Raw genomic sequence first — 72,089 nt, 5'->3', positions numbered from 1 at the left:
TTAACTATTCTCACATCAACACAGAACAAATAACCCAACTGCAGCAGAACTGCATTATCACACTCCCTTAGACATGTTACATCCAAAGTGACCTTGTGTCAGTTAGACGGGTGATGAAGTTGGTCAGAATGAGTAACTCACTCTTCCCTTGTATTATGTGCAGTTGGAAAATAATCATTTTTTTGTGCAGTGGGAAAATAATCAAACACACCATGCCAGGTGCTGTGGATATAAGACAAATAACCCAAGGACTTAAAGGGGTTTATGAATTATGAAGAAGGGCAGCTTATACAAAGTTATCTATAAATATTTGTCATAGGAGATACAGGTATACTGTGGTTTTCTTCGTTCAATGTAAAGATGGAGGTTTCTGAGAGAAAAAAAAATACCTGGGGCCAGGGACACCATGGAAAACAATCCTGGAAGAAGTAGCAATGAAGAATAAGATTTGGATCAACAGACAGGAGCATTGCAGTAATCCAAGTGGGAGAGTAGAGGAGAACTCTGTGCACCAAAGAATGAAACAGAGATGAACCTGGAGTCTTAGCCTGGACTCCCCAGAAATCGGAGCCTAGGAAACAGGCTACCTAACCTAGGAAACAGGAGTAAGGGATTAAGAGGAGTGAAGTAGGGAAAGGGGAAGAGCCAACATGAGGATATATTTCCTAATTGGTGCGCTAAATACAACCAATTGCTCCATCATTTCCCCCCAGACCCAACATCCTTTCAGAACGGGCTGACAATGGATGGAGAAAGGAGGGAAAAGTAGGAAATTTTTTACAATGGCTTCCAATTCTCATTGGTCAAAAGTCCTCTCCTTGTGACATTAACTTCTACACACTTTCAAGTCAGACGTGTGGGAGTGTGGACACCCAACAGGCTCTCATTGTGGTATCAGCAGTACCCCAGGGCAAGTATCTTCAATATTAAATTCAATTTTAGGACCCTTACTCCATTAAAATGTGAGAGTGAATTAGAGTTGGAGCTGGGAGAAGAGGACTGGAAACAGGAATGCATGTTGTCATGCCTTTGTAATCAATTCAGCTGAGAGGTCTCATGGACCAGGACCAGGGCTGTGACAATGGGATTGATAAAGGTGCTGGGCGAGGATTCAGGGGACCTGGGTTCTGGTCCATATTCTGCTGCTGACTCACTTTCTGACCTCAGACATGTGAAATCACTTATCTGAGTCTCAGCTTTCTTGCCTACAAAATGAGATCAACGAAACTGCCTCACTTGCCTCATGAAGTGATGAGACTCAAAAGACTGCGTGAGAGGTCATTATTATTACCAAAAGCTATGAACAAGGGGAGTAGTACTGTTTTTTACTGTAACGTTACTTCCTCCTGACTTACTGAGATTGAAAGTCGAACACCAGGAAAAATCCTTAGGTTCCTCTGCTCAGCTTCATGTAAATAGAGTCTGCTTATTGAAATAAAATAAATACAGTTGAGACAATTACCTAATTATTAGAAACTCCAGCAATTAAAAAAAAAATTCTGGGCTTCCCTGGTGGCGCGGTGGTTGAGAGTCTGCCTGCCGATGCAGGGGACACGGGTTCATGCCCCGGTCCGGGAGGATCCCACATGCCGCGGAGCGGCTGGGCCCATGAGCCATGGCCACTGAGCCTGCGCGTCCAGAGTCTGTGCTCCGCAACGGGAGAGGCCACAACAGTGAGAGGCCGCGTACCTCAAAAAAAAAAAAAATTTCTGTGTTGAAGGAACAAAACTGTTCTTAATTGAGCTCTCCAGATTGCTCACAATAAACAAATTCCCTAACTTCTACATTCTCAGTCACAATTTGCTTTGTAAGCACAAAATGTCTTCATCTATAACTTATAGAATTTTAATAACCATGGCTTTGTCTCCACTAGCAGAACAAAATTTTTGAAATGAGATAATTATTTAGATAATAAAATCCTAAAACCCCATTCATCTTAATTTTAGGAAAAAATATGGTCCTTTACCTAGATTATCAAGATAATTATTTCAATGCGCACTTAAGCAAGCATAGATTTCCCTGCATTTATCTCTATTATCTACCTCAAATCACTAGGGACATTCTGGCTCAGCTCCATCATTAAAGTGCCCCTACCATCCTGTCCCTACATTCCACTTTTATCCCACCTCACCTCCAGGCACTGGAAACAACATGGATGGTAACTGGCATTTCCAAGTAACCAGTAATACCAGTAGTTTCTTTCTCTGGTTTTAGCGTCTAATAGATATAGGATTTGGTCTCTGTAAAGCAAATGGTAAAAAGCCCTCAATGAGGGGACCTGTAATAACTGAGACATTCTGAGTTATTGCTGGTCCATAAACCAAATAACTTCTGTTCTACTTCTGGTTCTTCCATTAACTGGTTGTGACCTTGGGCAAATAACATAACTTGTCTGAGTCCCTGTTTCAGCAATTATTATTAAACAGATTAGACTGGATGTTCTCTAAGATATTTTCAAGCTGTAATATTCCATAGTGATTCAAACAGCAGTATGAAATGACTTTCCCATGAATATGACCTGTTATAATTAAGGTTTAACTAGCCAAACATAATACTATCAAGTATTATAGGAACAGCAGCTAACACAACTAAAGCAGCCCATGCTACACTGGATAAAACTCGCTAGAGTTGATTGCTAAATTCATATATTCCCGAGTCTGATACTTTCAATTGTAGGGACAAACATTTGTGATGAAAACAGAACAGCTAATACTACAGAAGTCAAATGTGGTAAGTATATGCCTGCTCCCATTTCTCAGTGCAAAATAATCTCTGAGAAATGCAGGAATATACAGCCTTGGTCTGTTTCTTGTAACTACTTCTGTTTCCTGCAAGTCTTTTTCCTTCTGGCACTGGTTGGTCAAAGCCAACTGAGAATAGTTTGTCTTTCAACCAGGTTTTCAATAGCTAGTATGTGGCAGTGCAGTTCAAATGATGTGCTCAAATATGTACCTGAACTGCAGGGTGATAGTTAAGGGAACAGCCAAAAGTTTTATCAACTTGCCAAGCCAGGAGAAGAACTGCCATTCTTTTATCAAAACTGAGGAGGTAAACAGGGGTAACTGCTTGTGTGGAAAACCAAGCGACTCATGCTCTAAGTGTACTTACAGGAGACCCCACCGGCAGGGCAAAAGGTCTCCTTGGGAAGAGTCGTTACCACAACAGACAACAGGGCAGGTGAGAGCCCCGAATTCTATGCCACAAAACAGAACTGCAGTTTAAGTCTGCGAAAATTTTAAAGCATCTTAAGCCAAGCATTCTACCTTGCCCATTAATAATAAATCTCTAGAAAGCATCCATTTTAAATCTAGACCTTTGTGCAATATAACTTCCTAATATGCCCTAGAAAGATGAAATTATTGCACTGGATTCCTAGGCATCAGCTGGAGGAGATGGCCTGTTATAGATCAGCATTATTATTTATACACAGTTTGGAAATAGAGTTCTTTTGAAACAAACATAACATCTTAGTTTTAGAAGAGTTAATATGTGATCCCTTCCACTAAGAAGGCTGTTTCTAGTCTGGTATTACAACCTTGCCATCTGCCCGCAAGAAAACGCTTAGCTTCCATTATTTTAGGGGAAGTGTATGAGGTGTGGGTGACAGACTATTTTTAATATGTACTCAGTTGTTTATTCATATGTTGTCTGGGAACTCCCCAAACACTAAGGTTCTTAATTCCCTCTTTCACCTCCATATCCCCTACTACTAAAACAGGTTGGCACTTAGAAAATCGTCAGCAAATACTTATTGAATGATATATATGTCCAAATAAGACATTCATAATTTACTCCACTGAAAATAGTTATTATTACATAAAGGATCTTGCCTTTCTAGATTAATGGTACAGTTTTAAAAGTCCCTTGATAAACATGTATGTTCCTTGGCTTACACTTAGAAATTATGATCTATTTAGTTTCTGGTGGGGTTCCAATGTCTGCCTTTTAACAGTCATCCCAGGTAATATGGATTCAAGAGATGCAGGAATTAAAGTTTGAAAAACACTGCAGTAGATGTTAATGTATGTTCTCCATGAATACCATCAACCCAAGTTTTTAGCCCATGTCCAGTTCCTATCCTTGATCGAAGGACTATAGGGGTCAATAAAATGTTTAAACAATCTTGTTATTATTAACAAGTACTCCTCAAGTTGGTAAAGTATAAAACAGAGGTCAGTACCTGTGTCAAAAATCTATGCTTCTTTTGTAAAAACTTGCCTGAAAAACTCAGGCTTATAATTTACCAAGCAAAGCGTTTCAGAAGGAAGAGATGTTAAACTAGTAAGTGTATAATTCGCAATAAATAAAGGGTATACCTAGCTAAAAAAGAGGCTTAATTACATTCTGGATTTATAAACAAGTATTATGATAACCCGGCAAAAAGGCCGCCTGGGATCCACAAATTTCAGAACATGAGCAGAACTTTCAGCCAAATCCAAACGCCTTACATAGATTTATCATTCCCAAGATTTTGTGTTTTTTTGCATCTTAATTTAATACTCAAATAGCCTCTGGGGTTATCTACTGGTTCTAATGTAAATACTGTTAGGGAAGAAACTGAAACTCCTTTAATTTTAGGGGCCAAATCCACAAAGTCTGGAAATGCTATTAGTCATAGGTGACTATTAGAAGAATACGAGTGTCTCTGGAAAGACAACTCTGATGCCATAAGTTTTCCTATGTAGCAACTAAGTGAAGGTAAATTCTATGCCTGGTGACATCAAATAAGTGTTGAGCTTCTATTAAATATCAAAAACTCTGGTAGGTGCTTCAAATGCAAAGGTGAATCAACTCAAGTCTCTACTTTCAAAAGCTCACATTCTGTGACTCAGTTATAATAACATGATATAGGCACACACTGCCTAAGGCATTGTGAAACTACCTACCCAAGAGTGGCACTACCTCAGGCTTAAAGAAAGGAATGTAATAAAATAACCCTAGAAGAGGCGATAACTGCAATGAAGTCTTAAAGGCAGAATAGGAGTTAGATAGGAGGGCGTGGGGAAGACAACATAAGGCATTCAGATAGGGAACAGATAAATAGAGGGAGGAACAGCATGGAAGATTCATGGACTTACATCAATATTATGTTATTGGAGCGTAACATAGGAATAACTGAGTGATGAGACATGAGGATGGAAACTCATAAAGGAACCAGATCATGGTGTATTTTATCTTATAAGCCTTTGAAATGTTAATAACAGACACTGGAATTCTCAGTAAAACAGGGAATCATTGCAAGGACAACGTATTAGAAACCTATTTTAATTAGGAAAGTATGACCTATCATGAATACAATTTTCATTTAGGAATGTTGGCTCACAAGAAAGGGAGCTAATTAAGCTAATAGGTTTTATTGCTAAAATGTGCAATTATATCAGGAAAAAACCCTGATACTTGGTGGAATAAGCCAGAATCATGAAGTGTGATGATCACTCTTGGTTCTCATTTCTAGTCCTTCCTCTAGAGATAAATGGATATGTAGCCAATAAACGGTTATTGGTCACCTATTTTCTAGGGCTTCCCATATTAAGGGAAAAAATCAGCAACCAATATTTAAAATAACTTTTTTGCAAAATGATGGGGTCAAACCTAGGAAAGAAGAAGTAAATTTTCATAATCATCAGGAGAATTTTAGTTCTTTGAAATGTTCTAGCAATAATATTTTATGATTATATGCTCTTCCAGCCTCTTTCGTTCCTGCGTCTCCATACTATGTATTTTAGTAGCATCCTGTGTTATTACTCCACTCATTTTCCCCCTTTTTTCATCATGAGATGAACATTCTATTCAAATTAGAACAACTAAAAGCATCTTAAATTGAAGAATATCTTTCCGTAGAACCATTCATTTCCAAAGGAAATTAGGTGGAGACAACAAACAATTAGAGAAGCAGTAGGTATGCGTTAAAGGGTATTTGTCCTCCAGATTTATCTTTCACTCATGGATGACCCCATCACAGAAAGAAATTAGCATAATTTATATCAATAATTTGTTTCTGTGATGTGTGAAGAAAATAATACCTTATAATAAATTAAAGATGCCTTTACGACTGCATTTTATCAGCTTGTTTACTCTTATTTATATTTAGAGCTGCAAAGTCATATTAATAGAGTTATGAAAATGGCCCACAGGCTGAAGCCCTAGTGGTTTCCAGTACAATAGGAATGGTACTATCTTACCTAAGCGAGTAGAAAGGCTTTGCTCGATTTGACTTTCCTGATTGTCGAGAGACTGCTTCTAATTCTCTAGTTTCGCAAGCTTGAGGTCACCTAACAGGAGTTGCTTTCTTTTGTGTAAACTGGTCAATCATTTTGCCAACCAAATTCACTTGATTTGCCTTTTAAAGTGACCCTTTGCCTTGTAATCTACATTCTCTTCATGCTTTATTTCATTTTATTTTGCGGGAGAACATTTTAGAATGTTTGTCATGAAAAGAGCTACATAAATATTAATGTATTGATAGTGTTATGGCTTTTCCAACCTATATTTTATGTCGTGGGTTTTAAGAGCTACAGAATTTACTGACTACACAGAAAATATAAGTATAAACAGACTTACTGAAATGCCCCAAATGTGATAAAATATATGAATTATTAATCCTATGAAAGTCAGTATGATCCTGTTTAAATGCCAAATTCTCTAAACCATTCTTGGATTTTTTTTACTAGTAGAGATAAAACTTGGGATATTAAAGATTTGTAATGAACCCTCTAATTTTCGAAGTTTAAAGTTAATTTGGAGGTAAATATTATAAAGTAAACAAAAGCATAAATTAGGACCTATCTAGAGTGACAAAAGCACTCAACTTAAAGCTGCACGGTCTCAACCGGTCTGGCTGTGTGCTCTTACTCTGAACCCTACAAGGGACATAAGATCAAAAGTCAACTGGTTAAGAATTGTCTTATAGCTATAAGGAATTTTAAAAATAAATGTTCTGGATAAAACATATATCCACACTTAATGAGCATTCAGTATAGCCTAAAAGGGATAAAAATAGCTTACCTGAAGATACTCTAACTGTTGCAGCAAAGAAGAAAATTTGAGGGGAGATTCTGTACAAGTGCTATATTAAAACACATAAATTTATATATTCAACTGTGTAAATCTGTATAAAAATGACAATTCACTCAGTGCCTTATTATCATGTAGTAGTGAGAGGGCAAATCCATAGGAAAGGGAAAAAGTAGCTATTCCATCTTCGAGAAGTTCTTGCCCAGTACTGACAATAGGGATTGAACTGTACTAGGCAGTAAACAAGAAGACAGGGCTTCTACTCTTAGTAAAATTAAAATAGTGTTCAGGAAAACAAAGCAAACATGAAAATATACATGGAGAATAGAAACAAGTTAACATTCTGCCAGCTGGGTAAGAGTATTAACTGCACTGGCAAAATGGTGAGTCATGAAGGTCATCTGCTGCAGGGTCTTGACTTTGGTTGGATGAAAATTATATTAGTGCATTAATGAAGAATAAACTGGATGCTATACTCAAGAGGAAAATGTAGCATTACTCAAGTCAGAAGACTAAGAAGTAGTGAGATACCTGAGATGCTGAAGTAACATGTTCCAATTAAATGAAAGATTAAATCAGGCTTGTGTTTTGGCCTCAAATGGATGGAATACACATTAGTCTTAGAGTAGCAATATGCCAATATTTCAATAGCAGTTTCTTCCCTGCCACCTTCATATCAATCGTTTTTATAGAGCACCGATTATAGGCTATGCCCTGTGATAATAAATTAATATATACTGTCCCATGTAAGGATCACATCAATTCTATGAAAGAGATTTTTTCCCTCTTCGACAGATAAAGGAACAGAGTCTTATGAAAATTGTAAATTATGTAGCAACAACATGGGTTAGGGGTGAGAAGACTTCATCCAAATTCCCCAAAAGCTTTTCTCAAAGTATGTGTCTTTGGGCAAATCATTAAATTCTTAACTTCAGACTTCTGCTTTGAAAATTGAAGGCATTAGACCTGAGGCCTCAAAGCTCTTCCCAGCTCTCCCTTCCCCTTTGCTCCTTTCATCCCCTCTCCAAAAAAAAAAAAATAGAATAGAAGAGACGATGGACCAAATCTTTAGATATGTGAGGCAAAGTCAATTAAACATCAGCCTAATCAGTGTTTCTGCAGAAGACAACTCAATGAATGGAAAAGGAAAAGTTAAAATAGAATATGCAAAGATAGATGAGAACAAAATTTGCTGGAAAAAAGAAATAACCAAAATTGCTAACTGAAAGAGAAATGAAAATTTAATTAACAGGAAAAACAAATTATAAAAAATGATCAGTGAAGACACATCTGGTTTGAACAACAGGAAAAATTCTTTTTCCTGTTTTAAGGCAGAAAAAAAATTGAGAAACTTCAAGAAGGTGTTGTGGGAAGGGTGGGATAGGGGTAGTGTCGGGGCTAGCTCCAATTTCTCCATAGCCACAGTATCAACATTCGGAGGGAAAAAGAACAGTTCTAAGCAAAAATTGTTTTACACTGTCAAATGTAAAGAAAACGTTTAACAAAATGAACAATATGGGAAATTATGATCCCTTTTTGAAAACAATACAACAACATAATTGATTCAGACAAAGTATAAATGGAAAAGATGAGAGAAAAATAAAGCTTAGAATTCAACTGAACACAGCAAGGGAAAATGTATATATATATATGTGTGTGTGTGTGTGTGTATGTATACATACACAAAATATATATACGCATACACACACACCCACATCTGAAGACTAATCTACATGGAAAATAAAATTTTAAAAGATGTTCTAAAACATGATGAAGAAAAAGCACAAAAAAATCTGATGACAAAGAGGCATAAAATATCCTAACATTATAGAAAGACTCAAGTTGGTTCAAAAACATAAAATTCACCCTATATTTTATACAAAACATGTAACGAAACAAGCTGCTTAAGAAAAGGTGAAAGTAGAAAGATGGACAGATCTAGACCAAACAAATTAGAAAGAAATAGCAATATTACTTATTTTGAGAAAGTTTAATACAGGGCAAAAGGTGTTAACAAAGCAAGGAGAACAATGAGATTATAACTCTAATAAATCTTTGTACAACAAATAAAGTATCACAACACCTAAGTAATGAAATATAGGAAATATGCAAAAAATCAATAGAAAGCAGATATTAATTTATATCAATAAGATTGTGAAAAATCTAGTAAACTAAAAAGCATGTAGCACTTTTAAAGGTATGTGTTTATTTATACTTATATTTTTTGATATTTGTTACATATTATTTAATTATATTTATTTTATTTATATATGTACATGCTAATGTCCAGATTAAATTCTATGCCTCCCAAATAAATGATATACATTCTTTTCTAGTATCCATAAGGTATTTTGTAAACTGACCATATTTTTGGAGATAATAGAAATGTTCACCTATTTCCCAAAGTGTAGGTATTATATTTGTAATAATACGTTGTAATTACTTTGTAAATTATGCTTCAATGTAAAAATTTTCTCTAATAACAAAATGGTAAGCAAAAATAATATGGCAAAATACATTTCAAACAATCCCTAGGTTTAAGAAGAAACCAAATCCCAAATTGCAAAATTGCTACCAACTAATGATACATATCACATTATATATGATATGGGTAATGATATGCTCCAGAAGTACATGTGTAACTGAACCAGGTAAATTAAAATGAGTCAACTAAGGGTCTGCATCAAGAAGGTAGCCTTAAAATGACCCAAAGAGCAAAAACATATCCTGTAGAAGGAACCTTATAAAGAAAATATTTTAATAATTTATTAAGAAACAGGAAAGACAGCATTAATACAAGAATAGTAGTTTTAGAAAAAAATATATAATGAATCATGGAAAGCAATAATTAAGAATAAAGGGAAAAACAATACAATCACTAAATTAGTGGTAAGAAACAGGACTCTGACCATAGATCTTGAAGAAATTAAAATAATCATAATGGATCTATTTTAAAGTTTTATATTAAAATTTTTAAAGCTGAATTAAATAAATTACTTTCTATGGAAACAACAATAAGTCACAACTGATCGTGGAAGCATGTGAACAAAACTTCAAAATAAGTGGTTTATCACAAAAATTTCTTCAAGGTTTCAAACAATAAATAATTCTGACATAGTATCATATTACAGAGAAAAAAGTACACCTTCATACTTTCCTTCTGAAGCCATGTAAACTGATATAATATGTGACAAATACACCATATATAATTATTGACTAGTCTCACAAATAAATATTACTTTTAAAGGTAATTTTTTAAATATTAGAAATATGGAATCAGTGGCACATGAAAAGAATAATTCAGAATCATGGGAAGTTTCTCACAGAAACACAAAGGTAAGTAAATAATAAGTTTATTAATGAAATACGCAATGTCAATATGTCAAGTGAAAATGAACATATGATCTTCTCAATAAGTGTCAGTCAGACGTTTGTCAGAATTGAAATACATTCCTGATTTAAAGAGAAAAAATAGTAAACTACAAATAAAGGACTTAATTCTTAGCAGGATACAAATGTGTATTTCAACCAAAGTTAACATGATTTTTCATGGTAAAAATGAGAATTCTTCTACTGAAGCCAAGAACAAAAAAATAAAGAGGAAAGTAGCTCTAATGCTGCTTTATTACCACAGTTAGTTAGCACTAACCTGGAAGTACTAATGTAATGGGCACTTGCTACTTGTTTCAGCTACCCAACGCCTGATGGAGCAGAGCCCACATCACTTAGCAGAACTAGTTTCTGTCTTCCTTAGTCCTTGGGACCAACAGAAAAGAGATACACGACTTTGGCAGGAGTTTGCAATGCAAAAAAGCAAGGGGAGTGGAAAATGAAGCAGGCAGTGGCAGCAAACTAGCAATTCCAGGTTCACAAGTAGTGTATCAAGTTCTGGCAGTATTTATTGACAGTTTAAGCCATGGCAGCAGGGCTGTCACCAAAACGATTGTGTGGTATGATTTTACTTTGGTCGTTCTGACAGGTTTTGCTAGTCTTCCATTTAATCTATCATCTAAATTATCTAAATTCTTCTTGTGATTAAAGGAACCAGTATCAGTTTGTAATGTTTATCTAAGAACACTGATTGATACAACTAGCTGGCACTAACTGACAATAGAAAATGATAAAGTAATAAATACTGAACTGGAGGACAAAAGCTTAAAAGATGAGCAATTGTCTACCTAATAATCTCAAGAGTCAAGTGACAAATATTAGGAAAAATAATAGAAGTCATTAATAGTAATACAATCATTATATATACATATTCATATGTAAAAATGAACCGCGTAAGTGCTATAATAGAAAAGGATATCCATTTTCAATGGTACTCACAAAGAAAAAATACAATACAGTGAAATAAAGATAGCAATGATGTGCAAGACATATATGGAGGAAACTATAAAAATACGCTAAATGTCATAAAATTATGTAAGTGCAAAGATATCATGTGTTCTTGGTTGGGAACACTGTAAAATTACTAATTCTCTCCAAACTAACATGTAATGAAATGTGATTATAATTAAACAACAAAAGGCAAAATGTTATCACGTTCCCATTTGGGAAAAAAGGGAAATATCAAAATCAATTCTGAGAAAAGAATACAGATGAAAAGGGAATAATCCTATTAGACAGTAAAATATCAATAAATGTTAAAACTTTTGACATATTAACATTATTAAATGCACATTATACTAACATGTTAGAGCACTTTGGAGCTCTATAAATAAAAAGCGGTTCAATGGACCAGAAAAGAGGTCACAATAAATTCTAATAAATAGGGGATTCTGGTTACCCCTAAGGATGGTATTGCAAACCACTGGGGAAAAGATGAGGTCATACTGGACTACAGTGAGTCCTAATCCAATGACTGGTGCCCTTATAGGAGAGGAAACAAAGACACAGACAGAACCAAGGAAGAGTGCCATGCAAGGATGGAGGCAGAGACTGAGGTGGTGTCTCTACAAGCAAAGAACATCAGGGATTGTCTGGCAACCACCAGAAGCTAGGAAAAGGCAAGAAAGGATGCTTCCTAGAGGGCAAAGCCCAGCCAACTCCTTAATTTCAGATGTCTAAACTTCAAAACTGCAATAGAAAAAATTGTTATTTTAGGCCTCTAAGTTTGCAGTATTTTGTTGTGACAGCCCTAGGAAACTAATCTGGCATTCTATTACATTTTAATTTATTTACTATTTTTTAATAGAGGGTTTTTTTCTAAATAGAACATGAGTGTGTTTATCACCTTGATTATGGTGATGGTTTCATGGGTTTATGCCTATCTCCAAACTCATAAAATTCTATCCATTAAATACATCCAGCTTTCTAGTATATAAATTATACCTCAATAAAGGTGTTATTTTTTTAATCTAGAAAAAAAAATCTTCCATGTGGTATGAAAAATACAGTCAAAAGACTTAATAAACCAGAAAAAGTTAGCGATATATAACAAAGGCTTATTTTCTTTAATTTATGAAGGGCCCATAGAAATGAGTATGAAAAAAGATGGATAACACAATAGGGAAAGGATGGTAAAAATGTGAGAAGATGCTTTATGAAACAAAGAGGTACAAAACAATGATACACCAAAAAAAATGGGTCATAGCTTGGTTAGTGGCATTATTAATGAAAACTAAAACAAGATAATATTCTTTCATCTATCAGAATGACATTATTAAGTTATAATGTACAATACCAGCAAGTTGTAGGGAAATAGCCAATCTCATACTCCTGATGTAAAATAAATTGCATCTTTTTGTAAAGCAATTTGATGATACCTATTCAATTTTTAGACACACACAGCAACGCCATGCCTAAGAATTTACATACAAAATTATTTCAAGATATATGTGAAAGGATATTCTTTGCAGGATCTTTTTTTTTTTTTGCAGTATGCGGGCCTCTCACCGTCGTGGCCTCTCCTGTTGCGGAGCACAGGCTCCGGACGCGCAGGCTCAGCGGCCATGGCTCACGGGCCCAGCTGCTCCGTGGCATGTGGGATCTTCCCGGACCAGGCCATGAACCCGTGTCCCCTGAATCGGCAGGCAGACTCTCACCCACTGCACCACCAGGGAAGCCCTTTGCAGGAGCTTTTGCTCAGAAAAAATGAAAACTTACAAACAACTTAAATGTCCACTAATTGATACTGATCCATTTAATTATGACACGTCCAAATTAAGGAATAAGAAGCAGACATTTAAAAGGTGGAGGTACATTTCTATGTACTAATAATGAAAAATATTTGATATTTTAATAAACAAACTTTCAGCAGCAGACAAGTAAAACTTATTCAATCCTTATCATGAATTCGCAAAATGTTTTTCAGGAAGAAATCACAGGTAATGATTAACAGTGTCTATCTTTGATAAGGGCACTTTGGGGTATGAGAAAAGAGGCGTCTCTCTTCATATATCACCCTTCTGTATGGCTTATCTAAACACAGATATTTAGAGATAGACATAAAAACACATACAAAGAACATGCCAGTTTATTTTATATGAAAGGTACGATTATGGGCTTATTATAATTTTCTCTACTAAAATACTCATATTTTATAGTTTCAAAAAGGCATGAGACAAGGAGGTGATCCAGACTGTGGAGTGGGAGGAGTCGGAGCTTACCTCCACCAACTAGCACATCAAAAATACATCTAGAGGGGGCTTCCCTGGTGGTCCAGTGGTTGAGAGTCCGTCTGCTGATGCAGGGGACCCGGGTTCGTGCCCCGGTCCGGGAGGATCCCACATGTCGCGGAGCGGCTGGGCCAGTGAGCCGTGGCCGCTGAGCCTGTGCGTCCGGAGCCTGTGCTCCGCAACGGGAGAGGCCACAGCAGTGAGAGGCCCGTGTACCACACACACAAAAAAAATACATCTACATGGGGAACAATTCTCACTGAAAACTAAGTGGAGTCTGGCAGGAAGACTCCTGTACAGCTAAAGATTGCAAGAAAGATCCACACGGAATCCGGTATGAAGAGAAGAGAACCGATCAGGTCATAACACGTGCCCCTGGGAGGTGAGTCAGCAGAGGAGACGGATCGCAAGGGTAATGTCCTGGGACAGCCACATACTGGGCGCCCAGCCCGGGAGTTCAACATCTGGAAGACGAGCCCCCTCGAATGGTTGGAGGGCCAGTGGGACTAACAGGAAGGCTGTAGGAAGGCTGAACTCTGCACAGGAAGAGCTTGCCCGGGCTTGCTTACTCCCCGAATAAGGTGGGTTAACCGCGTGGGTCGCTGGCTGGTTTCCAGGACCACCATGGCGCATACCCCAATCTGAGCTGAGCACCCACTCCAGCCCCCCTTGCTACACAACACAGCTCCACACTGAGGCAATGACTGCCACGGTCAAGGGAAAATCTCGGCTGTGAGACATAAAGGTGGTTCAGACCTGGAACAGCATCTGAGTAGGGTGGGGGTGGCCATTACTGGCTCTTACGTAGGCAGCGCATCAGAAGCTCTCCAGGTCTCTGACGGCAACCTGGACTGCCACAGCCCACATCCAGACCCGCGCCAAGTGCCCACACCAGGCCCTCTTGCTCCAGCACTGCCTCCCTCTGAGGCAAGAGTGCCAGTGTCAGGAGGGTGGAGAGCACATACTTAAAGGGAATGGAGTCAGCTTAGGCCCACCCCTGAGGGCTTCTGTTCCTGCAACTTGGGACCCCACCCCATAGGGCAGTGATGGCTACTGAGCAGAGGAGAAGTCCTGGCTCACACCTGGTTCTGGACTTAGTCCCTTCATCTCCAACCCCGCCTCCTACCAAGGTAGTAGCTGCCAGCCCACCCCGGGAAAGACATGACTTGTGTTCACATCAAATCCAGCTCTCCCACCAAAGACACTGGGCACACATAGACTGTATAGGCATGCTACCACAAAAGGATGCCCCTTCAAGACCACAAGTGACATTTTTACCCAATTTCATAGAGACAGAGAAAGTTAAGTAAAATGAGAACACAGAGGAATTTGTTTCCAATGAAAGACCAAGAGAAATCATCTGGAAAAACAACTAATGAAACAGAATAATCAATTTACCAGAGAAAGAGTTCAAAGCATTAGCAGTAAGAACGGTCACTGAATTAGGGCAAAGAATATATGAACGCAGTGATAATTTTAACAAAGAACTAGAAGGTATAAAAAAGAAGCGATCAGCACTGAAGAATACAAAAACTGAAATAAAAAGCACCCTAGAAGGAATGAACAGCCAACAAGGTGATGCAGAAGAAAGTATATGTGATCTGGAAGATAGAATAACAAAAATCACATAATCAGAAGAGCAAAACGAAAAAAATTGTTTAAAAACAATATGAGAGCTTCACTGGTGGCGCAGTGGTTGAGAGTCCGCCTGCCAGTGCAGGGGACACGGGTTCGTGCCCCGGTCCGGGAAGATCCCACATGCCGCGGAGCGGCTAGGCCCATGAGCCATGGCCGCTGAGCCTGTGCATCCGGAGCCTGTGCTCCACAATGGGAGAGGCCACAACAGTGAGAGGCCCGCATACCGCAAAACAAAACAAAACAAAACAAAACAAAAAGAGAACATTTTAAGGGACCTCTAGGACAATCAAGAGTATCAACATTCACATTACAGGGGTCCTAGAAGGAGGAGAGAGAGAGAGAGAGAAGGGGGTTGAAAAAAGGATTTGATGAAATTATGGCTGAAAATGTCCCAAACCTGAAGAAGGAAACAGATGTCCAGGTACAGGAAACACAGAGAGTTCCAAACAAGATGAACCCAAAGCAACCCACATCAAGACATATAAGAGGTAAAATGGCAAAAGTTAAAGAGAGAATGTAAAGGCAGCAAGAGAAAAACAAAGACTCATAAACAAGGGAACCCCATAAACCTATCAGCTCATTTCTCTGCAGAAGCTTTGCAGGCCAGAAGGGAATGGCCTGATATATTCAAAGTGCTGAAAGGGAAAACCCTGCAACCTAGGATACTCAATGCAACAAGATTATAGTTTAGAATTGAAGGAGAGATAAAGAACTTCTCGGGCAAGCAAAACCTAAAAGAGTTGGTCAATACTAAACCAACCCTAAAAGAAATGTTAAAAGGTCTTCTCTAAGTGGGAAAGAAAAGGCTACAAGAAGTAAGTATCTACAGAAAAGGGAAAATCCCACTAGTAAAGCAAATATATAGTAAAGGCTGAGGATCAACCACTCAAAAAAGCATGAGACAATTAGATTTCCACCATTAATTGCTTTACAAACTGTAGAATAAATAGATACACACACACACACACACACATATATATACATATATATATATATATATATATATACATACATACAGATACACCTACATACACAAGCTTTTGTTGCTATACTTCTTTGAACTCATCAGCATAAGCAAGTGTTCTAATTCAGAAGCCCTTGAGTTTAACTCATCTTTGGATTGACTTCCCTTCTTAAGTTTTGGCATCACCAACTAATCAATTGTTCTCTGGTGCGTCTTTCCACGTCACCACTCACTGACATGAGAAGAGTTAAGTGAAGAAAGAGAACTTCCTCATAAAATTCTGGATTAACAAGTCACTTTATAAATCAAGGAACAAGAACTCCGCATGATATAAAAAAAAATCATAGTCACCAGTCCCTACACTTATCTTAGAATTTGAAGAAACTCATTTCGTAATGCTGCAGTTGGTGGTCTGTGACAGCAAACAACTATGGGGAATTTGGATTCTTCATGTTTCAAACAGAGACTGTCTTTATCATCACTCATTCTAACACATCCACAAAGCAAGGTGGGAAAATATGTGGGCGAGGAAGGATGCTTAGAAAACACAAGGTAAATAATTTACTCCACATCACACATGACAGATGACGGCTAAGAGCTCAAAATGTGGGTTGGGGGGCTCTGGCTTTACATCCCAACTCCACTGTGACTCACTGTATTGCCTGCAGCAACCCAGCTTCTCTGAATATCTTTCCCCATCTAAATCGGGGACAATTCACAGGTTTGTTCTGAGTATTAGGTGAACTGGTACAGGTGCTCAGCACAGGATATGGGAGAGAGCCAACATTTTTTTAATGTTGGTCATAAAAAATTATATTAGAAATATACATGGAATCCAGTTTTTTACTCTGTCAGCTATAATAAATGAAACAGATACCATGAACAAGTCCAAGGGATCATGCCTAAAAATTTAATTGTAGCTGGCTTCAGGTTTGGGATAAAAATGATTATTATAAAAGGAAGAGACATGCACATTTAAATGATGTTAGAGATAAATTATGTGTCGTGTTTTCTACATATTGGACCCACTTCCACTCCATAAAGCACATTTTAACTTTTGATTCAGAATATGTGAGCCCAAAACCAATAAAAGAATTAGAAAGATAAAAAAATAAACATTATCCCATATTTCAACTTGGGGTCATTCTTTTCACTTATAACTAATTCATGGTTACATATTAGGTGCTCTAGGAATGACCTGGATTTCAGTGACAAGATAAGGGCTGTTTGGGTTTCACAGTGCTGGTTCCTTTGCTTGCTTGCGTGTTCGCTTTGTGACCCCTGGTGATACTGCACTCCTGAGGGAGGTGATGTCCTGATAATCCACTATGTTTGTAAAAGTCATCTTGGTTTTGCAGAACCAGCAATGTTCAGGACCCAAAAAAATGGCTTCCTTTAACTGAGTTTTATTTTATACAGATAGGTGTTTAAGATCGAAATGATATTTATTTTTACCTCTTCCTCAGATACACCCTTTCACAGTTTAAAAGGACACAGTAGGCCGCCTGCACGAGGCTGGAGACTATCATCATATCTAAGCAGAATTGCAATGAGATGCTGGGTGCTCGCTGAGAGTGACAAGGCACTCATAATGTATTCCCCAGAGCAGAGAATTTTACAGACACCCTCCCCCCCACCGAATTGGTATGTAATGTTTTATGTGTAGGTACATGGCTTTCATCAGATATTCAGAGAGGTTCTTTATCTAAAAATGATTGAAAATCACAGTTCTACAGAACATGCATATCCCAAGGTATTTTAGAGCTTTCAACCAAACGAAGCCTGGCAGTGCTTATCACTGAGGCACAGAACAGATCGAGAGGCAGGTAACATATAAAGTGAGCTGTGAAAGGGTACTGTTTGTGTTTAGAAGGAGCAGTTTGACAACTCACTTGGGGAGGGTAATGAAACCTCCATTCTAAATCTACTGTGGGGCTATTTGCTGAAAGAAGAGGTCTTGGTTTTGCCCAACTCACAGAGTATGGCAAATTGGTCACTAAACAAGCTTAATCACGGTTGAATGTTAACTTAATGTTTGTTTTTAATTCTGCTTGACTTCTTAGCTTTAACAGACAGAAAACCATTTTGCAAACCTAAACTTCCATTTAGCTTTTCTTACTTCTGCTTAGGAGAATTTAAATTGAGCTTTCAATAAGGGGAGGGAAATTGGAGTATAAATATATGTATGTTTCTAATACCTTTGCCTTTGTCGCTGGATTTATGTGTCTTTCACACAAGGGGAGAATTGGGTTCAAAATATTCAAAAATTTTTAAAGAAAAACAAATATTATAGCCGAAAGAGGCACGGGATGTACAAATTTAATTTGTGTGGGTATTTTTTAATCGAATTATAATTAGTTTGATATAATTGGAAAAGACACTGAAAAATAAAAACTTTTGTCCTGTTATTGTGACAGTATATCACGGGAAAAAAAAAAAACATTTGTAGGTTGGCTTTAAAAGATTTTTAGGGTTATTCATGAATTTTTATTCTCTACAATATGGACTTGGAATCGTCATTCAAGCTGTTATGGAATTTGATAGCAGTATATTTAAAACTTCTCTCTGAGGGTCTGTTATGGAAAAGAGTTCTATTTACGTTTAAATTATGAATGTTTTGACTCTACTGGGGGCATGTGATACAAATTATGCATCCTGGTCAGCATACTCCTTTTGGGATGGAGCTGCCTGTTTCTATGACTGTCAATGCACTCATAAACAGAGGAGGACATCTCTTCCAATAAAAGATTTTAAGTACACAATTTACAGTCCTGAGTGTAAAATGCCCCAAAATAATGTGGATAGACAAAGCAACTTAAATTCCCTTCTGATTAGAGGTCATAAAATATGAACGTGATATTTAAATAGCACTTGAGAAGAAAAATAGGAAACAGACTAGATTTTCTTATGGTACAAATGCTCAGCGTTACATACATTTGTGAAGAAAAAAATTAAAAGCATGTAAGCCAAATGCACGCTAGGAAGAGATTCCGATGAACTGAACCCTTTCCTTGGACAAACATGCATCATCTTTCATTTCTCAGCTGTATGTGAATTAGAAATATCACGCATCTGATATGTCTTCCAAAGCTAGCTTTGTCTTGACTTTACCTCAGCTCTTTTTCCTCTTGGTGTTCATTGGACAAATATTTTTTGTTGTCATTCAATTGTCACTCACATGTATATTCACATTCTCTCCACTTAAGAAAGCTTAGAAATGGTTTAAAACAATCATCAGTATATTGATCACCTAGCCAGTGATGTGTGAGATAAAATTCCAGTTCACTGATTATCAAAGCTCACAATTCCGGAAGATGTCTCTTCTTAACTTAAATCTGGAACTTTTCTGTGGAGAGCTAATAAATTCTGGTTCAGTAGACATCTCCACAGAACATAAGATTTTATAGTCACCCCCTCCCAAGTAATCAACCTGAGTGGGCAAAATAAGAGAGTGGGCATCTTGTCTAGAGAATTTACACACATTACAACCTAACCAAAGGTCAATCTCCTATCACTGCTATGAACCAGACATTTACAATAGGATCAGTGATAAGATACTTTTCCTGAAAAAAAAAATTTTTTTTTATTGGTCTAAGTTCTAAACAATTGCTTTGGTTATTATTGAGTTTTAATAATAATTATTTAACCTTCAAACAGGCGCATTTTTTTTATTACTTGCCCTATAAAACATGTTCTACATGAGAGTCACTTTGGACAACTCCTCTTGTGCTGTCGGCTCTGATAGATGACAGGTGTGAACTCGTACGCACGTGCACTGGAGAGAATGTCTGTAATGACTCAAAATTGTTCACCCTTGAGTTGACCACAGTTCACATCTGTGACCACCTCTGTGATAGTACATATTCCTGAGCTCAATAAATATAATTAGAATACTGATAAAGAGACAAAACTGGAATATGTCAATTCTTTCTTTGAAACCATTTAGCATTTTTACTTGTCTTTAAAATTTTAAATAGTGAAATAGAATATGAAATATGAGGTGTAATATTTTGAGATGAATAAATTTTAGTTCACACATTAAATATCTTACTTACTTTGAGTATTATCTGTAATGTTGATAGTTATTATTCTTTTATAATTTTTAATTGTAAAATTTTAAATGAATTTTAAATAAATATAGAAAACTTTTAAATAATATTGTGATGTGATTATTGTTTAAAATATAATTTTCATACAAAAGAAGGAAGTGCTGGCCTGTATATTAACTATGCTACTGGGTGTAAATTTAATCCCATGTTAATTACAAAAATAATAATAATAATAGTTAATAAACTAAATATTTTGTGACTCTCATGATAAATCAAGTATTGTTTTACTATAAGTACTGAAGGAGTTACATTATATAAAATAGTCTGCAAAGCCAAAATCCTCTGTCTCCCAGAATCCGGACACTAGGCATTTTTGAGATACATAGCTCTTTCAGGCTGTTGAATTCAGAGATGGCAGCTTAATGGGAAATTAGACTTAGTGGGAAAATGGAGAGTCTCACTCCCCTACGCCATGTGCACACACATGGACACACACACAGTCAGAATAACACAAGCTTCCCAGACTCCTGTTTTGGAGCTGTCACCCTTATTGCCTTTTAACACATTCAGTTACAGGATTCAGTTTTATATCTCTGCCCCAACTTCCCTTAATCTGGGCTTTTATCTCTCATTGCCGGATTATCTCTATTTTTCTCCTATCCCTCAGCATATATATCCCTAATGTCCTAAAATGATCCCAGTAGTAATTAATACTAATTTGTCACTGAAGGCAGCTCAGGTACCCACTATACACACACGTGTGTGTGTATATATATATATTTTCAGATTCCTGTAGACTACCCAGAAAAATTATTTCTGAAGCAAACAGTTTGTTTTGAACTGGAAAACTCTAGCAATCTTTCTCTGCTGCAAGTGGCACAAAGGTCACTCTGCCCTTAAAAACTATTTAATCAAAGATCGCATGCTCTTCTGCTGCCCCATCTTCATGCTACAAGTGACCAGGTTTCTAGTCTACTTACAACAACGTGGGAAATAAGAAAACGAGATGTGTCCTGATTATGACACATATCAAGGTTAGAACCTTTCTGATGTGATAAGTACAACATCCCAGAGCAGTGTCGCGCTGCCATCTCAACCATGTCTTATATAATGTATAATCTGTTGCTCGTAATGGCATACAGGACAAGAAGATATACTTTCTTTGTTGGCATAGCTTATCACTTCCAAAAGAGCCATCTACAGTTCTTTTCCAAAGTGTGCAGATTTTTGCTAAAATGCGGACTATTTGGCCAAGGCCATTTTAAAACCGAGCATGTTCACACCGCATAAAAACTTAGAAGAGAATGTGTGGCCTTTGGAACCTGTTAAAATGTCATTACTGCCAAGAATGTGATGTATGGGGTTAATTAGTGACTGTATTTACCATGGATGCTATAGACTGTACCCTGGAATGTTATGGAGCAAGCCTTCTCAGCATAGCTGACATAATTTGGCAACCTTCTTTATGAGCAATTCTAAAACGAGTAGGCCACAAATTAACACAATGAAAATTGTATTAAAAATAAGTCCTTGTTCTCTCAGTATTCACTTTGTTCATGCTCTGCCCGTTTTACAGCAGGATGTGTGTTGGTTTTTTTTAATCTTGAAGGGGATATAGCTTCTCTATCTCAAGAAATGGATCGGCATCCACCTTCAGTGGTTGTGGATCTGCTCAGTTTCTAGTTATCACTGGTTTAGGCAAACCGTCTTGGAGTAAGCAAAATATATCTCAACAGGTTTTGAGTTTTAAGTTTCTATAGGACCACCTCTCACCTTTATTATTTTCCTTAATTAAACCTCAATTGTCTGTAAATGATCCTTTTGATAGTATTAGTATGATCTCTTGTTCTTTCTCAAAGTTACGGAGTTGCTTTTTGGTTACTAACAATTTATTAATTCAAATATTTATTAAACCAGCAGTTGGCAAACTAGAGCATATGGGCCAGTCCAGCCCACCTCCTCTATCTGTAAATGAAGTTTTATTAGGACACATTCACTCCCACTTATTTTTGTATTGTCCTAAGCTGCTTTCTCACTACAAAACCAGAGTTGAGTGGTTGTGACAGAGACCCCACAAAGCCTAAAACATGCACAAGATGGCCTTAAAAAACAGTTTGCCAACCCTTATGTTAAACAGATATTTACTGAACACTTGTTTTATACTAAGCACTGTGCTGGACACTGAAAATATAACTATAATAAAAGTTCCCCCAAATTCATAATTAGATTCTGATGTATTTGGGAGCAGAAAATGTGAGTAGGAAGAATAAGGACCCAAATTATATATAGTATTCAGAGCAGCAGTATAAGATCAGAAGAGGAAGGCATTCGCCATAATAAAAAAAAAATTGAAGGAAGTATTGAAGAATACTATTATTTATTCTTGAGCAGAGGAAGAAAGGCACACAACTTTAACCTACTCTTCTGTTCTTATGATTCCTGATATTCTTGTCTTCAAGGACCACATGACTGGAGAAGCTATCCATCAGTATTCCACCAGGGGATTATATTTCAAAGTGATGTCTGACCAAGGAGAGAAAAAAATCAATTTTTTATGTGATTCTCTAAGGCATTTCTTCTACCTGATAATTATTTTATAAATTTCTTCTACAGTGGTAAATCAGAATATCCAATTTTTCTTTGCACTGCGAAGGTTAAGCACAGAAATGAGCATGACACTGTCAACATTTACGCGCAATTTATTTGTATTTGGCTTCTTTGAAACAAGGCTTATGTGGCTATTTCCAGATAACTGTTTTCTATGACAGCAAGCCAGTCATCTTGTAACTGGCCTGACCTAACCGACTTTGAACCCTGACTTTGATATTCACCCATATAAAAATAGAAAACAATTAAGTTATGCATAACTGTCTATTTTCAGAAATATACATTTGAAATTCACATAAATGTGTCTGAGGAGCAACTTACATCCTAACTACTGTCCTTGTAGCTCTCTTCTGACCTCCAAAGTATTACAAAGACGGGCATGCTTCTGAACCTGGGATCATTATCTTCTAGGTTGCAAAAACTGATATCTCTCTGAGACATAGGTGAACTTAAATTTGTTGGTCTTAATAAGGCTGTATTTTTTGTGCAGGTTTTCTTGGTGTTATTTCTTTAATCATGATTCATTTAGGCATTCAACCAAGGTTTTCAGAAAAACCTTCTAAGAGGTCAAGAAGTCTACCATCCAAATAGGTGCAAGTAATTTGATGCTAATAACAATCATCAAATAATAACATTTCCATTATAACTTTGTTATACCCTCCCTCTAAAAGTGATGTGAAATGACTTACAATAAAAATTCGGCTACAAGATGTCTGCAAGCAATTAATGGAAGACTAAAGGCAGGGATTCATAAGTAATGTGGAAGAGATGAAGACAGCCAATGATTGCAAAATTAGCAAGCAAATTAGCTACACATTGGTGAGTAAATGCATCAGAGGGAAACCATGGAAATATAATTTCAGATTTAATGAAGAGATGTAGTTTCTATAATGCAGAAGCTTTTAAAAAATATTTTAGCATAACATAAGGTTTGCGACTGAGTTAATAATATAATGTCTAGCACACTGTGGGTATTTAAATATGTGTCAACAAAATAGATTAGTTTAAAGCTAGTTCTGATGGCATTTATTGTATAAGTTAACCACTAGTTGAATTTTTCTGTGGGTGACTAATGAGGACATAACATTGACAAGGCAATCTTGTATGAATTTTAGTCCACATAAGGTTATGTTGTCTTTTTCTCATTGTCAGAGTATCATATTCTCTTTGTATTTTCTCAACTACCTCATACTGATGACATTATCATAGGAAATAGTCAAATGAATTGGTTAGCTCAACATCAAGGTACAAAAGTTACTGTAACTAAAATAACGATCTCAGCTTCATGGAATCTGTTGAGACATCTCCCTCCCAATTTTTTGGGTCCCACTCTCTTACAGTATCCTAACTTTAAAGAGACACTGCAAGGATGGGATTTCAGTTTAGATTGTAATTCAGCCACCTGCAGTATCAGACATTGTGTTTTGATTTTCTGAAATCTTCAACATACAAATAAAGAGTAAAAAGGCTTTTTCAGGGAATTCATAGAAGCTTCTTATACAATTTATGATCTAATTTAATCTGGATTTACATTTAACGTTAATGGAATCATACTACATATGTTCTCTTATAACTTGTTTTTTAGCTCTATATTATGTTTTAGGAGTCATTTTTTTTTCTTAACATCTTTATCGGAGTATAATTGCTTTACAATGTTGTGTTAGTTTCTGCTGTATAACAATCAGCTATACGTATACATGTATCCCCATATCCCCTCCCTCTTGCATCTCCCTCCCACCCTTCCTATCCCACCCCTCTAAGTGGTCACAAAGCACCGAGCTGATCTCCCTGTGCTATGCAGCTGTTTCTCACTAGCTATCTATTTTACATTTGGTAGTGTATATATGTCCATGCCACTCTCTCACTTCATCCCAGCTTACCCTTTCTCCTCCCCGTGTCCTCAAATCCATTCTCTACATCTGCGTCTTTATTCCTGTCCTGCCCCTAGGTTCGTCAGAACCATGTTTTTTTAGATTCCATATATATGTGTTATTAAATGGTATTTTTTTTTCTCTTTCTGACTTCTTATTGATGCATGCAATGGTATTTATATCATTTTGACTGATTTATAATATTCTAGTGTACAGATATCTATCATTTATTGATGCATCTAATTATTAACATTTGGAATTTATTTGCACATGTAGTGTTTTTTTAGTAAAAGTATCTCTAGAGCAACTATTCAAACTGAGTTTGGAGAACCATTAATGGAATATAAAATCAAATTAGTAATATATAACAAAATCTTTTGAAACAGTCATATGATAGAACTAAAAATATTAAAACATTAGACATAGTAAGAGTAATGATTGTTTCAGGACATTTTATCTCCAGGCATGTGTGTGAACTGTACATGATCACATTGTAAAGCTCATTAAAAAATTTGAAGAAGCTCTACATTGAATATATAGCTAGGAAGGTAATTGTACATGTTCGGCTTTTGCAAAATGAATGCACCACTGTAGCAGTGCATAATAATTTCTATTTCTCCACATCTTCACCAGCACTTGTTTTCAGAAGGCAAATTTTGTTGTTAAGAGCATCCTGGCCCCATAGAATGCACGTGGGACTTTCCCTCTGTTTATAGTTTTGAAATAGTTGTTATAAGATTGAAAAGATTCTTTCTTGAGAATATTAATAACTTATCTGTAAGATCTTTAGATTCTTCATTTCTTTATAGAAAGTTTTAAATAACATATCAATTTCATTCAGGTTTCCAAATTTATTGGCAAAAAGCATAATTTTCACTTTTTTATAACTTCTGCATTATCTGTACCTACTTATTTTTCATTCTTAATATATTTTATATATTACTCCTCTATTTTTGATTAATCATTCTAGGGCTATTCTGTTTTATGGGTTTGTGAGTCATAGTATACAGAGCTAAGAGGAAAGGCATTTGAGTCTAGGGTCAAGGAGGGATAAGGGGCTTTTAAACCTTTTTCTCTTTAAGTGGGGAACCAAAGTTGGAACTCCTAGGAGTAAGAATAAGCCAAATGTAGACAGGTACTTGCAAGCACTGCAGGTCAGCTCAAATAATTTCAATTCCTAAATTTTATTCACGTAATCCCAGCATGTTAGAATTCCCAGTTGAATGGCATTAACAAAAGAAAACCATTTCTGGTGGAAGACAACATTGTCCTGATCTTCAAACTGACTCTACAATCAATTTGCAAATAAAGTATCAGGCCCAAAATGATATGAGAAACCACGAAAGAAGAAAAACTCAGCAAAAACAGGCAATATAAGCAGTCCCATAGGAGAATACAGATACAGGGACTGTCTGACAGAATTTAAATAGTTTATTTGCTCTACGCAAAAAGAGAAAAGACAGTATTAAAACTTATTTGGAAAAAAAGCTCTTAAAAAGATATACTAGAAGTGAAAAGTGCAGTAGGCTAAATTAAGGATTCCGTAGGTGAGTTTAACAGTAGATTAAACACAGTTGAAGAAAGAATGGGTACAGTGGAAAATTGGCCAAAAGAAACTATCCAGAAGGAAGAATGAAGAGCTAAGATGATGGAAACTGCACCAGAAAGTAATAGACATAAAGAATAAGTTATAACTTAACTCCTGGAAAAATAGGAGAGAAAGAATGGAGCAAAAGTTCTCCCTTAGGAGATAATGGCTGAGAACTTTGTGAAACTTTACAAAACTGGAGATTGGACATTACTCCACACATTTAAGAAGACCCATGAACCCCAAACACCCAAGCACATTGTATTAAAATCTTTCAAACATGCAGAGTAGAAAGGTGTTTTTAAACACCTGTAATGGGGCAACAAACAGCCTATTTCTCAAAAAAAACAAAAAAAACAAAAAAAACCAGTGGAGGCCAGAAGACAATGGAATGATATTTGTTTGCAGCAGTTTAAAGATAACTGCTTATCTAAATTTTCTTTTACCCAAAAAAATGTCCTTTGACAATGAAGGTACAATAACTATTTTCAGACCAGATTGTCTGAAAGGATTCATGACTAGCAGTCATGCACTTAAGGAAATGGGATAGTTGTCAAGTAGAATGAAAATAATCACAGATGGAATGTTAGAGATGCATTAAGAAAGAAATAAAAAGTGGTAAGAATGGGATTTGAAGTGAGTTATTACTGAGTTTACTGAGTTATTTGGTAAAAAATATACTACTTTTTGGATTCATAATTATTCCGAGGTTAAGTGTACAGTTTTTTCTGATTATTGTGGAGGATGCTGGCTCTTGGTTAGTCACTGTCACACTTCTGACCTTTCTTAATTGCCCATGGGACTTTGGTGTGAGAACTGCTCAATTTCATGTTGTGCATGCAGGAACCAAACCTCACACAGTTCAGCTCTCTGCAACCCATAGGGGGTCCCTGACCAGCTTGGAATCAGGATTTCCAAATAGTCTATATAGTCCATAGGATAAAAGTATCCTTAACTGCAAACTAAGAAAATCTGAAACATGAGAATGAAAAGAATTACCACCTATTCCTACTCAGCTGATTCAGACACTATAAATGTAGCGACAATTTTATTTAAAGGCTGAAGTATAATTTATTTGAGGGGGTCTCCAGTTACAGGCCAAAACCTGTGTTCTCTAGGATTCAGAGCTACCAGCTGACCTTCGAAATCTTTTTTTTTTTTTTGCAGGGGGGAGGTCAATATCCACATTCTGGGTCCAGGACCTACGAGCAGGCTGGCTTTACTCATACCACATATGGCAATCGATGTTTCCCTGCATTATCAATAAGGTAGCTGGCTTAGCTCAGTCTCTGCAGGACTACTGAGAGAAGACCAGTCCTGGCTCTGCACTACCTGCAAACATGTCATGTCTGTACGAAGGATAGTTAGGATTGGAGAAGGGAGTTTCAGAAAGAAGGATACAAGTCACACGAAACAAAACGAGAGAAGCATGTTAAAGTGACCATGAGATTTCAGCACAAATTTTATCTATTTGCATGAATTAGTATGAAAACCAAAATGACTTACTGAAACATTTAAATCACAAAATATTTAGTAAAGTGGCCTTACTATTCAGTAAATATATAATAAAAAAGCTGGGGCTTCCCTGGTGGCACAGTAGTTGAGAGTCCGCCTGCCGATGGATGCAAGGATCGCGGGTTTGTGCCCCGGTCTGGGAAGATCCCACATGCCGCGGAGCGGCTGGGCCCGTGAGCCATGGCCGCTGGGCCTGCGCGTCCGGAGCCTGTGCTCCGCAACGGGAGAGGCCACAACAGTGAGAGGCCCGCGTACCAAAGGAAAAAAAAAAAAAGCTGCCTTATAGGTATGCGGCAGGTCTCTTGGAGAAAATAATTTGTCATTAATATGTTAGATATAGATGGTTGATTGATCCTGAGTCCTAAAACCATTACACATTGTATATTTTCCTGGAAATCTGTTTATACTAGCAAGTTGCCTAGCAAACTGTTTTTATGTTTTAAGTAAAATTTTTAAATTTTGGCCCACTCTTTTCAGTATAAATAATATTCATTGTCTGTAAAATACAGATAAATGAATTTATAATTTTAAAACTGCTTTGAAGACATCAGTACATCTGACAGATTCTATGTAAAAGCTATAGATAAATAGCTTCCTTAAATTTAGTAGTCAAGTTACTTATTTGCACACTTAAAAACAAATACAGCAAAATTCAACAGGGCTCAGATATTCCTGTGTAAGATATCTATTTTTTTATTTTAAAAAAATCTATTATTCTCTAGTGGCTTGCTATTTATACCATAGGACAATTTCATCCTCTGGAATAATCCATATTTTCCCATGACTTTCTAGGCAGGTGACCAAACTGCTTTGGAAAAAAATGCTTTTTCATCCTGGCCAATTTAGCCCTACAGCAGTGCTCACCGCTAACTTTCGTAAAGGAGGAACACTGCCAAGTATTCCAAACTTCGGAGGACATCTGAAACTTACTGTTCAGTGCTTTCTCGAAACACCCTTATTAATATTTGATTCCATTGTAAGACACGCTGCTTGCAGGGTCTGAACTGGAAACAAAGAATGATTGCCCACTGCCCCATCTTGAAAGAGATTTTTATACTCATTAACTCAGCAACATTGTCATGGAGGTGCTCAGAAGGGAATCTGGGAATATTTTTTTTGCATCACAGCCAGCAAACATCAAAATGTTCCTTATTTATTATCCTCCTGAAATTGTTGTCATAATGCAATTATGTAAATGAGGACTTGCAATCACACTGAGTATGTGTTCCAGTTTTGAGGCAAATACTTATCAGATCAGAGCAGTTTAAAGAAAACAAGGACTCAACCACCAACAGAATTCAGGGAACGTGAAAGAGCATGAGAAATTCCCATTGGAACTGTTCCCAACGTGTTGCATAAATAAAGGTAGGGTTTGTTGAAGCTTCCCTCCCTCCCCCACCATTTTCTGAGAAAAAAAGCCTGCTTAGTTTGAGGAATGACGCATGGCCCAGGCTGTTATCTCCGAGACCTCTTCTATCCTGAGTTCTGGTGTGTGGGTTTTTTTTTTCCTTTTTATATCCACCAGTTTCTCTAGCTTTCTCCTGGGCTGCTCATACCCCTCTCCTCAAATCCACAAAGGACTTCCAGCAGAGAGCAGCTGGTGCCCCGTATTGGCTACTTTCCCCGGACTCAGGGGGGCTTTCACAGAAAATCAATGGCTGCTTATTTTCCCCTGTACTGTGGTTTTCTGTGTGGACTGACATGGCCCCAACCATACCAATCCATTCTGCAGAGCTGTTTCCATTCAGATGTGCCTCTTTACAAATAGCGGAAATTAGCGGAGGGCCAGTGTCAAACTGCTTGTCACATCTTGTTTTCAATCTGTTGAAATCAGGTTTACAGTGTCCTATTCAGAAACCTAGGCTCCTTTTGAGTCACACAAAGCATTTCAGGAGTTCCATCAGGCGATAAAGGCCGAACTTCACGTTGCTATTAAAAAATAATCAAAATGATTAGGCTTTTCAATTTTTTTGAACGAACTTATTTGCATGGAGTTTGTTGTCTTAATTGCACGACATCATTTATTCCTGGGTATTCATCTCTCTGGTGTGTAAAAGTATTCCTAGTTCATTTGTCAGTAGTGGAGCTGTGTAGTGTGAATGTGTTCTGGTGATTTAGTAGCAATGAATGAACGACTAACCAAGTACTGAGAGCATGAAAACAGTCAATACCACACCATACCATGCCAGTTTCCCCCAAGCCTTCACACAAATAGTAATTAACATTTCTTGAATGCATGGCATGGACCAAGGCCACCAGTAAATACTTAACAACACATTTAATTCTCACAACAACACACTGATGCAGTTACTATTATGATCCCCATTTTATAGATGAGGTAATGGAGGTTTAAACTGATTAAGTAACTTTCTCAAAGTGTCACAGTTTGTTAGAGGTTGAGCCAAGCGGTTGAACTCCAGAGCCCACAGAGTAGCCCTTATGCAATAGGGACTCCTTGTAAAACAGAGTTGACTTAGCTTCGGGGTCATTTTTATTTGTGTGTGTGTGGGGGGTGGGGTTGCATTTTATTTTTTTTCACATCTTTACTGGAGTATAATTGCTTTACAATGTTGTGCTACTTTCTGTTGTACAACAAAGTGAATCAGCTATATATATACATATATCCCCATATCTCCTCCCTCTTGAGCCTCCCTCCCATCCTCCCTATCCAACCCCTCGAGGTCATCACAAAGCATCGAGTTGATCTCCCTCATTTTTAATGTACAAATGTACCTAGAAAGCTAGGCAATTCCTAGACTTGAGCCTGGCATTGGAAATGACCACAGTCTATGGATAAAAATGAAAAGTAAAACTTGTTACATTTGATGAACTCCTTAGATCCAGAAAATGACAGGTTTTAACATGGTGCTAAACTGCAATGGAGAGGGGTAACCAGGCTTAAAATAAGAAGATAAAAGAGACCAAAAAGACCTTCTCTACAATAGGGCAAAGCGGCAGAAGTATTCTTTGGAACAACACACAATGCAATGTTTCTAATAGGAAATGGATGCTGCCAGAGGGAATATCATCGGGACCCTCTGACTGTAAGGTTAGAGAGGGTTGACTGTTCTATAACCTGAGGCCTGCTCTCCCATCCACTGTAAAAAATTAGTATGGAAAAGAAAAGTAATATTAAGGCAATATTAGCTGTCTGGAGGGTTTTTTTGCGGGGGAGGAGGTGAAGGATAAGATATTATAGACAAACTTGAAATTTCCCATGATCTTCTCTCTTTCTTTCCAGAGACAACCATCATTGTAAGTAATGTAAATAACAACTAGTACATGTTTTTATACTCTTACTACCTGAGGATGCATCCAGAAACTTTATACAACTTTATTTTATTTTTAAAGATCTCCAAATGATGCCATACTATACATAAAATGTACCTTACTCATTTCATTCTGCTTTGTGTTTTTCAAATCTAGGTTGAATATTATATAGCTGACCCTTGAACAACAAGGGTTGGCACTGGGTAAGTGCACTTACACGTGACTTCTTTTCAATAGTAAATACTACAGTTCTACAGAGTCAGAGGTTTGTTAAATCCTTGGATGCGGAAGTGCGGATACGGAAGACTGGCTGTAAGTTAAACCTGAATTTTTCAACTGCGTGGAGGGTGGGTGCCCCTAGACACCCATGTTGTTTAAAAGTGCAGATCTATTCTAGAACACTTATTTCAACTTCTGTATGTGGAATCCCACTTAATGAATATGTTATAATTACTTTGTTTGCTAATAGGTATTTGTATGGCTTCTATTACAAATAATACTACAATGTAGAACTCTGCAAATGTCCCCTTGTACAAATGTATAGAAGTTTCTTTAGAAAATACTCTTAGGAATGGCAATGCTAGGTCATGAGGTACATGCATTTAGTTTCAGTACATTTTTCCATATTGTTTCCCTAAGTAGTTGTAACAATTTATACAACTTCCAACAATTAAGAGTTCTTATTTCCCAATGGCCTCTTCAACATGTTGTATTGTAATTGTCTTTGCTTATATGATATATGAAGAAATGATATAGTTTACATTTTCATTTCCAGAATTATTAGTGAGTTGGAACTGAGCAGAACCCTGCAGGGTGCCCACCACCCCTTGGTTTCTTGGTACAAAACCAAGCAGTTATGATTAGGACAGTAGTCACAGACTCAGTGTCTAATGTGTATTCCTGAGTTGTTTTACAGATACTATAACTTCCACCAGAGGGAAAAAAGCCAACTGCATGATGACCAGACTGTAGCCATGACATAACTGTTCCACCTCGAGCAGAAATGAATCTATGGCTAGCCTAATTCCAAGAACTGGCCTCAAGAGAATGGGATTAACATTATAGCTCATAATAATATATATCTTTGTGGGCATCAAAATAATTGTAGCTTGCTCTTCCTGTATATGTAAGCAGGGAAATAAAATTTTCAGCAGAGATGCTACAGACACAGGTTGACATATTCCACTCTAAGAATGTGGTGCCCTGTGTCAGCATGAGGAAGTTAACAAGAAGACAGACCTTCACCCCTATTCCCATAGAAATAGAATGATGATCTGACAAGTGGTGATTTATAAGCAGCTCTTTGCAGGAAACTGGCTTCAGCAGGAAGCCCCTTTTCTTGTCACTTTAAGCAAAGCTATATTGTAACTAACTTTTAAACCAGGCACCCCCAATGCTCTATTCCTCTCCGGCCCAAACACAGCTTTCAAATCCTTTAATCACACAACACCTTGCCTAACTTATCAGTTCTTTCCGTACATCAAAGAAGTAGAAATGAAGAATAAGTAATTAACAGACCACCAAATCTCCCTACCTTCCCCTTCAGTCATCTCATGAATGAACTGCGTGACCAAACTGTGTGAACAAGATAACATCTAGAGGAAGACCACAAGAAGTCAATGAGCCTGCACACAGTGGGGGATGGCAACAACTCTGACCCCCCATCTCAGAGACTGCCTGAGATGACTTCCCTTCTTCCCTTTAAAACTTTCACAGCCAAGCAGAATGTTTGGAGGTGGTTTCGGGGGGACGCTGAGTCCACCATCTCCCCAGAGAGCCGACATTCTGATTAAAGGCACCTTTCCTTTCTATCAACATCTGCGAGTATTGATTGTGTAAGTGGCGAGTGACGGGACCCTCAATTTGATAACAAGGTTAAAGATATTTTTACCATGATTATAGCCATTCAGGTTGAAATCTTTGGCCCATTTTTCTAACTTTGGTTATAATGTTGTTGTTTTACTCATTTGTAGAAATTCATGATACTAATTTATACTCGTACATATATTTGCTTATATGTATGTATGTGTGATTTATACCTATATCAAATATATTCTCTGAATCAGTTGTCTTTTTTTCCTTTTAATGTTGTCTCGATTTTACAAGAGGTTCAAATTAAAATGTAGTTTTATAAATTGCTTTCTTTCTGGTATATGCTTTTCCTATGTCTCATTTAAGAAATTCTGGTGAAAATGAAGATGATGAAGATCTCTTCCTATATATTGAGTAGCTGTAACTATTTTGCATTATTACTACATTTATACTGTAATATAGTGATTGGTAAAGAGGAACACAATTCTGAAAATTTCATATTGAAAAAAAATCCCAATAAAACTTCTAATTTAATCTATGCAAAAGGCTCACAGATGAGGTATACTTTATTTTAGCCTCAGAATTCATCAAGTTGAGTAAGTGGGCTCTGAGAAGACCTGTCCTCTGCTCTCCATTAAGCTTGCTTCAACTGCAAAATTCAATGCTATCATTCCCATAGTCTGTTGTCACTGTCAAAAAGCTGAGCGCTAAATTGTCATGTTATTATTTCATGTGAGTAGGAATTATTATTTTTCTCTCTCTCCCTACCGGGGTGGGGTTGGGATTCAACAATTTAAACAAAACAGTAAATTGGGGGCAAATAATACGGTTTCTAGCACCAGCGTTTCCAGTGACAAGCTATTTAACCTTGGGAAAGTCAATTAACCTCTTTAAAAGTTTTCACTGAAGTTTGCCCTGACAGACTAACCAACTTGCCATAGGAACAAACAAACAAACAAAAGTCTTGAAAAATGTAGGTCCAAAGTAAGGTACTAATATCACAATTTATTTCATCAATCCATGCTTTTTACTACTTATTCCTAGACCATAAGTTATAACCACCACATATGTATATGCACATATATAAAGGTTGTAGGGCTTCTCAATTTTCTCAGTCTTCCATGAATAAACATTACAGAATATATAACAGTCTGCTTACCGTTCTAACCATTAGCATTTATTTCTACATAGTCTGTTTTGGCTTTCTCACTTCCTACTTTATATTTTTTCCAAGGAATGCCATCAATATTTCTTCCATTTTTTCCCTTTAATAGCCCACACACATACCAGCTAAAAATGAATCTAATTGATTTTCTCTTTTTAAATTACTCCCAGCAACAAAAATATTAAATGCTCATTTTCTCTGGCCAACTGTGAATGTTTCAGTGTATATAATTGGGAAAAGTTCCATTCGCCTAGATTTGTATTATTCATTCCCTTACGTTGACTGCTAAAATATATAAAATAATCATGTTCAGGCTTAAAAAAAAATGGCCTATCAAAAGAAACCACTTGGTATCTTTCATTTAGACTCCTTAGGTATATCTAAAAGACAGCTTCCTAAAATGCTATGGTTTCGTCTTGACTTAAATGATAAAATAAACCAGATGAATTTCTTATGTCATAAATTATACAACTCTGACTACCATGATGGGTTTATTGTTAAAATTCATCCCCAGAAGGTTATTTCATCAATGCCCATCTTTCCCCAATACAGAAGAGCTTTCACTGTAAGGAACTGGGGGAGGAGGTACACAAGCTGAAGTATTTTATGCACCACATGCTTTCATGGAATTCTGGGCACAGAGACCTAGGAAATATGCAACTAAGACCAATGATATCGAATCACTTCTAAGGAGCCCACTGAATTTCTTGGTGAGTTAAGCAACTGACATATCCTGCATTGCTTTCAGGACCCATTACTGACTTAACAAGATAATTTACCAGAAGGGAATAAAAAGGACAACATCTCTTTGGGCTGTCTTTATCAAATCAACAACTATGCTGATTGCCAAATGATAGGGTTTGTCAAATAAGACGGTACTGAAAGCTGAACATCATTTGAGGTGTAAGAAAAGAGATGCCTGAGGGTTCTAGAACCGAAGGGCAAGACATAAGCAAGATTGGATACCAAAAGAAAACACAACAAAAGCATTAAATTCTAATAAAAATGATTTGGATCTAAAATTTCCTTTTCATACCAATATTTAATCAAGTATGAAGGAAAAATTTTTAGACATACAAGGACTCAGAAAACTTACCACTCAAAAGCCCTTTCTGAAAGAATGTCATGAGAATATTTTAAAGCAAAATGAAAAAGAAATCAAAAGCAGAAGACATGGATTGGGTTTAAAACATTAAAATAGATACCTCGGGAATAAAAAGGAAAGTAATTTCAGAAGATGAGCTGTGTGAAATACCAGTAAATAATATCTCAATTTAGAATAGAAAGATAGAGATTATCTAGAATAACATATAGTATGGCTAAGAAGCTAGATACTCCTGTAAATTTATATTAATCGTATTTTTCCTTAACAGGAATAGGTCAATGGCAAAGAAATAAAATACGTATCCATCACTTTAAATCTTTCAAACTACTTGATTCTATACCTAATAATGTTTACATGATAATTTTATAAATATTAACTATTGGCCTCAATTAGACTCAAAATACAGCAAAGTTCGGAAGACTAAATTGTGTGTGTATAATATAAATGCAGATTACCTAAAATAATAATATGGTATATTAAGTTTGCAAGATAATGAAAGGAAGAGAGGTGGAGGGAAATGGAGGGGAACACATTTTCTCATCATAAATAGTAGTAAGTCAGGTGATATAATCGTGACTAATCAAAATTAGTATTATATTAGAATATCATGTTATACTCCTAAAGACAGTCATAATATTCTTATTATGTATGTTCATAATGATGACCAACAGAAGTAAATATTTAGAAATGGATCTGACAGAAGTAATTTTGGAGACGTGTTGAGAGTGAACAAAACGTATCACATTATATGTCAGAAAGTCTATGACTATCTAAATTTGATAAATCAAGAAAATATGTACAAGTGGATTATTTAGAGTGTGGAAGTAGCAAGCCTCACCAGAGGTATCACAAACAAATGATGACATAAGGCAACTGAAGAGGCAAGAGGATTTGTTTTCTATTACCATTTAGTACTGTTTTAGTTTTCATCATCCATAAACGATTACTTTCATTATTTAAAATATGAACAGAGAAGAAAAGGATATATGCATTTTTTATGTTTTAACAAACTCTGGTTTGTGCAAAAGTGTCGATCTCTAGTGCTGTCCAGTATCAACACTACTAGCCAGATGTGGCTATGGAGCCCTTGAAATGTGGCTAGTGTAACTAGAGAACAAAATTTTTAATTCAGTCGTCTTAATTAATCTAAATTTAAATGACTACATGTGTCTCATGGCTACCATATTGGTCAGTGCAGCTCTAGATAAGTAGGTCCCCATCCTATCCTTCACCATCAAACAACTTGTATTATTTATTTTCTGCCAGAGGACCCTCCCCATGCTTTAAAGAATTTTGTCAACCACATTTCAGTAAAAGTCTGTTTACTCTCTTATTCAAAACATAACTGCTAATTAGAGCTTTGATGAGCCTGAAACTCTGTCACCTCGCCAAGCCTAACCAAACCCAAAGCAACTTGACACTGTGGAGGGGAAAAGCTTATTTCCAGTTCGGATACGACTTTCATTAGTCTTCTTGAAACAGTAAAGTGCTTCACAGACCCTCTGTTAGTGTTATGAGAGCCCAAAAGGGTCTGGCAAATTCTGCTGACTCTCAATGTTCTAAAATCTTGTGAATCTGTTCCCTTTCAGGTCCCTGATAGAATTATGAAGGATGCTGAATCTAAAATAGACCTCTACACCATCAGCCCAGCTGTAAAATCCTCTGCATCTCATCGGAGAGCTCAATTATTCTTTGACTGTTGTCCCAGAAATCAATGAAGTTCACTAATGCACTGGGACTTGATCCTGCTTGAGGCACACTCGTCATTAGCAGGTCCTAAAAGCTGCAGACAACAAGCGGTTAAGATGCTAGAGGCAGCAACAGTTACTCCCTTCCTAATCCCTGACCCATGCCAAGGAACCATCCTCCACATTCTGTTCTACCATGAAGGAAAGAAGTCGCTATATTTTTTCTCTTGTAGCTGTCATTGAGGGAAAAAGGCATTCTTTGAAGGAAAATTCTGGGGCTGTTCCATTTCAATTCTGTTCTATCCAGGCATCAAGAAGTCTTTCAGTAAAACTAATAACCAGAATGCAGAGCAAATAAGAATAACCTACTTACAAGGCTTTTCAGTCATCTGGGGTAGGTGGCTTCAGCAGGTCTATTCAAGAGCTAGATTTCAAGCTGACCACATCATTTTATGGTCAATATTATTAACTATCACTATATAATGCAAAAGGTAAAGGCATTGCCTATTGTCCCAGTGTTTATGCACTGATGGAGTCAGGACTTGCAGAACTGCTCCTATTTCAGGCAAGGTGTATGGGGTAATCACCTACTAAGAGCAGGTTTACATTAGAGGAGAATGGGACACTCGACAATCAATCACACCTAGTTGTTGGTGGGAATCTGTGGCCGTGGAAAGAGCATGTACACACTCACCAAGGAATTATTTGAAATAATAGATTTTTACTTGAATAAAATCAGTTCATTTCTCATGATTTGGAATTTAAAACAAGGCATTTGTTGTCAAGTCAGGGAAGGAGAAAGGAATAAGTATTATTCTGAACACTAATGACACACCACGTCTTTGCTGGTCACCAGTTTGTGATATCTGAGATGTTATCAACTCATTCTTGGGGGTCATATCTAGCAAGGTCCACATTCATTGCTTTTAAGGACGAAAATGGCAAACAATATCATATACTTACTAACATTTATTTAGCACCTAAATGCTGAACCGTAAGAAAAATGGGGGGAAATGGCACTATCATTCCTCTATTATGACATTTGTGATATTTTATTTCAATTTTATAGTAATTATCTCCATATAGCCTTGTCATTCTATTAGACAAGTAGATGTTTAAAAATAGAAACTGTGTCTTCTAATTTTTTACATTACTAGCACTTAGTTCAGTACGTGGCATTGAGTAAATTCTTATAAATTTGTTTGAAAATTTGTTAAAAGAATTAATGAATGATAACCCATGGCCCCCATCTTCAAAAAGCTTAAAAAATAAGCTGGAGACATAATTTTATTATCTTCCTCTTTCACTCCTTACTATCCTTAGTACCACCCTCTCCTTAATCACTGATTTCATCAACCTCTGCCCCAATCCAGCCTCATATGCTACAGATTTTGTTCCTGAAACAGCATTCTCAACTCTCTTTTTTATTCTCATTGCCACTAATTCCACACAGGTCCATCCTATCTCAAGTGGTTTACTTTCAGAATTTCTAACTGTTTTCTATCACCAAAATTTTCTCTGTTTTCCAGCCCAACCTGTCAGGTTAGTTTCTCTTGTCACTCACCAAGATAGAGCTGACAATGAATGTTAATGAAGTAAAGGATAATGAAGTTCATTCATAAAGTGAAATGAAGGCATATTGCCACTATTTCAATACTCTCAATCACTTTAGAAATATTAAGTATATAAAAAAGAAAGTAAAAATAAATCATTAAATATGATAATATGGTATTATTATTATGAAAAGCAAAAGAATTGTTTGGAATGATGATATAATACCATTTCTGAGGTGATACAAATATGTCTGTATAACCTTTTGAGGTAGATAAATTTCATAATCCTAAATTCATTGTACAATTCTTGAAAGCAAGAATCATATCCTGTGCTTGTTTGGTTCACTTATTGTGCCTGAGCCATACTAGATGTTCACTCTACATGAGATTTTTAAATTAATTTATAGAAAAAATTAAAATTGAGCATATAAATATGGCAAGCAAAACACTTTACTATGGCTAATATTTAGTTTGGAATACTAGAGGTTTCATAGCCCTGATATCAATGAAACCATTTTTCTCCTAAATTAAAGACTACGCACAAAATTGAAAAGGCATTTATGGTAGCCAGGGAGCTAACTCTGTTTTACGATAACTACACCTAATCCATTCTGCTCATTGTTAACATGACTAGAGCCATATCAACAATGAATACTTGTCATAAATGTTGAAGGAGTCGGCAAAACTCAGAAGGGAACTGATTTTTATTCAGTATGTCCCTCACAGAACATAAATAATTCCCATGTGGCTCCTAAGACCATGAGCTCTATTTAAAAAAATGGAAGAAGTAGCACATTTCAGGGGACAGTGGTCAGAGGAGAATACTGAGATGAGTTTCCTGCTTGCTTAAGAGATGTTAAAATATATGATATTTCCATAGAATTGTTACCACAAATAAATATGTATATGAACCAGCATACAGATCCAGCTTGAAAATACTGAAAACTGAGGAGATCAAGATGGTTGAGTAGGAGGATGCAGAGCTCACCTTGCCCTGCAAACACATCAAAAATACTTCTAGGGGCTTCCCTGGTGGTGCAGTGGTTGACAGCCTGCCTGCTGATGCAGGGGACACGGGTTCATGCCCCGGTCTAGGAAGATCCCACATGCCGCGGAGCGGCTGGGCCCGTGAGCCATGGCCGCTGAGCTTGCGCATCCGGAACCTGGGCTCCGCAGTGGGAGAGGCCACAACAGTGAGAGGCCTGCATACCACGAAAAAAAAAAAAAAATCTTCTACATGTGGAACAGTTCTCATTGAAAACAAATTTGAGACTGGCAGGAAGAATCTTCTACAACCAGGGCTGTAAAAATGATCCACACTGATTTGGGTGGGAAAAGAAAAGAAACAACCAGGTCAGGACACGTGCCCCAAGGAAGGGACACAGAAGAGGAAGGGGATTACATGGGCCCACAGATTGTCCCTGGGGAGAGAGCAGTTCAAATTATAAATGAGGTACCCCAGCCCTGGGGTCCAATACCAGGAAGTCAAGTCCCCTTAGCTGGTTTGAAAACCAGTGAGACGGACAGGGGAGCAGTTAAGAAACCCAGACTCCACTCACGAAGAGCATGCACATGCTTTCTTATTCCTGAAACAAGGTGGAGAAAGCTGCCCAGGACTCTGGTGGGTTTCCTGTGACCACCCAGCATGCACCTCAACCAGAGCTGAGCACCTGCTCCAGGTCCCCTTGCTCTGCAGTGCAGCTTCCCACTATGGTGAAGGCTGCTGCATTTCAGGAACGTTCACAGTTGCAGGAAACAGAACTAGGTAGGACCTGGCATGGCCTTCACATAGGGGGGTGGGTAGGAAATCAGGAGCATTCTGAGTTGGATTGCTCAAGGATTGCTGAAGCACATGCCTGGTACATGCCAAGCATCCACTCTGAGCGCTCCTTGCTCCAGGACTGCTCTTGTCTGGGCAAAGGTGGCAATACTGGGAGGGTGGAAAGCACAAACTTAGAAGAAACAGAACCAGCCCAGACATGACACTGAGGGCTTATGCTCCAGCAATTTGGGACCTGTTCCCCCATGCCCCAGACAGGGTGGTGCTGGCAAATGAACAGAAAAGAAGCCCCAGATCACACCTGGCTCTCTCTGGCTTTAAACCTCCAACTCCAGCCCCATCTCCCACGAAGGTAAAAGCTGGAGAAAGACATGACTCATGCTCACTTCAGATCCAGCTTTTATACAAAAGCCATGAGGCACATGCAGACTATATAGGAACACTCACACAGAAGGACACTCCTTTAAAAATAGGTAACTGTTTCACCTAATGTCATAGAGAAAGAGATAGTTAAGAAAATATGAGACGGCAGGGGAATTTGTTACAAACAAAAGAACAAGAAGAAAAAAAACCCTGAAAAAACAATGAAAGAAATAAAGATAAATAATTTACCAGATAAAGAGTTCAAAGCATTAGTAGTAAGAATGCTAACTAATTTAGGGAAAGGATTAAAAGAACACAGTGAGAATTTTAACAAGGACCTAGAAAATGTATTTTTTTAAAAACCTGTCAGAAACAAAGAATACAGTAACTGAAATGAAAAACAGACGAGAAGGAATTAACAGCAGACTAGGTGATATAGAAGAATACTTAAATGATCTGGAAGATAGAATAATGGAAATCACCAAATCATAAGACCAGAAAGAAAAACAAATTTTTAACACTGAGGACATTTAAAACATCTCTGGGATAACATCAAGCATATCAACATCTGCATTATAGGAGTCCAAGAATGAGAAGAGACATTGAAAGGATATGAAAATGTATTTGGTTTGATGAAATGATGGCTGAAACCTGAACACAGAAACAAATATCCAGGTACAGGAAGCACAGAGGGTCACAAACAAGATGAACCAAAAGATTACCACACAAAGACATATCATAATTAAAATGGCAAAAGTTAGATAGAGAATTCTAAAGAGAAAAAAAAAGTAGTCACATAAAGGGAATGCCCATAAGGCTATCAACTGATATTTCTGCAGAAACTTCACAGGACAGAAGGGAATGATATGATACATTAGAAGTGCTAAAAAGGGGAGAGGGAGAAGATGGCAGAAGAGAAAGACATGGAGATCACCTTCCTCCCCACAAATACATCAGAAATATATCTACATGTGGAAAAACTCCTACAGAACACCTACTGAAGGCTGGAAGAAGACCTCAGACCTCCCAAAAGGCAAGAAACTCTACACGTACCTGGGTAGGGCAAAAGAAAAAAGAATAAACAGAGACAAAAGGATAGGGACGGGACCTGCACCAGTGGGAGGGAGCTGTGAAGGAGGAAAGGTTTCCACACACTAGGAAGCCCCTTCGCGGGCGGAGACTGCGGGTGGCGGAGGGGTGGAAGCTTCGGAGCCGTGGAGGAGAGCACAGCAACAGGGGTGCGGAGGGCAGAGCGCAGAGATTCTCGCACAGAGGATTGGTGCCGACCGGCACTCACCAGCCCGAGAGGCTTGTCTGCTCACCTGCCGGGGTGGGCGGGGCTGGGAGCTGAGGCTTGGGCTGCGGTCAGAGTGCAGGGAGAGGACTGGGGTTGGCAGCATGAACACAGCCTGCAGGGGGATAGTGCACCACGGCTAGCCGGGAGAGTGTCCGGGAAAAGGTCTGGAGCTGCCGAAGAGGCAAGAGACATTTTCATACCTCTTTCCTTCCTGGTGCATGAGGAGAGGGGATTAAGAGCGCTGCTTAAAGAAGCTCCAGAGACGGGCGCGAGCCGCGGCTAACAGCGCGGACCTAAAACGGACATGAGATGCTAAGGCTGCTGCTGCTGCCACCAAAGAAGTCTGTGTGCAAGCACAGGTCACTGTCCACACCTTCCTTCCGGAGAGCCTGTGCAGCCCGCCACTGCTAGGGTCCCAGGACCCAGGGACAACTTCCCGGGGATAACACACGGCATGCCTCGGGCTGGTGCAACTTCCCGCCAGCCTCTGCCGCTGCAGGCTCGCCCCACATCGTGCCCCTCCCTCCCCCCAGCCTGAGTGAGCCAGAGCCCCCAAATCAGCGACTCCCTTAACCCCATCCTGTCTGAGCGAAGAACAGACGCCCTCCGGCGACCCACACACAGAGGCGGGGCCAAATCAAAAGCTGAACGTCAGGAGCTGTGCAAAGAAAGAAGAGAAAGGGAACGCTCTTCCAGCAGCCTCAGGAGCAGTGGATTAAATCTCCACAATCAACTTGATGAAACCTGCATCTGTGGAATACCTGAATAGACAACGAATCATCCCAAATTGAGGAGGTGGACTTTGAGAGCAAAATTTATTATTTTTTCCCCTTTAACTCTTTTTGTGAGTGTGTATGTGTATGCTTTCTGTGTGAGATTCTGTCTGTATAGCTTTGCTATCACCATTTGCCCTAGGATATGATGGGTCCGTTTTTTTTTTTTTTTTTACTTAAAAAAATTTTTTTCTTAATAATTATTTTAATAACGTTATTTTATTTTAGCTTACTTTTATTTTCTTTTATCCTCTTTCTTTCTTTCCTTTCTCCCTTACTTTCTTCCTTCCTTGCTGCCTTCCATCCTTCCACTTCCTCCCTTCCTTCCTTCCTTCCTTTCTTTTCTTTCCTTTTCTTTCTCTCTTTTTCCTTCTCTTTCTTTCTCTCTTTCTTTCTTTTTTTACTTCCTTTTATTCTAAGCCGTATGGATGAAAGGCTCTTAGTGCTACAGCTAGGAGTCAGAGCTGTGCCTCTGAGGTGGGAGAGCCAACTTCAGGACACTGGTCCACAAGAGACCTCCCATCTCCACGTACTATCAAACGGCGAAAATCTCCCAGAGATCTCCATCTCAACACCAAAAACCAGCTTCACTCAATGACCAGCAAGCTACAGTGCTAGACACCCTATGCCAAACAACTACCAAGACAGGAATACAATCCCACCCATTAGCAGAGAGGCTGCCTACAACCATAATAAGTCCACAGACACCCCAAAACACACCAACAGACATGGACCTGCCCACCAGAAATACAAGATCCAGTCTCATCCACCAGAACATGCACTAGTCCCCTCCACCAGGAAGCCTACACAACCCACTGAACCAACTTTAGCCACTGGGGACAGACACCAAAAACAACGGGAACTACAAACCTGCAGCCTGCAAAAAGGAGACCCCAAACACAGTAAGATAAGCAACATGAGAAGACAGAAAAACACACAGCAGATGAAGGAGCAAGATAAAAACCCACAAGACCTAACAAATGAAGAGGAAATAGGCAGTCTACCTGAAAAAGAATTCAGAATAATGATAGTAAAGATGATCTAAAATCTTAGAAATAGAATAGAGAAAATGCAAGAAACATTTAACAAGGACCTAGAAGACCTAAAGATGAAACAAGCAACAATGAACAACACAATAAATGAAATTAAAAACTCTCTAGATGGTATCAATAGCAGAATAACTGAGGCAGAAGAACGGATAAGTGACCTGGAAGATAAAATAGTGGAAATAACTACTGCCGAGCAGAATAAAGAAAAAAGAATGAAAAGAATTGAGGACAGTCTCAGAGACCTCTGGGACAACATTAAACGAACCGACATTCGAATTACAGGAGTTCCATAAGAAGAAGAGAAAAAGAGAGGGACTGAGAAAATATTTGAAAAGGATATAGTTGAAAACTTCCCTAATATGGGAAAGGAAAAAGTTAATCAAGTCCAGGAAGCACAGAGAGTCCCATACAGGATAAATCTAAGGATAAACACACCAAGACACATATTAATCAAACTGTCAAAAATTAAATACAAAGAAAACATATTAAAAGCAGCAAGGGAAAAACAACAAATAACACACAAGGGAATCCCCATAAGGTTAACAGCTGATCTTTCAGCAGAAACTCTACAAGCCAGAAGGTACTGGCAGGACATATTTAAAGTGATGAAGGAGAAAAACCTGCAACCAAGATTACTCTACCCAGGAAGGATCTCATTCAGATTTGATGGAGAAATTAAAACCTTTACAGACAAGCAAAAGCTGAGAGAGTTCAGCACCACCAAACCAGCTTTACAACAAATGCTAAAGGATCTTCTCTAGGCAAGAAACAAAAGACAAGGAAAAGACCTAAAATAACAAACCCAAAACAATTAAGAAAATAGGAATAGGAACATACATATCAATAATTACCTTAAATGTAAATGGATTAAATGCTCCCACCAAAAGACACAGACTGGCTGAATGGATACAAAAACAAGACCCATATATATGCTGTCTACAAGAGACCCACTTCAGACCTAGAGACACATACAGACTGAAAGTGAGGGGATAGAAAAAGATATTCCATGCAAATGGAAATCGAAAGAAAGCTGGAGTAGCAATTCTCATATCAGACAGAATAGACTTTAAAATAAAGACTATTAGAAGAGACAAAGAAGGACACTACATATTATGTAGTGATCAAGGGATCAATCCAAGAAGAAGATATAACAATTGTACATATTTATGCACCCAATATAGGAACACGTGAATAGATAAGGCAAATACTAACAGCCATAAAAGGGGAAATCGACAGTAACACATTCATAGTAGGGGACTTTAACACCCCACTTGCACCAATGGACAGATCATCCAAAATGAAAATAAATAAGGAAACACAAGCTTCAAATGATACATTAAACAAGATGGACTTAATTAATATTTATAGGCCATTCCATCAAAAAACAACAGAATACACATTTTTCTCAAGTGCTCATAGAACACTCTCCAGGAGAGATAATATCTTGGGTCACAAATCAAGCCTTGGTAAATTTAAGAAAACTGAAATTGCATGAAGTATCTTTTTCAACCACAACCCTATGAGAATAGATTTCAATTACAGAAAAAGATCTGTAAAAAATACAAACACATGGAGGCTAAACAATACACTACTTCATAACCTAGTGATCACTGAAGAAATCAAGGTGGAAATCAAAAAATACCCAGAAACATGAGACATGATGGCCCAAAACCTATGGGATGCAGCAAAAGCAGTTCTAAGAGGGAAGTTTATAGCGATACAGTCCTACTTTAAGGAATAGGAAACATCTTGAATAAACAACCTAACCTTGTACCTAAAGCAATTAGAGAAAGAAGAACAAAAAAAAACCCAAAGTTAGCAGAAGGAAAGAAATCATAAATATCAGATCAGAAATAAATGAAAAAGAAATGAGGGAAACGATAGCAAAGATCAATAAAACTAAAAGCTGGTTCATTGAGAAGATAAACACAACTGATAAACCATTAATGAGACTCATCAAGAAAAAAAGGCAGAAGACTCAAATCAATAGAATTAGAAATGAAAAAGGAGAAGTAACAACTGACACTGCAGAAATACAAAAGAACATGAGAAATTACTACAAGCAACTCTATGCCAATAAAATGGACAACCTGGAAGAAATGGACAAATTCTTAGAAATGCACAACCTGCCAAGACTGAATCAGGAAGAAATAGAAAATATGAACAGACCAATCACAAGCACTGAAATGGAAACTGTGATTAAAAATCTTGCAACAAACAGAAGCCCAGGATCAGATGGCTTCACAGGCGAATTCTATCAAACATTTAGAGAAGAGCTAACACCTATCCTTCTCAAATTCTTCCAAAATATAGCAGAGCGAGGAACACTCCCAAACTCATTCTACAAGGCCACCATCACACTGATACCAAAACCAGACAAGGATGTCACAAAGAAAGAAAACTACAGGCCAATATCACTGATGAACATAGGTGCAAAAATCCTCAACGAAATACCAGCAAACAGAATCCAACAGCACGTGAATAGTATCATACACCATCATCAAGTGGGGTTTATTCCAGGAATGCAAGGATTCTTCAATATATGCAAATCAATCAATGTGATACACCATATTAACAAATTGAAGGAGAAAAACCATATGGTCATCTCAATAGATGCAGAGAAAGCTTTTGACAAAATTCAACACCCATTTATAATAAAAACCCTCCAGAAAGTAGGCATATAGGGAACTTTCCTCAACATAATAAAGGCCATATATGACAAGGCCACAGCCAACATCGTCCTCAATGGTGAAAAACTGAAAGCATTTCCACTAAGATCAGGAACAAGACAAGGTTGCCTACGCTCACCACTCTTATTCAACATAATTTTGGAAGTTTTAGCCACAGCAATCAGAGAAGAAAAGGAAATAAAAGGAATCCAAATCGGAAAAGAAGAAGTAAAGCTGTCACTGTTTGCAGATGACATGATACTATACATAGAGAATCCTAAAGATGCTACCAGAAAACTACTAGAGCTAATCAATGAATTTGGTCAAGTAGCAGGATACAAAATTAATGCACAGAGGTCTCTGGCATTCCTATACACTAATCATGAAAAATCTGAAAGTGAAATCAAGAAAACACTCCCATTTACTATTGTAACAAAAAGAATAAAATATCTAGGAATAAACCTACCTAAGGGGACAAAAGACCTGTATGCAGAAAATTATAAGACACTGATGAAAGAAATTAAAGATGATACAAATAGATGGAGAGATATACCATGTTCTTGGATTGGAAGAATCAACATTGTGAAAATGACTCTACTACCCAAAGCAATCTACAGATTCAATGCAATCCCTATCAAACGACCACTGGCAGTTTCACAGAACTAGAACAAAAGATTTCACAATTTGTATGGAAACACAAAAGACCCCGAATAGCCAAAGCAATCTTGAGAACAAAAAACGGACATGGAAGAATCAGGTTCCCTGTCTTCAGACTATACTACAAAGCTACAGTAATCAAGACAATATGGTACTGGCACAAAAACAGAAGGATAGATCAATGGAACAGGATAGAAAGCCCAGAGATAAGCCCATGCACATATGGTCACCTTATCTTTGATAAAGGAGGCAGGAATATGTAGTGGAGAAAGGACAGCCTCTTCAATAAGTGGTGCTGGGAAAACTGGACAGGTACATATAAAAGTATGAGATTAGAACACTCCCTAACACCATACACAAAAATAAGCTCATAATGGATTAAAAACCTATAGATAAGGCCAGAAACTATCAAACTCTTAGAGGAAAACATAGGCAGAAACTCTATGACATAAATCACAGCAAGATCCTTTTTGACCCCCCTCTTAGAGAAATGGAAATAAAAACAAAATTAAACAAATGGGACCTAATGAAACTTAAAAGCTTTTGAACAGCAAAGAAAACCTTAAACACCACCAAAAGACAACCTTCAGAATGGGAGAAAATATTTGCAAATGAAGTAACTGACAAAGGATTAATCTCCAAAATTTATAAGCAGCTCATGCAGCTCAATTACAAAAAAAACAAACCCAATCCAAAAATGGGCAGAAGACCTAAATAGACATTTCTCCAAAGAAGATATACAGATTGCCAACAAACACATGAAAGAATTCTCAACATCATTAATCGTTAGAGAAATGCAAATCAAAACTACAATGAGATATCATCTCACACCAGTCAGAATGGCCATCATCAAAAAATCTAGAAACAATAAATGCTGGAGAGGATGTGGACAAAAGGGAACACTCTTGCACTGCTGGTGGGAATGTGAATTGGTACAGCCACTATGGAGAACAGTATGGAGGTTCCTTAAAAAACTACAAATAGAACTACCATATGACCCAGCAATCCCACTACTGGGCATATACCCTGAGAAAACCATAATTCAAAAAGAGTCATGTACCAAAATATTCATTGCAGCTCTATTTACAATAGCCTGGAGATGGAAACAACCTAAGTGTCCATCATTGGATGAATGGATAAAGAAGATGTGGCATATATATATATACAATGGAATATTACTCAGCCATAAAAAGAAACGAAATTGAGTTATTTGTAGTGAGGTGGATGGACCTAGAGTCTGTCATACAGAGTGAAGTAAGTCAGAAAGAGAAAGGCAATTACCATATGCTAACACGTATATATGTAATCTAAGAAAAAATAAAATGTCATTAAGAACCTAGGGGTAAGACAGGAATAAAGACATAGACCTACTAGAGAATACACTTGAGGATATGGGGAGGAGGAAGGGTAAGCTGTGACAAAGTGAGAGAGAGGCATGGACATATATACACTACCAAACATAAAATAGATAGCTAGTGGGAAGCAGCCGCATAGCACAGCGAGATCAGCTCAGTGTTTTGTGACCATGTAGAGGGGTGGGATAGGGAGGGTGGGAGGGAGGGAGAAGCAAGAGGGAAGAGATATGGGAACACATATATACGTATAACTGATTCACTTCGTTATAAAGCAGAAACTAACACACCATTTTAAAGCAATTATACTCCAATAAAGATGTAAAAAAATAAATTAAAAAATTTTTTAAAGTGCTGAAAAGGAAAAATCTGCAACCTAGGATACTGACCCACTATGATTATCCTTTAGAATTGAAGGAAAGATAAATAACTTCTCACACAAGAAAAAACTAAATATTTATCAATACTAAACTGACCCTAAAGAAATGTTAAAGGGCCTTCTCTGAGTGAAAAAGAAAAGGCTATAGCAAAAGAAAGAATCTATAGCAAAGGAAGCATCCTACTAGTAAAAGGAAATATATAGTGAGTGCTCCGAATGAACCACATCAATAAACTAGTATAAAGATTAAAAAAAAAATCCTAAAAACAACTATACACATAACAGACAACTGATAAACTGAAGCTGTAAACTATGACATAAAAAATAAAAAATGTTGGAGAGGGAAGTCAGAAACTGTAGATCTTTTAGAATGTTATTGAACTTAAATGACCACCAGTTTAAAACAAGTAGTTGTAATTATAGGTCAACATATACAAACCTTATAGTAAACACAAATCAAAAATCTGTAATATATACACAAAATCTAGGGAGAAAGGAATACAAGAATACCACTAAGGAAATCATCAAACCACAATAGAAGAAACTAAAAGAAGAAGGAACAAACAGAGAAAAACTACAAAACAAACAAAATACAAGTAGCAAAATGGCAATAAATACATATCTATGAACAATCACTTTAAATGTCAATGGACTAAACGCCTCAATCAAAAGACATACGGTGGCTGATTGGATAAAAAAACAAGGCATTTATATAATGTCTACAAGAAAGCATTTTAGAGCTAAAGACATACATAGACTGAAAGTGAGAGACTGCACAAACAGATTTCTTGCAAATGGAAACCACAAGAAAGCAAGCTAGACTTTAAAATAAAAGCTATAACAAAAGACCAAAAGAGGTATTGTGTAATGATAAAGGGATCAATATAAGAAGAGGCTAGATATTACACTCATTAACATATATGAAGCCAATACAGTAGCATGTAAATATGTAAAGCAAATACTAATGAATACTAAAAAAAAATTGACAATAACACTAGGGGACTTTACATTCCATTCACCTCAATGGACAGATCATCCACACAGATAATCAGTAAGGAAACAATGGCGTTATATGACATATTAGACCAGTAGAACTTAATAGATATCTACAAAACATTCCATCCAAATATAGTGGAATACACCTTCTTTTCAAGTGCTCATAGAACAGTCTGCAGGATAGATCACATACTAGGGCACAAAACAAGTCTCAACAAATATACAAGGATAGAAATTATATCAAGCATTTTTTCCAACCACAACAGTATGAAACGAGAAATCAATTACAGGAATAAAATGTGAAAGACACAAACACGTGCAGACTAAATAACATGTTATTAAAAACCCCAAGAGTCAATGAAGAAATCAAAGAGGAAATCAGAAAATACTTCAAGACAAATAAGAATAAAAGTAAAACTTTCCAAAATGTATGAGACTAGGAAAAGCAATTCTAAGAAAGGAGTTTATAGTGATACAGGCCTACCTTTAAGAAATAAGAAAAACCTGCAAATCTCAAATAAACCACCTAAGCTACCACCTAAAGTATAATTAGAAAAAGAACAAAATAGAGACCACAAAACCAGAGTTTTTTTAAAAGAAAAACAAAACTATAAGCCTTTAGCCAGGCTCATCAGGAACAAAAAAAGGGAGGACCAAAACTAAAAAATGAAAGAAGAGAGTTAACAACCAGTATCACAGAAATACAAAAATAAAAATAAAAATCATGAAAATACTATGAAAAGTTATAGGCTAACAAATTTGAGAACCTAGAAGAAATGAATACATTTCTGGAAACATACTATCTTCCCAGAGTGAATAGAGAAGAAACAGACAACCTGTCAACAGACAACAGACCAATCACTAGTAGTTAAATTTGTCATCAAAAAACTCCCAGCAAAGAAAAGTCCAGGACTGGATGGATTCACAGGGAAATTACACCAAACATATAAAGAAGAGCTGATACATATTAGCTGTTCAAAAAATTTCCAGGAGAGAATACCCCCAAATTCTTTCTACAAGGCCACCATTACCCTGATTCCAAAACCAGACAAATACACTACAGAAAATAAGAAGAAAGGAAATTACAGGCCAATATCTCTAATAGGTATTGATGCAAAATCCTCAACAAAATATTATGAACCGAATTCAACGACACATAAAAAGGATCATGCAGCATGATTAAGTGTAATTTAGTCCAGGGATGCAAGAATGGCTCAATATCTGTAAATGAATCAGTATGATATACCACATTAACAAAAGGAAGGATAAAAATCACAGGATAATCTCAATAGATGAACTTGAAAAATTTAACATTCATTCATGATAAAAACTCTCATCATATTTGTTATAGAGGAAACATATCATGACATAATAAAAGCCATTTATAAGAAACCCACAGCTCACATCATACTACAGGGAGAAAAGCTGAATGAAAGCTTTCCTCTAATATCAGGAAGAAGAAAAGAATGTCCACTCTCACCACTTCTATTTAATATAGTATTGGAAGACCTAGCCACAGCAATCAGACAAGAAAAGAAATAAAATATATCCAAATTGGAAGGGAAGAAGTTAACTGTCACTATTTGCAGATAACATGATACTATATATGGAAAATCCTAAAGTCCCACCAAAAAACTACTAGAACTAATAAATGAATTCAGTAAAGTTGCAGGATACAAGATTAATATGCATAAATCTGTTGCTTTTTCTATACACTAATAATGAACTATCAAAAAGAGAAAGCAAGAGAACAATCCCATTTAAAGTGGAATGAAAATGAATAAAATGCCTAGGAATAAACTTAACCATGGAGGTGAAAGACTTATACTCTGAAAACTATAAAACACTGAAGGAAATTAAAGATGAGATGGAGTAATGGAATGATATCCTGTGTTCACAGATTGGAAGTATTAATATAGTTAAAATGTCCATGCTACCCAAAGTAATCTACAGATTCAGTGCAATTCCAATCAAAATACCAATGAAACTTTTCATAGAACTAGAAAAAATAATCCTACTATTTATATGGAGCCACAAAAAAACCCTGAATTGCCAAAGCAATCTTGAGAAAAAAGAACAAAGCTGGAGGTGTTATGCTCCCTGATTTCAGACTATACTATGAAGCTACAGCAAACAAAATTGTATGGTACTGGCACAAAAACTGACACATAGGTCAAGGGAACTAAATAGAGATCCCAGAAGTGAACCAACACACTTATGGTCAATTAATCTATGACAATGGAGGCAAGACTGTACAATAGAGAAAAGACAGTCCAATAAGTGGTGATGGGAAAACTGGACAGCTATATGTAGAAGAATAAAATTATAACATTTTCTCACACCATATTAAAAAATAAACTCAAAATGGATTAAAGACCTAAATGTAAGATCAGAAACCATGAAACTCCTAGAAGAAAACATAAGCAGAATACTCTTTGACATAAACAGTAGCAATACTTTTTAGTCTGTCTCCTATGCTAAGGAAAAAAAAGTAAAAATAAACAAATAGGACCTAATTAAACTTAAAAGGGTTTGCATAGCAAAGGAAACTATCAATAGAAGGAAAGGAAAATCTACCGAGTGGGAAAAATATTTGCAAGTGACATGATTGATGAGGGGTTAAAATCCAAAATAAATATAGAGCTCATACAACTCAATATCAAAAAAACAAAAAAAAAAACAAGAAATGGGCATAAGACCTGAATAGACATTTTTGCAAAGAAGACATACAGATGGCCAACAATCACATGAAAAGATGCTCAACATCACTAATCATCAGGGAAATGCACATCACTTTACACATGTCAGAATGGCTACCATCAAAAAGACCACAAAAAACAAATGTTAGTGAGGATGTGGAGAAAAGGGAACCTCAGTACACTACTGGTAGGAATGGAAATTGGTGCAGCCACCAGGAAGGTGCCTCAATAAACTAAAACAGAACTACCAATGATCTAGCCATTCAACTCCTGGGTACATATCCAAAGAAAATAAAAACACTAATTTGAAAAGGTACATGCACCCCATTGTTCATAGCAGCACTATTTATAATAGCCAAGATATGAGAGCAAACTAAGTGTCCATCAACAGATAAATGACAAAAGAAAATGTGAGATACTTACATATACATGTATATATATATACATATATATATGTTCTACAAATATTACATATATACACAAACAGGCACACATACACACACACAATGAAACATTACTCTGCCATAAAAAAGAATGAAATTTTGCTATTTGTGACAACACAAATGTATCTGTGTGATATTATGCTTAGTGTAATGTTAGACAGAGAAAGGCAAATACTGTATGTTATCACTTTATGCAGAAACTAAAAGATAAAACAAATTAATGAATATAACAAAACAGAAATAGACTCACAGATATAGAGAACAAACTAGTGATTACCACTAGTAAGTACCAGTGGAAAAGGGGAAGTGGGGAGGGGTAAGGTGCCAGTAGAGGATTAAGAGGTATAGACTACTATGTATAAGATAAATAAACTACAAGGATATATTGTAATATAGGAAATATAGCCAACATTTTATAAAATTTTTAAATGGAGTATAATCTATAAAAATATTGAATCACCATGTTGTCTACTTCTAACACTGTAGATCAAATATACTTCAACAAAAAAAGAAATTAAAATTAAATATTGAAAATCAAATCCAATTCCAAGTTCTAATGAATATGGTTATGTTAGTATTTAATTTATTGTTGTTGTGGGTTTTTTTTTTTTTTTGCAGTACATGGGCCTCTCCCGTCGTGGAGCACAGGCTCCGGACATGCAGGCTCAGTGGCCATGGCTCACAGGCCTAGCTGCTCCGCGGCATGTGGGATCTTCCCGGACCGGGGCACGAATCCATGTCCCCTGCATCAGCAGGTGGCCTCTCAACCACTGCACCACCAGTGAAGCCCACTGTTGTTTTTTATTATTTTGTTTTCATGACTTAAATATCAAATTATACTATAGTATACAATGAAAAGTCTAATTCTCACCCCTGCAGTCATCTGCCCACTAACCACCTCTTTCTCATGTCACCTCTTTTCTTAATATTCTAAGAATTCTTCCAGGGTTCCTGTATTCAAATACATACAGATAAAAACACATTTTTTAAAAATTGCTCCCTTTCTTATAAAAAGAAAACAGAGACTATGTACCATTCTGCATTTTTTTCATTTAAAGTTTTTTCAGAAATCTTTTCACATCAATACATAAATAGCAAATCCATTATTTTTCTTGCCACATAGTATTCTATTATATATGCATGTATATTAATTATCTAACCATCCCTTGCCAGTGAACATTTGGGACATTTTTAACACTTCCCAATCACAAGCAAGATGATTAATAATCAGGAATGTATCTGTTTGTTTTTACTCCTGCAGGTTAAATGTGGGATAAATTTCTAGGCATTTAAATAGGAAATATAAAGCACTGAAAAAGGGTAGAAATTCGAACAGGCCTCACATTTCTACACAGCAACCATCAGTGACAGAATACAGTGGGAATCATCTTGTCTCCCATGTTAATTATACCCAGATAATATTATGTTCAAGTAAAGGATCATCATGCAGAAAACCTCAGATATACGTAACCTTGAATCATTCATGGAATGACCACTTGGAAACTAAATCCGATCAATGACTTGAATGAAAAAAAATTTTTAAGTTTTAATATGAGATTTGAATATTTTTAAACATGAAACCAGTAGAAGTATTAAGTATTATATAAATTGTTAACAGAGCAAAATATAAATACTATGTAAAAACGATAATAAAAATAACAAAGATGAAAGAATGAAGTGGAGAGCTATTCTGAGTTTCTAATATTTACATTTGCATAGCAAGGAATCAAACAGAATCGTCTAAAATTAAAGTGTAAAAGTGAAAAAAATGAGGGTTCTAATTTCAGTGTTGCCCTCACAGTCTCTTTTAGTTAGAATAATCTTTTATAAGTTAAAGTCTTGTAGTAAAATACTTTTTGGAATTACAGAATACTTTGTGTTTTCTTTGTTATTCTCAATGTTTAAAATAAGTAAAATTTAATGTAATAATTTTATTATAAATTAGATATTAGATTATAATATAATCAAGTATTATTTTTAAAATCTCTATGTACCTATCTTTCTAGTTATATTATGCATAAATACAAAAAAAAAAAGATGATATCCACCAGTAAGTTCTCACAATATAAGTAATGGTTAAGTTATGAATGGTGACTTGTAATTTTATTCTTACACTTTGTTTGTTGCCTATTTCTGTATACTGTGACTTTCTTAAAATCTTTATAAAAGGCAAGTATTTTTTTAAATATGATTCTTAAATAAAAGGTATTAACTATTTTAAATCACATAAGGGGAATGTATTCACTGTGGTCTTTTCAATAATTTTCTTATTAGAAACAAATTCCCCAATAATTAGGAAATTACTAAATAAAGCATCATCAAGCAAATTGATTGCTATGTAAAACATACACGGCAATTTTAAAGCCTGTGGACCAGAAAAGAACGATGTCCATTATGTGATGTTAAATGTAGAAAAATAAGTCAGAAAAAATATAGGTGCATTGTGAATCCAAGTGTTTAAAATATAACAATAGATAGATAATACAAATGTATTAAAAATTCTTTTGAACTAGGGTAGTGGTGACGTGTGTGACTGCTTTCTCTTTCTAATGTTTTTGTAATTTTGCTAATAGTCTTTTTTGGGGGGTTTTATTTGTATTCTTTTACAATACGAAAGAGTTTACATTAATATTCAAATGCCTTAACTAACCCACAGTTATTTATGGCTTTCACAGCATTGATGTTATGAATTTATGTAGCTATTTCTTGTAGAACAGTTTTGACATACATGAGTCCAAAAAGCTTGTCTGCAATCATTTATAGTAGGTCAACTGTTTGCTCAAAGAAATCTACGAAGCCAATTCTTTATTTTTAATTTTTGTTTAACTTATGAACATATCCTAGAGAGTGATAAGAACACATTAAATATCATTACCCAGATTTATCTCTTGAAGTAAGATAATATGGACAACATTGGAAATGTGAGAACAGATGCTTTTGATTTCGGATGGCTTCTAATTTTGGACTTTTTATTTATAACACCCTGAGATTTGAACATGAATTTAATTCAAATGGATCCTTCATTCAAGATATTGAGAAAAGCATATCTAATTTTAAATGATTATATTTTCACAGATTATAATCAGAAGGAAGGAGAGGTAGAAATAAGAATTTCTATCACCTGCACAAAGCTTGCAAAATGTACAGCTGCACAGCAGGTCATTATCTACTCGGCCTTGAATCCTGAATTCTGTTTTGTTAAAGTTGAATACAACCTATTATTTCCCATGAAACAATGAAGCTGTTAGCTACATACTATACTTTTTTTTCTTTTTCCTTTTAATGTCTTGTATGTGGGTTCTCTTTCACAAGCTAAACAATTCTTCCAGTGGTGCCATGTGAACAATGGAAGTTATTGACTTTGCTCTTCCCTTGCTGGTTGCTCTACACCAAAGGGTTGCTGAGACATATTTACTCTGCCCTCTGTGGACCCCAAATGGAAGTGTGTTAATATCTTTCATTATTTTTCAGGTCTTCTGGTGGGCAGCTTGATAGCCATTCAGATTATCAGTTTACAATTTGTAAGGAGTGACAATAAAAATGGTACTGAAATTGACTGCTATGTACCCATTATATTTTCCTGGAGAGGAACAAAAAAAAGGAGGCAACTTAAACACTGACTACAAGTGTTGCCAACACTATCACATCCTTGTTGGTGTCCCTAATGGGTCCTCTTTTCCCAGAACCCTGGCAGAAGTGAGAAATGGAACAGCACCAGATGTTTTTCTTTAGTGGATTGCCTGCCGGCTATATTCCTACAGAATTTAGCAAATCAAAAATAGCATTTTTCAACAAGCCCTTTGTGTCCCTCTCTCCTGCTTCACAAAAATAGCATTAATAAATCACACTAGCACAGGAAGGGGGAGGAAGAGTAGGGAACGAGTGTGAAATCTTACACTCAGTATCTAAAATAAAACTTTTGAGTGTTTGTTCTATTCAAGACATTATTTTATTTTAAAAACAATAGAAAGCATTGGGGGTGGTAGATAAAAACTTTTTATACCATGTCATCTCATTGCTATCTTTTCACATTAGAAGGAACAGAATTCCTGAAAGCAAGTTACACAGAATGAAACAGTCATGCATCAGAGAGGGATCTAAGACTATTTTATGTAATAGGAAAAAGGATACTTGAGATAAGGCTTTCCTCTTATGATTATTTCCCAGAATATTTACTGAAACAGGAAACCCTGGCTTTCTGTTTGGCCATCGCTAAGAAGTCAAGCCCACCAGGACTTCTGACCTACAGAACTATGAGATCACAAATGCATGTTGTTGTAAGCTGCTGAGTTGTGGTAATTTATTACACAGCACTAGAAAACAACTACACGTAAATAATATCCTTTTCCTCTTCTAGAAGCATCTTGATGGGAAAAACTGTTTTATTCCCAGCTCAATATTCAGCACCTAGCAGAGTGCCTGGTGTATACAGTAGATGCTCAGTAAAGATTTGCTGAATGAATGAGCAGTGGTGACATGTTCCTGAATGCCGCAAAGTAATTCTGTAGTCAACTGTAGAAGCAAAAAAGGATGCTTACTAAACTGGCCTTGGCTGTAGTATTCAAATACTAGAGGTAGATTTTAAGACTGTTTGGCCTTAGAACAGAAAGCCGTTAGATCAGAACCAAAGTAACAAGAAACCCTATTAAACTGGATTTCCCACACATACACACCTTGCAGTCTATATACTTTTAGCAGAAAGAGAAAGACATAAAGACATATCTGGTTTAAATCAATTACAAGAATCAACCGAAAACTATCACAACTTCAAGAGTAAGTCAGGCTCAAAGTGTAGTAGTTGAAAATCATTTGAGTCAAAGCCTGGACACTTGGTTACTACTCTGAGCTTGGTCATTAATTAAGTGAGTAGATTTAGGTAAATAATTTTAGGGCCCGAGGATGTTCGTCTTAAAAAAACGAAGGAGTTGCAAAGATCCCTTGCAATGAAAACAGCATGTTTCTCTAGCCTAGAGCCTGTCACAATGAGTAGCATCCCTACCAGGGCTATGTACTTGTTCTATCTGACCAGGGCAATGTGCTTAAAAGTTCTTTGCTTTCAAACTGGATTGGCCACACCTGGGAGCTTGTTAAAAATGCAGGAACCCTGGCCCCAACTTACAGCTACTGATTCAGTATCCAAAATTTTAACAAGCTCCCCAGATAACTCTCTGCATGTTACAATTTGAGAAGTAACAACCTAGTTGACCAGAGGGCGTATTACTTTCCATCTAAACTTTTGTTTTTTTTTGATTCCCTACATCTTTTAATGTGTAAAGGTTAAAACTAGGCTTTTAAATCAATCCTAATGGGTAGGAATCTAGTTCCAACACTAAGGCACTGTGTCACTGACATTTTATATAGCCTCAGTGAACTTAACCACCTAGTAGGGCTCATGTGAAGATGAAACAAAATTATTCATGTAGAGGACTGAACACAGAATCTAGCACATGGAATATTTTCAGTGAGAGCTGAACGTCATCACCATCATCATCACTGTCATTATTATTATGACTGCCATACGGTGATAGCCAGAATCAACATCATCAACCAGGAATCAACAGGTTCCTCACCATCAAATAAAGTACGTTTATTATATTCATCCAAAATATTCCTGGCACCGTCTAGAGGACCAAGTCGTAATATCATTTGAATGCACATTGAGAAATCACTAATATAAGCTTTTTCTTATCTTCAGAGACACCACAGAGATTTGTGAGGTGAATATGTGACAGCATCTTCTAATAGAACCCAATTGTTGGAGGATATATTTAGGAACTGATCAAACAACTCTTTGTCCAGAACAAGGCAGCAAGTTTGGAGAAAGTGACATCTCGACTAGATTCATAAGGAAAATAGCTTTTGGTCATAAAGACAAAATTCCAAATTGAGGGAAATCCCAGTGAATTAGTCACTGAGGAAAAATTCTTCTATGAGGAATGATTTCAGCCAGTAATTCTGGAAAAGAAAATGACAGTAATGTTCTTGATATACAATGTGATATCATTAGCGACGATCAGCTCATGTACTATTGATTACTTCAGCGAAATCATATACAATCACTTTGCCTCCTAAAGGATATAAATGGAAAACAGATACACATGTTCAAATAATTTCTTCAACTCTATGTATCGATGCTGCTTTACAGAATGTTTGCTCATGAGAATTCAGAAGTAAATAAGCTGTATAAAGCAGATCTCTCTGTCTCAGGTTTCAGAAGGTGATGGAGACCACAATATTTAGTCCCAGACACTAATGTCCATATTAATTGTCATTTTAAAATCAATCATGATCATTGTCCAACCCATTCTTCTCATGTGACACATCACTGGCTGGTTTAGCAAAAGAACTTGTATTACATCTGCTATTGTCACTTGCAATCCCAACCTATTGTGAACTAACCATGAGAAGCTCATAGATACTTCACAGTACTGACAAACACAGGAGTCTCTGGGCTGGGTGGCAGTAAGTCTTAAAGATCAACCAATCAATCAAGTGAAGGCTCTGAACTTGAGTAAGCCATTTCTAGAAAGCCTCAGGCATATAGCAAGTCAGGAAGAAAAGCAAACTAAGTGTGGGGGAGGGACCCAAAGTGAAAAGGTTAAAGCAGGTAAAACACCCACCCCCTGCCACAGACACTCCAGGTCTAACACCTCATTAAAATTTTACCCTCTGGGTTCTATTTGATGGCAGGTATTTCTAGGTCTTTCTATGCTCTGCACCTTCTGAAAATCTGCTTTTGCAGACTAGAGGGAAGTTTCTTTATCATATCCAAAAATGTTTAACAGGCAAAAGTTCCCTCATCCTTTTTTTATCTTCTCTTGAGTGCAAACTCTTAAGGCATTTTCCCCCTTAATTCTTCATATTACATTAGAATATAATGAACATAAAATACTTTTTTTCACATTCATTCTACTATATGAAAGCTAATTATTAATGAAGAGTTATTATGCCAATCCCTCTTCGTTTAACTAAGACTCCCACACACCTGAAGAATTATAATGGTCCTTTATTCCAAATGGTACAGACATCACATATATAGTTTAATAGAAACCATTCCAGTTCAAGGGTACAGTACTGCATTTCTGAAAAGAGACCACCCTTCTAGAGGCTCCTGTTACACTCCAATGGTTTCATTGTCAAAATTATATAATAGGATAAAAGTTGGATTGAAAGGGAGGGTCAGTGGAGGGAGAAGTGGGAGGGAGTAAAGCCAAGTGGCTATACCCAGGATTTCTCAGTTCATATCAATCAAAAAACTACCAGAAACAAAATTATCATTTTCCTCAAGATCCTATAATTAGCAAAGCTCATAATGGTCTGCAGATTCTAGTCCCTTGTAGGTGAGAAGGTTTAGAAAAGAATGCACCAAAAAAAGGGAATTCATAGGCCCAGAAGCCGTTGTCACAGCAGTTTCACAAACTGCTCATTCCCTTCCTCCTTCTCTTCCACATGCCTTCTCAGCCCCTTCTCCCTGTGCCTTGTTTCTCTCCCTACAATGTGTGGCTACAAAACAGCTCCCTGTGTGTCTGCCCCTGTACACCCACATCAAGTCCCCTCTCCTCTGCCTCTAGTTCCCATTTCTTAAGCCCATTGTTGGGAGGGTCAGCATGTGTTAGAGGCTGAAATAGAAGTCTTTGAACTAAAACACTTGGAGGTGAGGAAAAAGCTGGAATGGTAACTTGAAAAACTTTTCTTAAGCCAGTTTCCTCTCCCTAAATACAACTGTTGCAATTATACTCTGTTTTCCATATCTTTCATTGCTCTAGAGTAGAATGAGTTTTCTTAGCTTTATTTTTTTCTCCCCATTCTTCTCCTTATTCTCTTCCTTCTCATCCTTTTTTGTGTGTGTGTGCTAATTCCAATATAATTCTTCATCTTTGGCAGGTTCCACCACCTGTTTTCTGAATTATGTCTTGACTTTACATTTGGCTGACAAAAGAACTATGCTTGCATTCTTCTACTCCTTTGCTCCAAATTACTTTTTTTTTTTTTTACTAATTAAAGGAGAACGCTGATTACCTCTTTTGCTATTAATGATGTATTTCACACATGTTAGAGTATACAGCCAATCCTTTTTATTTGCAGTAGTTATGTTCCATCAAGTCACTGTGAACAATGAATCAGTGAATACTGAAACATTGCTCCTAGGGAATATATGTAGTTAGGTTCCTGCAAGACTCTGGTCACAATATTTTCATCAACTGATCACACTATATAACCTTGTTTATGTGTGTTTAAAGACACCTTACTTAATATATATTGTTTATTCGTTAGCATTGGACTCTGGACCAACAGCAGTATAAGTCACTACTGCACGAAGTTTATCTAACACCCCTATTTTATCTGTAAGATACATCACAGCCTTCTAGAACACTAGATAGCATTTCAGAACTGTGCATACACTCTTTTAAACAACAAAATCATCATCAAAAGCCCAAAAATGTGAAAACTGCACCACTAAATAGATCATGATAAGAGCATTTATTTACAGTAAGAGAAGTGAAACAAGAAGGCAGAGTATCACTTTCTTCGACCTCAACTAGGAATGTGCGAATCACATGCAAATTTTTGCCACTCTGTGCATGTCCACGAATGACCACCAAAGCCCTGTGGGTACTGATTTTGGCTTACAAATAAATGTTAGCAAGTAAGTGAATTTGCAAATACAGAAGTCACAAAGAATGAGCATTGAATGTGGTTGCTTTTGGACAGAGTATACATCTCATATAAACATGTTGCTATTTGTCTCACTAGAAATTTTGGTTCATCAGATTAGGAATCAGCACTGAGTTAGGGGTAAATAACTGAATAATTACCTGTGTTTCATTTCCTTAGCTAAAGGCTCTTCGTGATAAATTAAGAGATATTGTAGTCTATTATTGCAAAACGGTAGTTGCCATTGAATACAGTAGAAATCTGGTTGTTCTTGCTGTTGTTTTTCTCCCAAAAGGATCAAGAGCAATGAAGAATGTATCTCAAAACATGGGCTACTAAAAGCAGAAGTAGGGGTCTTGAGACTAGAAGTACCAAAGTGCTGGGTCCTGTGAGCCCCTGAGACATGTGGAACAGTACCGTAGGAGTATTTGTTATAGGAAAGGAAAGCAAAGAAGTGAATTTAAACAAATGGAGAGAAGGAGGGTCAAATGTAGTAAACCTATCATACTGAGGCCAGGTAATAGGAAGTTTTGAGTTAGGTAAAATCAGCAAAGCAAAAGCTTTTTGCAGAGCTTTTGCCTAGGACCATATGCTGAGCATAATGTTAGAAGTTGTGTGCCTTGCAGGCTAGGCATATTAATACACGGAAGACTGGGCCCAGAGGGGACCAACAGAAGCCTACTGCAGTAACCTAGAAAAATAAAGCTGAGGAAAATGAAGTATCAGAGCAATCTGTGAAAGCCATTTTGGGAATTAGAAAATATTTTTGAATTAATTCAAGAGGTAGGTAAAAATAGATTCATTGAAAATGCTTCTTACATTTTGAAGTAGTTGAATAGAGAAATGGCCACACCATTGATAGAACTAGGGGAAACTGAGAGAAGCGGTGAGAGAAGCTAAGGATTCCAGAAGTAATCTAACTCATGGATGAATTCAATACGTCATCCACGAGAGATGATTTTCTCCTAATTTTAGTGACATGAAACATTTTTTTTTTTTTTACAAAGCAGTATGTTTTATAGTTGGTTTAGAGAGGCTAATTATTATTCAGTACTTCCTTACTCAAATGCTTCCTTTTAAAAATTCTACCCATTTGCATTACCACTGTCACTTGGAGCACCTCAAAAGTCTTCCTTCTCTTCTCCATACTGGTCATGCGTACAGATGTTTGAAGTGAATTGTCAAGCATATCCTTAGTCTCCTGTTCCCAAGGTAAATACTCCTAGCTTCTTTAATCATTTCTCTCATCACATAGATTCCAGGCCCTTCATCATTTTAGGTCTTCTTCTCTGGAGATTCCCAGGTTTAGCAGCGTTGCATTAATCTGCATTGCTCAGAAATTAACATAAGTTGGAAGATACACTATGATAAATGTGAGGTAGAGTGGAATTGCTTCAGTTCTGAAATACAGTGATTTTTGATGTCTAAGACCCTCAGACAAGTATCAAGAAGGGAACAAAGTCCAATCCTACCCACCTACACGTAACCTGTATTTTTGCAACTAGACTTTAGGACCTAAATGCAGAATTTTACATAGCCGAGGACCAGCGACTATGCCCTGAAAATGTCTAATGTTAGACAACAAGAGAAGTAGGACACAGCCAAAGCAGAACAAGCTAGCAACGAAAATGGAGAGATAATGGAGAGAAAGGAGGGAGAGCCAGAACAGCAAAGGATCAAAACATTAAGTGAAACAAGTTTCAAAATGAAAGAAGGTATAAACACATCAAAAGCTTAAAAAAAGGTTTTTAAAAATGGGAAGGCTGAAGAAAGGCTTTTATATTTAGCAATAAAATGGTCTGGTCTTGAAGAAAGCAATCTCGGAACCATGCTAGGGAGGGAGTTCAATTTTAGGGGTTAGGAAAAAGTTAGCAGAGAAGCTGCACAAATCCAGATATCACACAACATGGAAATCAAAGAAAGCAGGAGAATCTGACAGTAGCCAGAAGCGTCATACGGTTTCACTTAAGTCATGTCCTCTAACTTGATGTCATTTGTAATTCTCTCAGGGCATTTCAGGTTCTGAATCCCTAAAACAAAATGATTCAAAAAAAATAGTCTGTCATATACAGTGAAGTAAGTGGGAAAGAGAAAAACAAATACCGTATGCTAACACATATATATGGAACTTAAAAAAAAAATGTTTCGGAAGAACCTAGGGTAAGGACAGGAATAAAGATGCAGATGTAGAGAATGGAGTTGAGGACATGGGGAGGGGGAAGGGTAAGCTGGGACGAAGTGAGAGAGTGGCATGGGCTTATATACACTACTAAATGTAAAATAGATAGCTAGTGGGAAGCAGCTGCATAGCACAGGGAGATCAGCTCGGTGCTTTGTGACCACCTGGAGAGGTGGAATGGGGGGTGGGTGGGAGGGATACGCAAGAGGGAGGGGATATGGGGATACATGTATACGTATAGCTGATTCACTTCATTATACAGCAGCAACTAACACAACATTGTAAAGCAACTATACTCCAATAAAGATGTTAAAAAAAGAAAAGAAGAAAACAGTCTTACTCAGGCAACAATACAATTACACACGCATACAAAGCAAAATGCCGTAATGTTTTAAATAAATGATCAAGAGGACGTGAATTCCGCCCCCCCACCCCACCCCAGAATAACCTTGTGAATTCATGATAGTGTGTGGTTTCAATCAGAGAACAACACCATTCCTGGAACTGCTTCAGAAGTTGCAGAGACATCACCTCACATTTGGGTCAGTTATTTTAAAATTTCTCCTTAAAATATACTACTATTATATGATGATATAATTTTAGGGCTTGCAGGTTTTCAAAGACAAATTAAGGAAAAGTATTTATTTGAATACTGTGCCTCAGATTCACGTTTCTTTCAGTGCTTTTATATTTTGAACACATGCTAATATCTAATGTATAAATTGTCAGAAGCTACAAAAAGTTTACACTAATATTGTCAGGGCCATATCCATTTTTTAAAAACACAATTCTAAAATTAAACTGGCCAAGTCTTCCTTTTCCCCATCAATTACTTAAGATGAAAAATAAAAATAATTTTCAAGAGGAACCTTAATGTACTTCTGCTGAGAATACAAACTGGTAAAATTGTATTGGGGAGCAATTTGGTAGAAGGCAGGTCAATTGTGCTTATATATAGCCTCTGTCCAATCATTCCACCCCTGAGTGTGTACCTCAGAGAAATGCTCACAATTCCATAAGGGGTTATGAATGAATGTTTTTGCTTCAGAGTTGCTATGATAGCAGGGCATCAGGGGTAACCTAGATATTCAACGCTGGGAGGCTTGATAAGTAAAATGAGGTGGATGTGTATAATATACAACACCATAGAGCAGTAAGAAGCAAAGACAGAGATGTTTGTTAATATGAATACATTTCAACAAAATAGTTAAGTAAAAAAATAGTAAAAGAATGAAATATACACTGCAGTATCATTTAAGAAAATAAAACACATAGATATATAAATCATTACGGTATATCTCTCAAGGCTACATAGAGTGTGAAGGAAACACAAATGAGGATGGGAGATGAAAGAAATAATAAAATATAATAAAAACAAGTGCAATAAACTTAGAATGATGATTAAATCAACACTGAAACTAGTCAAAACTCTAGAAATTTTGAAGTCACTGTGGGGGACAAAATGTTCAGTGATATGTTAAAATAGGAGTAGGCAGAAAAGGGAAATATATACAAAATACATTTTACATTGCCCTCTAAAATATTTCATGTCACTCTCAGGAAAACAGAAACATTATATATTATATATATAATAAGTTATGAGTAAGCAAATATATCATTAATTCAAACAATGTTTATTTTGGCAAAGAGTCAAAATATGATATTCTTCTTTATGTATGGATTGTGTCGTTATTGTAAACTATTTGAAACAAGATAAAGTGGCTTTGCAGAATCCCACGTTTCAAGCCTAGACCAAATACCTGACGATGTTATGATGCCTTGTGTGAGGAGCAGCATTACTGTGGCTCCTTAGCCTCCAGAATCTTACAATCTTGGAATCTTAGAATCTTAAATCCCCCAATTTTTGGTACATCAGATCAGAAGTAGCAACCATATTCTCTGAATTTCTCAGTAAAAATCTTTCGACATTCTTTCTTCCAGAAATGTAAAGAAAGCAATCAGCTCTGAGTTTCAAATAGCTGATTATGCTCAGTTATAAATCATATGCTGGTTATAAAGACTAAATTGTAGGAACAAAACACATAACACCATTCATACTCACGTTATATGCCAAGCACCATTCTCAGCAACATTAACCAGCATTTGCTCAGTAACTACTATGAGAGACCCTTGTGTTTACAAACTCACATTGTCATCTTAATAATTCTACACAATAGTTACTATTAGAAATAAAGAAAAACAATGAGGGCTGGGGAGATGAAGTAGTTTTCAATTATAACACAGCTACAAACTGACAAACTAGACCTTAACCGTGGTAGGTATGAGCCTCCACCGTAAATTGTTTTTCTTTTCACATCTTTATTGGAGTATGACTGCTTTACAATGCTGTGTTAGTTTCTGCTATATCACAAAGTGAATCAGCTATACATATACATACATCCCCATATCCCCTCCCTCTTGCATCTCCCTCCCACCCTTCCTACCCCACCCCTCTAGGTGGTCACAAGGCACCCAGCTGATCTCCCTGTGTTATGCGGCTGCTTCCCACTAGCTATCTATTTTACATTTGGTATTGTATATAAGTCCATGGCACTGTCCCACTTCATCCCAGTTTCCCCTTCCCCTTCCCCACGTCCTCAAGTCCATTCTCTACATCTGCGTCTTTATACCTGTCCTGCCCCTAGGGTTTGCAGAACCATTTTTTTTCTTTTTTTTTAGATTCCATATATATGGGTTAGCATGCAGTATTTGTTTCTCTCTTTCTGACGTACTTCACTCTGTATGACAGACTCTAGGTCCGTCCACCTCACCACAAATAAATGAATTTCGTTTATTTTTATGGAAAGTAATATTCCATTGTATATATGTGCCACATCTTCTTTATCCATTCATCTGTGGATGGACACTTAGGTTGCTTCCATGTCCTGGCTATTGTAAATAGAGCTGCAATGAACATTGTGGTACATGTCTCTTTTTGCATTATGGTTTTCTCAGGGTATATGCCCAGTAGTGGGATTGCTGGGTCATATGGTAGTTTTATTTGTAGTTTTTTAAGGAACCTCCATACTGTTCTCCACAATGGCTGTATCAATTTACATTCCCACCAACAGTGCAAGAGGGTTCCCTTTTCTCCACACCCTCTCCAGCATTTATGGTTTGTAGATTTTTTGATGATGGTCATTCTGACTGGTGTGAGGTGATACCTCATTGTAGTTTTGATTTGCATTTCTCTAATGATTAGTGATGTTGACCATCCTTTCATGTGTCTGTTGGCAATCTGTCTATCTTCTTTGGAGAAATGTCTATTTAGGTCTTCTGCCCACTTTTCAACTAGGTTGTTTGTTTTTTTGATATTGAGCTGCATGAGCTGCTTGCAAATTTTGGAGATTAATCCTTCGTCAGTTGCTTCATTTGCAAATACTTTCTCCAATTCTGACAGTTGTCTTTTCGTCTTGTTCATAGTTTCCTTTGCTGTGCAAAACTTTTAACTTTCATTAGGTGCCATTTGTTTACTTTTGTTTTAATTTCCATTTCTCTAGGCAGTAGATCAAAAGGATCTTGCTGTGACTTACGTCATAGAGGAACACATAGGCAGAACACTCTGTATAATGTCTGGCCTTACATTTAGGTCTTTAATCCAGTTTGAGTTTATTTTTGTTTATGTTGTTAGGGAGTGTTCTAATTTCATTCTTTTACATGTAGCTATCCAGTTTTCCCAGCACCACTTATGGAAGAGGCTGTCTTTTCTCCATTGTTTATTCTTGCCTACTTTATCAAAAATAAGGTGACCATATGTGTGTGGGTTTATCTCTGGGCTTTTGGTCCTGTTCCATTGATCTATATTTCTGTTTTTGTGCCAGTATCATACTGTCTTGATTACTGTAGCTTGTAGTACAGTCTGAAGTCCAGGAGCCTGATTCCTCCAGCTCCGTTTTTCTTTCTTAAGATTGCTTTGGCTATTCTGGGTTTTCTGTGTTTCCATACAAATTGTGAAATTATTTGTTCTAGTTCTGTGAAAAATGCCAGTGGTAGTTTGATAGGGATTGCACTGAATCTGTAGATTGCTTTGGGTAGTACAGTCATTTTCAAAATGTTGATTCTTCCAATCCAAGAAGACGGTATATTTCTCCATCTGCTTGTATCATCTTTAATTTCTTTCATCAGTGTCTTATAGTTTTCTGCATACAGGTCTTTTGTTTCCTTAGGTAGGTTTATTCCTAGGTATTTTACTCTTTTCGTTGCAGTGGTTAATGGGAGTGTTTCCTTAATTTCTCTTTCAGATTTTCCATCATTAGTGTATCGGAATGCAAGAGATTTCTGTGCATTCATTTCGTATCCCACTACTTTACCAAATTCATTGATTAGCTCTAGTAGTTTTCTGGTAGCATCTTTAGGATTCTCTATGTCTAGTCGTCTGCAAACAGTGAAAGTTTTACTTCTTCTTTTCTGATTTGGATTCCTTTTATTTCTTTAACCCCTCTGATTGCTGTAGCTAAAACTTCCAAAACTATGTTGAATAACAGTGGTGAGAGTGGGTAACCTTGTCTTCGTCCTGACCTTAGTGGAAATGGTTTCAGTTTTTCACCATTGAGAACGATGTTGGCTGTGGGTTTGTCGTATATGGCCTTTATTATGTTGAGGTAAGTTCATTCTATGTCTACTTCTTGGAGCGTTTTATCATAAATGGGTATTGAAAATTGTTGAAAGCTTTTACTGCATCTATTGCAATTATCATATGGTTTTTATTCTTCAATTTGTTAATATGGTGTATCACATTGATTTATTTGTATATATTGAAGAATTCTTGCATTCCTGGGATAAACCCCACTTGATCATGGTGTATGATCCTTTTAATGTGCTTGCTGGACTCTGTTTGCCAGAATTTTGTTGAGGAGTTTTGCATCTATGTTTATCAGTGATATTGGCCTGTAGTTATCTTTTTCGTGACATCTTTGTCTGGTTTTCGTAGCAGGGTGATGGTGGCCTCATAAAATGAGTTTGGGAGTGTTCCTCCCTCTGCTATATTTTGGAAGAGTTTGAGAAGGATAGGTGTTAGCTCTTCTCTAAATGTTTGATAGAATTTGCCTGTGAAGCCATCTGGTCCTGGGCTTTTGTTTGTTGGAAGATTTTTATCACAGTTTCAATTTCAGTGCTTGTGATTGGTCTGTTCATATTTTCTATTTCTTCCTGATTCAGTCTTGGCAGGTTGTGCATTTCTAAGAATTTGTCCATTTCTTCCAGGTTGTCCATTTTAGTGGAATAGAGTTGCTTGTAGTAATCTCTCATGATCTTTTGTATTTCTGCAGTGTCAGTTATTACTTCTCCTTTTTCATTACTAATTCTATTGATTTGAGTCTTCTGCCTTTTTTTCTTGATGAGTCTGGCTAAGGGTTTATCAATTTTGTTTATCTTCTCAAAGAACCAGCTTTTACTTTTATTGATCTTTGTTATTGTTTCCTTCATTTCTTTTTCATTTATTTGTGATCTGATATTTATGATTTCTTTCCTTCTTCTAACTTTGGGGTTTTATTGTTCTTTCTCTAATTGCTTTAGGTGTAAGGCTAGGTTGTTTATTTGAGATTTTTCTTGTTTCTTGAGGTAAGATTTTATTGCTATAAACTTCCCTCTTAGAACTGCTTTTGATGCATCCCATAGGTTTTGGGTCATCGTGTTTTCATTGTCATTTGTTTCTCAGTATTTTTTGATTTCCTCTTTGATTTCTTCAGTGGTCTCTTTGTTATTCAGTAGTGTATTGTTTAGCCTCCATGTGTTTCCATTCTTTACAGTTTTATTCCTGTAATTGATAGCTAGTCTTATAGCATTGTTATCGGAAAAGATACTTGATATGATTTCAATTTTCTTAAATTTACCAAGGCTTGATTTGTGACCCAAGATATGATCTATCCTGGAGAATGTTCCATGAGCACTTGAGAAGGAAGTGTATTCTGTTGTTTTTGGATGGAATGTCCTATAAATATCAATTAAGTCCATCTTGATAATGTGTCATTTAAAGCTTGTGTTTCTTTATTTACCTTCATTTTGGATGATCTGTCCATTGGTGCAAGTTAGGTGTTAAAGTTCCCTACTATTACTGTGTTACTGACAATTTCCCCTTGTATGGCTGTTAACATTTACCTTTTCTATCGACGTGTTCCTATATTGGGTCATAAATATGTACAATTGTTACATCTTCTTCTTGGATTGATCCCTTGATCACTGTGTACTGTCCTTCTTTGTCTCTTGTAATAGTCTTTAGTTAAAGTCTATTCTGTCTGATATGAGTATTGCTACTCCAGCTTTCTTTTGATTTCCATTTTCATGGAATATCTTTTTCCATCCCTTCACTTTCAGTCTGTACGTGTCCCTAGGTCTGAAGTGGGTCTCTTGTAGATAGCATACATAGGGGTCTTTTTGTATCCATTCAGCCAGTCCAAGTCTTTTGGTTGGAGCATTTAATCCATTTACATTTAAGGTAATTATCGATATGTATGTTCCTATGACCATTCTCTTAATTGTTTTGGGTTTGTTATTTTAGATCTTTTCCTTCTCTTGTGTTTCCTGCTGAGATAAGTTCCTTTAGCATTTGTTGTAAAGCTGGTTTGGTACTGCTGAATTCTCTTAGCTTTTTCTTGTCTGTAAAGGTTTTAATTTCTCCGTTGAATCTATATGAGATCCTTGCTGTGTAGAGTAATCTTGGTTGTAGGTTTTTCCCTTTCATCACTTTAAATATGTCCTGCCATTCCCTTCTGGCTTGCAGAGTTTCTGCTGAAAGATCAGCTGTTAACCTTATGGGGATTCCCTTGTATACTATTTGTTGCTTTTCCCTTGCTGCTTTTAATATTTTTTCTTTGTATTTAATTTTTGATAGTTTGATTAATATGTGTCTTGTCATGTTTCTCCTTGGATTTATCCTGTATGGGACTCTCTGAACTTCTTGGAGTATATTGACTATTTCCTTACCCATATTAGGGAAGTTTTCCACTATAATCTCTTCAAATATTTTCTCAGGCCCTTTCTTTTTCTCTTCTTCTTCTGGGATCCCTATAATTGGAATGGTGGTTGATTTAATTTTGTCCCAGAGGTCTCTGAGACTGTCCTCAATTCTTTTTATTCTTTTTCCTTTATTCTACTTTGTGGTAGTTATTTCCACTATTTTATCTTCCAGGTCACTTATCCTTTCTTCTGCCTCAGATATTCTGCTATTGATCCCTTCTAGAGAATATTTAATTTCATTTATTGTGTTGTTCATCATTTTTTGTTTGCTCTTTACTTCTTCTAGGTCTTTGTTAAATGTTTCTTGTATGTTCTCCATTCTGTTTCCAAGATTTTGGATCATCTTTACTATCATTACTCTGAATTTTTTTTCAGGTAGACTGCCTATTTCCTCTTCATTTGTTTGGTCTGGTGGGTTTTTACCTTGCTCCTTCATGTGCTGTGTATTTCTCCGTGTTCTCATTTTGCTTAACTTACTGTGTTTGGGGTCTCCATTTAACAAGCCGCAGGTTTGTAGTTCCCATTGTTTTTGGTGTCTGCCCCAGTGGGTAAGGTTGGTTCAGTGTGTTGTATAGGATTTCTTGTGGAGGGGACGGGTTCCTGTGTTCTGATGGATGAGGCTGGATCTTGTCTTTCTGGTGGGCAGGACAGTGTCTGTTGGTAGGTTTTGGGGTGTCTATGAACTTATTATAATTTTAGGCAGCCTCTCTGCTAATGGGTGGGTTGTGTTCCTGTCTTGCTAGTTGTTTGGCATGGGGTGTCCAGCACTGGAGGTTGCTGGTCATTGAGTGGAGTTGGGTCTTAGCATTGAGATGGAGATCTCTGGGAGAACTCTTGCCAATTGATATTACGAGGTGCCAGGAGGTCTCTGGTGGACCAATGTCCTGAACTCAGCTCTCCCACCACAGACGCTCAGGCCTGAAACCTGGCCAGAGCACAAGACCCTGTCAGCCACATAGCCAGGTATGTGGGGATTGCCTTTTGGGAAGTCTGAGGTCTTCTGCCAGTGTTCAGTAGGTGTTCTGTAGGAGTTGTTCCACATGTAGATATATTTTTGACGTATTTGTGGGGAGGAAGGTGGTCTCCACATCTTATTCCTCTGCCATCTTCAGGTGGAGGAATCTCAAAGATTCAATGTTTACTACTTTATGTCCTCAAAATCCAGCAAAAATCACTTTCAATGGAAACCCAGTGAACAATTGCTTAGGATTATTTTCTGTTGTCTGAAACTCTTCTTGTGCAAGTCTTCTGGGACTGCTGCACAGAGCCTACTTCCATGTCAGCGGAAAGCCCATTCTAGACTCTCTTGTGACTCACAACCCAGGTCTCTGACTTCTCAACCATCTCTGCCCTCCAAGTCCTTCTCTACAATCCTCACATAGGCC

Source organism: Phocoena phocoena, chromosome 3 (genome assembly GCF_963924675.1).
Source record: "Phocoena phocoena chromosome 3, mPhoPho1.1, whole genome shotgun sequence".
Classification (NCBI taxonomy): Eukaryota; Metazoa; Chordata; class Mammalia; order Artiodactyla; family Phocoenidae; genus Phocoena; species Phocoena phocoena.
This window is presented reverse-complemented; position numbering follows the sequence as displayed.